The sequence below is a fragment of the Cenococcum geophilum genome (genome assembly GCF_001692895.1).
Source record: "Cenococcum geophilum 1.58 unplaced genomic scaffold K441scaffold_4, whole genome shotgun sequence".
In the NCBI taxonomy this organism is placed as follows: Eukaryota; Fungi; Ascomycota; class Dothideomycetes; order Gloniales; family Gloniaceae; genus Cenococcum; species Cenococcum geophilum.
The window spans coordinates 1,208,847-1,279,431 of NW_027137562.1; the positions used below are offsets into that span (position 1 = coordinate 1,208,847).

Below are 70,585 nucleotides of genomic sequence, written 5' to 3' on the forward strand. Positions count from 1 at the left end.
ATAAGGCGTATATATACAAAAAGTGCAAGAAACGGTTGCCATATAAAGGGATACTATCTATACAGGATGGCGTAGAAAATAAGAAAAGAAAAGCTAGTAATTTTAAACGGTTTTAAATAAAGTTCTGTACGGGATAGAAAATAATAAAAGTATTATTTTTATAGCCACTCCTCCCGTATGGGAGGATATTAAAAGAGGTATTTAAAAGCTGGATATAAAAAGAGAATTTTAGTAGAAATCCTGTATAAAATATTATCTTTTATAAATATGTTTTTAAAATGGAACACAAATTCCAGTTTCTATAAGATTTTTTATTAAATTATTCCGTATGGGATATTATAGGAAATGGGATATAAAATCTAGGTAATTAAATTTTAATATAGGATTTTAATATAGTAGATTATTATATTAATTAGCTGTTTATACCATACGGATAAAATTAAAAACTGCGTAGGCGAATTGCTGGTGGATCTGGGAACAGGAGAACGGAAGCCGCAGGGCATTAGTTCCCGTACGGGAGAGGAAAACGTAGCTGGTAGCTCCCATAGGGGAGCTAAAGCCATACGGGAATATAAGCCGCAGGGGATTGGTTCCTATAGGGCGGTGGAACACGTAGGCATTGGCACCCGTAGGGGATTCGTTAGCGTAGGGGATTTGTTAGCGTAGGGGATTTGTTAGCGCAGGGGAGTGGATCCCGTAGGGGAGTGGATCCCGTAAGGGATTTGTTAGAGTAGGGGATCGCATCCCGTAGGGGATTATTAGGAGTAGGGGATTGGTTTCTATAGGGCGGCGAAACACGTGGGCATTAGCTCCCGTAGGGGATTTGTTTAAGTAAGGGACTTGTTTAAGTAGGGGATTGGTTAGAGGAAGGGATTAATTCTCCTACGGCCTCTATTTAGGCGGCATAAGGCGGCTTCTAATAGGCTAGGAAGTAGACTATATGTTTTGTGGAAATATAAAGCCCATACGGGATAGTAGGGTATAGGGATCTAATAATTTGGCGGAAGATTAGGTTATCCGCTTTTCCGGGTTTATTTAGCTTAGGCGACTCGCCCTACCCTGTTTTATATGCGTTTCGACTAAGGCTACTACCTGGCCTTAGCCGCCCAAATCTCTGCAACTTTAACTTATGCGGTGGAAGACTATAGGACAATGAAATGTTATTCTATCTACTCTGCTAACACCTCTAGATCCTTTTATGCTTGCTAGAAAATATCTTTTATCTATAAATAAAGCGCCCTATCTTCCTTCTCCTACCTCCCATCTGTTAGGAAAACTACCTTCCGCAGCCTATTAACCCACGGCTTTAGCAGTTAGTAGTAGGGTGTAAATACCTTAGCTATACGGTTAAGAAAATGGCCTTCTCTGCTTACTAGGCCCGATTTTAACTTAGCTAGCTTTATAGTATTCTTATAATTCCAACACTCAAACTTAGTTAGACCGATATCTTTACCCGACCCATTATAGTGTACGTATATCCAGAAAAGTACCCAGAAAAACGACTCCAGATCATGCCTAAAGGAATGTTTCTCGCTAAAAAGCACTCCTATAGCTATAAACGCTCTTATACCGGTCTTGCCCCGTGCTCCTAAAGGTCCTTCCCGCTTCTCTTTAATCGCAAGGTCAAGATCAATCAAGAATGACTTCTAGGAGGGATTATCGTCTTCCTCGTTCATTAAAAGGTTACCTATTAAAACGTCACATTAGAGGATGCCGGCCTGCGTGTGTAAAGACTCGTATCCTTTAATAACACCCTCTAGTACAGCAAGTATTACAGCCCAAGAGCTTACCTTATAAAGAGCCTTCCTATAATCGCAAGTAATAACGCATCAATGCACTCGATTCTGCATAGGGAGCTTATTTAGAGAGCTTGAACACGTGCGCTTGCTAGGCGGTAGCTCGGCATAGCTAAAAGATCTCTTTTTACTAGAACTTCTGCCTTTCCTTATACTGATTTATACTCTAGCTAGTCTCGGAGGCATTATCAAACCTTTTAGCTTATAGTTTGTCGCTCTTATAATATCTAGCCCCTTGCGGATATTGTAGATATCATTATCTCGTCCACCTATATAAACTGTCTCGTGGTGATAGTACCTAGCCACATTGACTATTTCTTTCCCCATCGCTTTACGTAGCAGTTTGCCTTCTTCCTCGCGCTTTAGGTACTGTTACGAGTCTTTAATGACAAAGGGTGTCTTAGAGGTGTCGCCCTCGCGGTGTGCTTTCTAGCAAGTAGTCGCTTAACTGGCGATATAGGGTGCCCGCTTTATAAGTTCGTTAAGGATAAGACGCTCGGTCTGATTGTTGCGCACAACCTTAATATATCGTTTGCCGTCCGATATTAAAATAGTAGGGTTGAATCCGAGCTACTCCTTATTTATCTAGAGAAATCCTAACATCGCTAAGGTAAATTATAGTCCGTCTTTATTAATATTGAATAGTGATAATGTAACGCCTCCTACCCGGTTATACTCCTATAACCGCATAATAGATCTATAGAGGGTAAAGCTTAGGATAAAGCGACGACTGTCTTAAGCGGCGAATACTTCCCTTATATATTTCCCTAAATTAAACCATGCTTTCGAGGCTATATTAGTATTTAGATTACTCTTTAGCTCTCCTAGTATAAGTATATACAACTAATGGCATTAGGAGCTTTCGCCGGCTATTAGATCATCCATAAAGCCGATATTTAGCTTTTAGTCGGCCGTAGATCCTTATAAGGGCTGCTAAGTATGCTCTACTAGTCTTTATTATACCTTTAGAACAAACCCATGCTCCTTTATAAAGTCTAGAAATGATATAATTAGCTTGTCGAACCACTTTAGGACTCTATATTCTTTTGCGCCTTTAGGCTAGTTACGCCAGCCGCCCTCGGCATATAGTGGATTGTCCCCTTCCTTATATTTCTTAAAAACGGCGGCGCTTGCCTCTTTAAGACCTTCTACTCCCCTAAAGAATACTTTATATAAGCTAGGAATCCCCACGTAAAGAGGGCCTAGCTCCTCCTTTAGAACATTATCTATGTATTTCCTATGTTCGGATGAGTTGGCGAAGCTGCTTATATTGCGTTGATATAGGGTTTAAACGTAGAATGGTAGCAGTTAGGGGGGAGGCGTGGACTCTATAATAGTAGCGTACACCTTTTCCTAGATAACCTTATTAGGTTTAACCCGAAGGATCGTATTTAGAAGAGGCAGGAACCGCTTAATATTAAAGTCGTTAGAACCGACCGCTAAATTAAGTCTTAATAGATTAATAAGAAGGCCTTTGTTGCTACCGTTAGATGGCAATAAATAAGAAGTGGAAAGGCTCTGCAGAGCTAGTATTAAATTAAGTAAAATATCCTTCAGTTTTACAAGCGTTAGATAGAGCTTATACCAGGTAAATTGATAATTACTTTTATTGCTTATCCGATGTAACGTGTCTAAAGAGTTAGAGACACCTAGATCCTTACAAGCGGAGTTAAATAAATCGCGAAAACCATTTAGTCCCTCCCCAATAGGTTTCGTTTTGATTATCTCTAATCTGGAGTGATTCGCTATCGCGGGCAAACGCGTCAAGAGCTACGTTGGGAAAGCCGACGTAGTAGGGGGGTAGGTAGGCGAGGAGAGGAGATCAAAGAGTCTAGTATATAACGGACGGTATGATAACAGATAAGTGCAGGGAGGTCGAGAACACGTCGGTGGTGTCTCGCAATGAGAAAATAATTAGGGAGAAAAGTGAGGAAGGAAGTAAGGTGCGAGCGCAGGGAGGACTAAAGATTGGGCGTGGGAAAGTCAAGCCGACCCGACGTAGCTCAGACTGAGGCTTCGCAGGGCTTAGTCAAATACTAAGCCACAATGGCCTAAATGCGGGTAGGCAGCTTTTCTGGTCTATAACTAATCATACTTATCGGTTTTAGTTTATTCCGCGACGCGTGAGGCTCCAATGCAGCGGAGCTTGCCTAAGAACGGGTTAACTATGGAGTTGGTTATATAAGCGCCTACGAACAATTACGTGGCTTGTCCTGAAACGAGCTAAACCTAACACGCTAAACGTGGATATAGTTAACCTCTTACAGCGGTTACCCGTAACGTTTTGGTTTTATAAACTTAACTAACACCACCTAGCTAGCTAGGTGGCCGCTAGCACGGTGTATAGGCGGGCAAAGAACCCAGAAATTTTTAACTAGCAAATTGCTAACAAAACCAAAATTTGTTCAAAAAATTTAAAACTTTAATAATAAACTATAGACTATATAAATAGTATAATTAAATTCGCTAAAACTCTTTATTATTACTATCTCTCTATATCTGCTCACTTTTTAAGGTATAGAAATCTACTATATTCTTATAAAATCTAAAACCGCAAAAATCTTAATTATCTCTCTACTAGAAAATAATGATTTTATTCCCAGAAAGAATTTAATATTTAAAAAGATAGCAAGTATAGAGAGACGGGACTCTTTATTATTTCTACTAATTTAGATTTTAATAATATATACTATATAGTTTATTATCTTAGTTTTAAGGGGTTTTTTATTTTGTTAGCAATCGCTAGTTAAAATCGGCTGGGTTCCTTGCCCGCCTATACACTATACTAGCGGCCACCTAGCTAGCTAGGTGGTGTTGGTTAAGTTTACGAAACTAAAACGTCACGGGTAATCGACCTGTTTTCCGAAAACAGGTTCCAGTTCTCAAAACTGGATCCGGTTTTTAGAATTGCGCCCTTTTTACAGTAGTTAATTGGCCCATGTCCCAAAACCGGAATTAGGATCTGGTCTCCAGAATCGGATCTGGTTTTTGGGATAGCAATTTAAGCCGGAACCCAGAATCGGGATATAGTCTTTAAAATCAAAATACGGTCTTTAGAATCGGATCCAGTTCTTAGAACGAGATCTTGTTTTCAGTTGAAACTTAGGCCAATATTAAGGGGTAGATCCTATATTTATTCTCAATATTCCTACCCCATCAATATGAAATTTAGAGTTAATTCGCACCCTAGTTACCCCACCAAACGCCGGCAGGCCGTTAATTATCTAGTATGAAGGCCGACGGTTTTGCAAACCGTCTAATTTTTTAAGCGAGTATTTTGTGCATTTAGGCCCGCGATAACAAATAAATGGTAATTGCGCCTTAAATTTAACTATCGCAAAATTCTATGGAATAACCAATGTACTTCTTCTCTATCGCATAATACTTTAATTAAGAGTTTTGGGTGTTGGGTTGAAATTGCATACAAATTCTAAAAGGTAGAGATTTTGGCGTTCCTTACCGGTCGGAATTAATTTCCTACTAAAACTCAGCTTCTTCGCAGCGCATCTTTATATTAAAAACTTAAGCTGCAAAAATTAATAATTATAAAGATTTACTTTCTAAATAAAATTGTCTATTTAGATTTTAATAATAAATTATTATTATAAAGATAAATATACTCTTGTATAATTATAGCACCTATTATACTAAACGCGTGCTTACGCGTTCGGTACACCAGGTACGCGTTTACGCGTTTAGTGTACTAACCACTCGCTTACGCGTTTGGTGCACTTATGAAGCACTGACTAATTAGGGGGGAGGTGTATTAGTATATAGACCACGTAGTCTGCTTTATATAATCGACAGTCACCATCTAAACAAGCATACGATACTATATGTATTTCGTGCCCGTGGATACGACTTACTCGTGCTATTAAGTTAGTACGAACAACTCTAAAGTTTAGATACTTAAATTTTAAGCGAATTTATATGGAAAATTGATATTTTTAACTCTTACCTAACTTTATAGTTTTATAATAATTTTCTACGTTATTATTATAAAATTCTACTAATAGAAAGTTTTAGTTAAAGTAAAAATCAACCAGTAGCTTTAATTTTAGCTTAATAAAATATTGTAGTAGGTATCCCTTATATTATCAATGTGATATAAAATGTGGCCTGTGCGCGCGATCAAAGAACATTAAAGTGCGAGCCTATAGTATAGCTAGTATTTCGCTTAAATGCTAAGGGCTCTCTACGAGTAGATCTGTTAACGCGATTGATAACTATAGAGCTAGTTATAGAGTTAATTGGCCGACTGCCGCGACGCTCTATAATTGCAGGCTCTTAGATGCGAAGTAAAGGTGTTAATTTAGGTTCTACTAGGCGCGGGCGTGGGCGCGGGCGTAGGCAGCTTAAAACTTTGGTGATGCGGTAGAACGATTGACCGCCTGGGAATGCAGCTTATTGATTAGTACGCACGGGCCACAATTTATAGGACGTAAGTGACAATGCAAGGGATAAAATCTTAAAGTGTTTTAGATGAGTTTTGGTATAAAAGGCTTCCGACCATAGCAGATAGACGCTTTTCAAAACCGTTGGCCTTCGTACTACAGTGATGTGTCCAAAGCAAAGGTCACTGCCGAGGTCGAAGCGAGCTATAATGAGAATTTTCGAAAGTAAAAGGCTAATAGATTGAAGCGAGATTATGACGCAGATTGCTATATCCTAATACGGCGCAACGGTCGATTTTATATCCATACGTCTATAGATTAACCTTTATGGCCTCCAAACCCATAAGACCTAGTAGGCCCTCTTCTCTCTATTGCTATACAAACTACTAACTTCTTTAAAGGAAAAGTTCTATCCTATACTAGTTAAGAAGACACCAGCACATTTTAACTAGGTTAAAGAGGGTAGGCCGATAAAGGCTAATTCTATCCTCTACTAGTAAAAGAAGACGCTAGTAGAGAGCGACTAGACTTAAATATATAACAGGGAACGTGGTTCTACTCGCTTTAGACGCCAAGCTACTTAATTAGATCTACTGACTTATTTCTAATCAAGCATATAAATGCGGCAAATATTCGCTATAAAGGGCAGGGCTAGTTCTAGCTTAAATCCAATATACAAACTTCCTTTAATAAGTAAACGATACAATAACTAAAGAGCGTACCATTTAAGCCAATAAATTTCCTCCTCAATTCTGCAGACTTCTTAATTCTTAGACTAAGCGTGCCCTTTTTCTCTTGGATGCCGTGATCTTGTTTCCAGCCTTTGCAACCCGTTTACCTCCGTAATCTGAAGTTTTATTACTACCTCTCTTAAGAGTGTGGATTTTGTTTTGAAACCGCCTAATAGTATCTTCTATTTCTTCCTAGTTACTTCTTAGGCTGTCGATCCGATCGTTAACCTTCCCTAGATAACCCATAATGTAGCAATCGCTTTTTTTAAGGCTGCTAACTTTCCCTTTAAGTTGGCTAAGCCTGTAGCTAAGTTAATTAACTAAGCTACCTAGTCTCTCCATCGCCCCTAATAGAGTAAGCTAGGGGTTAATAAGCTTTATTAGAAGGAGTTACCAAGCGGACTATATTAAGACGACTTCTTTATCTCATTAGTGCGGGATAAATATTTCCTCGTAGTTCCTTCTGCATCGGCCTCGTTATTCTCTAAATTACTCTTGCGTTCTAGTGCTAACTAGATATCCTGCTTATGTTAGTAAGCTAACGAATGGACAAAACTACGGGGAAGTAACTATTGTATACCTACCCTACTGTATTAACGGCCTTATCGGAGCCCTTAGGATTGGAAGTAAGCGGTATATCCTAGCTCTGTTAGCGATATCCCGCAAAGGATTTAATATTTAGAGCGCACCTTAATCTGATATAATATGGTATCCACTATTATAGCGTCTAAGTCGTCCGAGTCGCTTATTATTAAAGAGATGAGGCAGGTAATAGTTTAAGTGTCTTTGCAAGAAAGTAAGGAGGGATTTCCTTAAAGGATACTGTGCTTAATATAGGTCTAGTTAAAGGATATAGAGGCCTTTTATATCCTGCTCCTCTCTACCACTTAGCTAATGGGAGAGCTAACGGTGGGCTCCGCTTTAACTATGCCTTAAAAGTCAAGCCAATTTACTAACTTAGGGATACTAGCATAGTATTATAAATGCACTATAATACAGCCACGACAGGAGCATAATCCTTCCCCGTTTATACCCCACTTTACTATACCTCCATAGGAGGGTTATATTAAATAATAAGGGCTAGCATTAACCCCTTTCTTCCAATTATTTTAAGACGGCGATATTAAGGCAGCCGGTTAAGCGTTGCTTTGCATAGCAATACCTATCTAGTTTTATGGCTTCACTTAAGCCCTATTATACACCTTAACGCAACTTCCTATCGCCTTAATAGCTAACAAGCCTAGCCTAAGGTTAAGACAAGGTAAACAGGCAACTTAGCTTTTAAACAGCCCTAACAGTGCAGTGTTTAGAGGCGTTTATATAAAGTTGTAAACTAGAACCGGAAGCCAACAATGACCTCTTAATAACGTCTTACCTAGCAGGAATAGCATCATATAATCTACTCCTAATGCCTACCCTTTACGGAGCAGAACACTACTTAAGCAGTAGACTTATCTCAGCTAGTTAATCTTATATATTCACTCCCCATCTGTAGTAAAGAAGCTGTTAGTGCGTTATAGGGTAGTTTAATTAGCATTCTAGCTAAGCCCTTTATAAGCGCTCCGCCTTATACAGGCGGTATAACTCCTGTTAATCTGCCTTACGTTAAGAGAGGACTTATATTTAAGACACTAAGCAGCTAGTACTTAGAGGCACACAGACTTACACTCTTATTTATACGTTCTACTACGTCCTCATTTCTATAAGTAGTTAGTTTACTTTTCACTCATTATTCGTCTATTAGAACACTTCATCTTCTCCTTTTTTCACTAGCCATTCTATCTAGTTATTAACGCTAATCCTCCTCTCTTCCATAACAACTATTCTGGAATTTGCTTTAGATCCTCGCTCATGAAATTAATTAAAAAAAAAAAGCTGAACGCACTATTGTGAATTTGAGGCGTTAGTGTTGGCCTAAGTACTATCAGACTTCTCAGTCTTTGCTATGCGTGGGTACCCTCCAGACTATAAAATCACCCTTCTCCATCGTGCTCTTTTTAGGAAAAATTAAAAACCGTGCTTATAATGGCATATTTAGATCTAGCAACACTCTTAAACGCCTATTAAGCAGCCTGGATAAGGTCCAATAATAAACAACCTAACGAAGAGGCCGATATAGGCCTATAAAGATCCTTATATCTTAAGCCAACAACTAAGAAAAGGTAGAAAGCAGCTTTAAAGCGTAATATACCTACTAAGGATTAGGTTCGTGCTGTCTTATTCGGCTTATAGATAAACATACTTCTTCTTACCGTTCCCGTCAGCTTTGTGGTTAATTATCTTTACGTTAACAGTATTACCATATTTATCGTTAACTCTATTGCCATTATTCCGCTTACTATAATGCTTAATTACGCTACTAAAGAGATTACGCTCCGCGCCGGTAATATATTAGGTAGTCTTTTAAACGCAACTTTTAGGTACGTTTCTCCGCTTCTTATTTGTCCTAATATTATCTAATATTTGGCGCAGAAACGCTGTTAAATTAATTATCTCCATCTTAGCCCTAACTAAAGGCTAGATTACTATTGTTAAAACTTCCTTAATTAGTAGTATGCTTTTAAACTTACTCCTTATCCTTAGTATATACTTCTTCTTCGGAGGCATTAACCGGATAGAACAATATTTTAATGTAACAGTAGTAAATACTGCAACTAGTCTTCTAGCTCTGTCCATTAGCAGTCTAATTATTCTAACCGCCTTCCACTCTACGCTATTAAGTAAGTTCAATAACAGCTTCAGACTTATAATAGATACTAACCTACATAGCCACGAGCCTTAATAGCTCTATACTTAATCGGGAGCTTTCCCGCGGAATAGCTGTCATCCTCCTAATTATATACGTTTGCTACCTTATATTTTAATTAAAGTTATATGCCGAAATATATAATGCTCCAAGCCAAAGGGCTCCTAAGCGTAAATCCTCCTAAGTTAAGCAGGGCATGTCTATCCGTAATATCGCACAGATCAGCGCTAAAGCGGCGGCTATATCTAAAGGTGGAGTAAACCAAGAACAGCTTGTGCAGGATTTAAACGCAAAAAAGGAAGACGATGAGATTAAGGAGCCTAAATTAACGAGCTAGGGTGCAATTATAACCCTTAGATTCTCTACCATATTGGTCACCTTCTATTCCGAGTTTATAGTTAATAGCATCAGTAATATTACGGCAAGCGGCACTATCTCTACCACTTTTGTCGGTCTTATTCTACTCCTAATTATTAGAAACGCTGCTAAGTACGTAATAGCGGTTATAGTAGCTTACAAGGATAAAATAAGTCTAGTAATTAATGTTGCTATTAAATCTAGCATACAAATCGCTCTTCTAGTTCTCCCCTTTATTGTTATACTTAGTTGGATTATATACTAGGATTACATAACGCTTGATTTCGATACCTTTCTAATTACTATTTTATTTGTTGCCGTATTCCTAGTAAACTATCTTATCCAAAATAGCAAATCTAGTAAGTTTTCCTTTCTATATAGGTAATCCACTCCAACTAACACTAAAATAGACTGGTTTAAAGGCGTTCTTATTATAGCAATCTATGCTATTATTGCAGTTGCTAGCTAGTTTTATCCAAAACAAGTTTTAGATTCTCTCTGTCCTACTTAGTTTAAACCTCTAATTACTATCTTACTCCTCTATTAAGGTTAGGTAACTAGGGAGCTAAATGGAATTTTTATAAACTATACGCATAGCTTTCTAGCAAACCCTAAGTTAATCTTCTTATATCTATTAAGCCATCCAGGTTACCTAGAATGTTACTTTCTTTTGTTTTCTCTTAAATTTTTTATTTTCATATTTATGTCCCTTTTCTTTTCTTTTATATATGTATATATACAGATTATGTCTTACCATACTATTCTCTTTCGATGTAGTAGAACCGCGGCTTATTAGGTAGTAAATGGCGGAGGCAAAGGCGAGGGGGTAGCCTTTAGCTTAACAGGTTAAAGACTAAGGGAGCGACGAAGCGTATTATTAGAGTTGTAGTATAAGCTAAATATAGAAGGACACGGAAACGTGAAATGTAGTCGGTTAGGAGGTATAGGTTAGAGAAGGGATCCTTAGGAGTATTCGCTTATTAAGATTGGCTTATTATTCGCTTAGGTGTAAACGTCCTACTCCTTCGCAAAGTGGATCGTAGCTTTGACCGCGCTAATGTCTAGGAAACGCCACCTTAACAAGGGTGTAGTCGGTACGGCTCAGCCACCCTCCCTACTAGCGGGGGCGAGTTTAAAGTATTTTATACTTTAATCACCTGCTGTAAATACTGCTAATTATGCTACCGCTAAACCCGTCCTATACTAAGTAGCCCCGCAGCCGAGGGTATAGTAAAACCATTCAGACTCACCTTAGGCAGCAGTCTTTGGCAGTAAGCTTTATCCAGAATAGTCAGACGCCATGCTTAGACGGCTATATAAGGATATAGTGTGCCATAATAGCTTGCCATAATATTCCGTAAAGTATCTTATACAAATTAGTTTATCTCCTTAGTCGCCCTAGCTCTGAGTAAGCACCTACACTATAAGTAGATAAAGGCTATATATAGACCATGCTTTATAATTTGACATTAAATCCATATATATATTAGCTGCTCTACTAAGATTTTCTAGTATAAAGTCTTTCACACGACTCGCACGTTAAACCTCTGTCTTACTACGTAGTCACTCTGAATCAACCTAACTCCAACCCTTTTATACTTGCCATCCATACTAGTCGGCCTGACAACTAATATATAGTACCCCTTAGCATCTAATCTATCCCCATTCTCGATCTCATACATATCCTTACTAGACTTCTTCCTAGCGACAACACATCGTTCTTTATAAAGATCCTCGCCCTCCTTAACATCATACTGTATCCATCCTCTTTTCATTCTACCGAAATCTAAGACGGTATAATGTTTCCCATCCGGTTCTATTGTACAATCCCAAAACCCCCCTATATTGGTAATTAGTGCAGGTTCGCGCTCCTTATTAAACCGGAGGTTATTAATCCAATTAACAGTACCAAAAGGGATGTCCATAAACTAAATGCCTCTACTATATGCCATCTATGACCACGATGGCACATTCTAGGTAGGGTACTTAATCCGCTCTATCTTATTATTAGATGCCTACTATAAGAGATTCCTGTAAAGATACCGCTTAAAGATACCGTATCTACTTTAATACCTTAAAGTGCGCGCAATACGGGCCTCTAACCCAGATGTTATAATAGCTCTATCAGTCTTCTCTATAAGGTCGCGCTTTAAGTAGTCCTTAAAAAGAAAGTGAATAAATTCCATTATACGTTGGTAGCCTGACTTAAGGAGCCGGTTTAGGAAGTTTGGATTAAGTATAAAGAACTTCCTTTGAAATAAGCTGAGGAGCAAAATATCTAAGTTAGGAAGATATTGGTCTATCAGATATTGCTTAAGCTCTTACCTTTTTAGTCTAGTAAGGTTTTCGCAATAAACCCCTTCACTATATTTCTAGTATGTCTAATTGTTACTGAAATGGATAGTTCGTCATAATAAGACCCTTTCTTACATTACCTATGCTCGCGTATTAAGCCGAGCCTTCTCTATATCGTTGTTAAAATTATCCATACCAGTGCAGATATAGAATGGCCTGCCTAAGGCATCTTGAATAAGGATATACTTAGTGCTTACGTTCCGCTTAAGGAATCCCACTTTTAAATGGACAGCCAAAGTTGCAGTAATTGTGCAGTAAGCTAAAGAGAAGACTATTTCCATACGCCTATATTCGCGTTTTTAATCTTCTTTATTATCCTTATATTAGATTATACAGAGTGAGTTAATCCAAAGGTATAGTACGCGAAGTTCTTAAGTCACTTTAACAGCGTCCTAAAAAGTCTTTGGTAGGTCGGAGATACTAAATCCTCCTAGCCGTTGGATAATGTTATCCTAGGTTATGTAAAATTGTTTCTTATCTTTAATTGGAAGTTTGCCCTAGTAATGGGATAAAGCAATATATTTTCCTCTGTCTATTTACGTAGTGCAATTAAGACGTAAGACATTAAGATTATAATCTAGATTATCCGGATCACTGACGTAAAGAAGTCTTGTCGGTAATTCTGTGTTAGATTTAATATAATACTTATTATAATCGTGGGACTCGTTATACTAACGAAGCCATGCGCGAAGTAGTGCAAATTATATAGGACTTTTAGCTTTAGGTAAGACTGGGAAGCTAATCTAGATGCCGTTATTAGGATTAGCCAAATATTCTATACGCAGAGATATGCGGTAAGTAATGGCCCTGCCTAGCGCATATAAGGAGTTAAAGATACTAACCTAAATTAGAACACAACCAGAGAATGTATAGCCCCCCCTCTTCTATTTTTAATGCTGACTGTTTTCTAACTATTTGAACATATAGTTTATTATCATTACAGTAGCGTTTAAGTGTATGGAGGAGTAGAGCGCAGAGCTGATAACTTTTTTCAGCAGTACGGACTTTAGAAAGATTAACGTTGCAGCCAGTAGCTATAATAGTATTATAATAGGCACAACACTAGACCGGGGCAAGCTGGCTTAGTAGCGTGCTGGATGGTAAGCTTTTAACAAAATCCTAAGCAAATGTATTGTTAAAGGTATAGAACCAGTCGTTGGGCTATATCCGTATTAGTACTAGTTTAAGCGGTCGCGTATAAAGGGCATTCGCAGATCTATATATATCCTGCACTAATAAATAGGGCAAGGTCAGCAGTAACCGTACATCTCGGTATTTATAGGTCTACTTACGAGCTACACCAACAAATAGGCTAAGGTTAGCAGCAGCTGTATATCTCGGTATTTACAGGTCTACTTACTCGCTATACTAGTAAACAGGATAAGGTTAGCAGCTATACATCTTAGTATTCGCAAGTCTACTTACTTCCTATACCAACAAATAGGCCAAGGTTAGCAGCAGTTATACATCTTGGTATTTGCTAGTCTACTTACTTCCTATACTAATAAATAGGCCAAGGTTAGCAGCAGCCGTATATCTCAGTATTTGCAGGTCTACTTATATACTATACCAACAAATAGGATAAAGTTAGCAATAGCTGTACATCTCGGTATTCGTAGGTCTACTTATAAGCTATACCAACAAACAAAATAAGGTTAACAGCAGCCGTATATCTTAGTATTCGCAGGTCTACTTACTCCCTACACCAACAAATAGGCTAAGGTTAGCGGTAGCTATATATCTCAGTATTACAGGTCTACTTACTCACTACACTAACAAACAGGCTAAGGTTAGCAGCAGCTATATATCTCAATATTTGTAGGTCTACTTACAAACTATACCAATAAATAGGCCAAAGTTAGCAGCAGCCGTATATCTCGGTATTTATAGGGCTACTAACTCCCTATACTAATAAACAGAACAAGGTTAGCAGCAGCCGTACATCTTAGTATTTATAGGTCTACTTACTTCCTACACCAATAAACAGGCTAAGGTTAGCAGTAGCTATATATCTCAGTATTCGCAGGTCTACTTACAACCTACACTAATAAAGAGGCCAAGGTTAGCAGTAGCCGTATATCTTAGTATTCGCAGGTCTACTTACGAACTACACCAACAAATAGGCCAAGGTTAGCAGCAGCCGTATATCTTAGCATTCACAGGTCTACTTACTCCCTATACCAATAAACAGGCTAAGGTTAGTAGCAGCCGTACATCTCGGTATTTGTAAGTCTACTTACTCGCTACACCAATAAACAGGTCAAGGTTAGCAGCAGCTATACATCTCGGTATTCGCAAGTCTACTTACTCGCTACACCAATAAACAGGCTAAGGTTAGCAGTAGCCGTACATCTTAGTATTCGCAGGTCTACTTACTCCCTACGCTAACAAACAGGCCAAGGTTAGCAGCAGCTGTATATCTCGGTATTTATAGGTCTACTTACAAGCTACACCAATAAATAGGTCAAGGTTAGTAGCAGCTATATATCTTGGTATTTATAAGTCTACTTATAAGCTACACAAATAAACAGATTAAGGTTAGCAGCAGCCGTATATCTCAGTATTTATAGGTCTACTTACGACCTACACCAATAAATAGGCCAAGGTTAGCAGCAGCTGTACATCTCAGTATTCGCAGGTCTACTTATAACCTACACTAACAAATAGGCCAAGGTTAGCAGCAGCTATATATCTCGGTATTCGCAGGTCTACTTATTCCCTATACTAACAAATAGGCCAAGGTTAGTAGCAGCTATATGCGTATATCTTAGTATTTATAGGTCTACTTACGACCTACGCCAACAAACAGGCCAGGGTTAGCAGCAGCTGTATATCTTAATATTCGCGGGTCTACTTACGAGCTACACTAATAAAGAGGCCAAGGTTAGCAGCAGCCGTATATCTTAGTATTCGCAGGTCTACTTATAACCTACACCAATAAACAGGCCAAGGTTAGCAGCAGCTATATATCTTAGTATTCGTAGGTCTACTTACAAGCTACACCAACAAATAGGCCAAGGTTAGCAGCAGCCGTATATCTCAGTATTCGCAGGTCTACTTACAAGCTACACTAATAAATAGGCCAAGGTTAGCAGCAGCCGTATAACTTAGTATTTATAGGTCTACTTATAACCTACACAAACAAATAGGCTAAGGTTAGCAGTAGCTATACATCTTAGTATTTATAGGTCTACTTACTCCCTACACCAACAAATAGGCCAAAGTTAGCAGTAGCTGTGCATTTTAGTATTCGCAGGTCTACTTATAAGCTACACCAACAAATAGGCCAAGGTTAGCAGCAGCTATACATCTTAGTATTTACAGGTCTACTTATAAACTACACCAACAAATAGGCTAAGGTTAGCAGCAGCTATACATCTTAGTATTTATAGGTCTGCTTACTCCCTACACCAATAAATAGGCCAAGGTTAGCAGCAGCTATATATCTCAGTATTCACAGGTCTACTTACAAACTACACCAATAAACAGGCTAAGGTTAGCAGCAGCTATATATCTCGGTATTTATAGGTCTACTTACAAACTACACCAACAAACAGGCTAATATTAACAGTAGCTATATATCTTAGTATTCACAGGTCTACTTACTTACTACACCAATAAATAAGTTAAGGTTAGCAGTAGCCGTATATTTTAGTATTTACAGGTCTACTTACTCCCTACACCAATAAATAGGCTAAGGTTAGTAATAGCTATACATCTTAGTATCTGCAGGTCTACTTACCTCCTACACCAATAAACAGGCCAAGGTTAGCAGCAGCTATACATCTCGGTATTCGCAGGTCTATTTACAAACTACACCAACAAATAGGCTAAGATTAGCAGCAGCTATACATCTCAGTATTCGCAGGTCTACTTACGAACTACACCAATAAATAGGCCAAGGTTAGCAGCAGCCGTACATCTTAGTCTTTACGGGTCTACTTACGAACTACACTAACAAACGGGCCAAGGTTAGCAGCAGCCGTATATCTTAATATTCGCAGGTCTACTTATAAGCTACACCAATAAACAGGCCAAGGTTAGCAGCAGCCGTACATATTAGTATTCGCAAGTCTACTTACAACCTACACTAACAAACAGGCCAAGTTCAGCAGCAGCTATAAATCTCGGTATTCGCAGGTCTACTTACGACCTACACCAATAAATAGGCCAAGGTCAGCAGCAGCCGTACATCTTAGTATTTATAGGTCTACTTACGAGCTAAACCAACAAATAGGCTAAGGTTAGCAGCAGCTATACATCTAAGTATTTGTAAGTCTACTTACTCCCTACACCAATAAAGAGGCCAAGGTTAGCAGCAGCCGTATATCTCAGTATTCGCAGGTCTACTTACAACCTACACTAACAAACAGGCCAAGGTTAGCAGCAGCCGTACATCTCAGTATTCGCAGGTCTACTTACAACCTACACCAATAAATAGGCCAAAGTTAGCAGCAGCCGTACATCTCGGTATTTATAGGTCTACTAACTCCCTACACCAATAAACAGAACAAGGTTAGCAGCAGCTATATATATTGGTATTTACAGGTCTGCTTACGACCTATACTAATAAATAGGCCAAGGTTAGCAGCAGCTGTACATCTTAGTATTTACTAGTCTACTTACGACCTATACCAACAAATAGGCTAAGGTTAACAGCAGCTATACATCTCGGTATTTATAGGTCTACTTATAAACTACGCCAACAAACAGGTCAAGATTAGCAGCAGCCGTATATCTCGGTATTTATAGGTCTACTAACTCCCTACACCAATAAACAGAATAAGGTTAGCAGCAGCTATACATCTTAATATTTATAGGTCTACTTACTTCCTACACCAACAAATAGGCTAAGGTTAGCAGCAGCTGTACATCTCGGTATTAGTAGGTCTACTTACTCGCTGCACCAATAAATAGGCTAAGGTTAGCAGCAGCTATATATCTTAGTATTTACAGGTCTACTTACTCCCTATATTAATAAATAGGCTAAGGTTAGCAAGCCGTATATCTCGGCATTTACAGGTCTACTTACTTCCTACACCAACAAATAGGCCAAGGTTAGCACCAGCTATATATCTCGGTATTTATAGGTCTACTTACTCGCTATACCAATAAATAGGCCAAGGTTAGCGGCAGCCGTATATCTCAGTATTTACAGGTCTACTTACAAACTATACTAATAAACAGGCCAAGGTTAACAGCAGCCGTATATCTTAGTATTCGCAAGTCTACTTACGAGCTATACCAATAGATAGGACAAGGTTAGCAGCAGCTGTATATCTCAGTATTCGCAAGTCTACTTACATTCTACACTAACAAATAGGCTAAGGTTATTAGCGGCTATATATCTCGGTATTTGCAGGTCTACTTACGACCTACACCAACAAACAGGCCAAGGTTAGCAGCAGCTGTATATCTCGGTATTTATAGGTCTACTTACATCCTATATTAATAAACAGGCTAAGGTTAGCAGCAGCTGTATATCTTGGTATTCGCAAGTCTACTTATATCCTATACCAACAAACAGGCCAGGGTTAGCAGCAGCTATACATCTTGGTATTCGCAGGTCTACTTACATCCTATACCAACAAATAGAACAGGGTTAGCAGCAGCCGTACATCTCGGTATTCGCAAGTCTACTTATATGCTACACCAATAAATAGGCCAAGGTTAGCAGCAGCCGTACATCTTAGTATTTACAGGTCTACTTACTTCCTACAACTAAGTGTGTTAGTAGAATATTTAGAATATACTCCAGGAACGTTTACCCTCTATACCTATACCGTTAGTTAAAATAATATTATCTAGTTACTATCGAACCTTACCATAAACGATCCATCCTCCTACGTATCTTGACCTATTAGGATAAGTTTAACCGCAGCTAATAGAGATAACGATATATTGCACAAGGTTGCGTAAGTTAACTCCCACGCTAATAGCTCTTGATTTTGGTTGCGCTTTTATACTAAAACTGTGCTTGCGAAGGCGGGGCAGTTTAATTAAACTGCTGCCTATAATGATGAAGTTTATTCCACCCGAAGGCACTAAGCCTAAAGGGCACTAGTACTATATTACATAATTACACTTCCTTTAGTCTCGCCATATTCTTATATAAGCCCGTATATATACCTTATTTAGTATTCCCTAGCATTACCTATACCTTATTCTAGTAGCAGGTAGTCTTAAGGGGGGCTGTTCCTCTAAGTGTTTAGTGTCCTATCTTCGGCGATTGAAGCGAGATCTGCTAGAGGTATAAGGGTGCGTAATATAGCTAAAGTATATATGCATTATAGAGCTATAAGAGTTACTATACACAGCAAGTTTACTCGAACTACTTGCCTAGTTCCTTGCCATGGTTGACACAGCAGCTAATTCCTAAAGCCAGCTCCTACCCGTGTGCACCTGATTTGCTCCATAAGCCTATCCTTACAGTCTGTCCTACCTAGATAAACCGACACACGCATCCGTCCTTTCAGGCTATACAGACAGTGTCGTCAACAAGGTGTTGATCCTTCCTCCAAGACAGGTTCACCAGGAGTTAGAGCCTAGTAAAGGGGTGAGGTTCCTGGAGTCGTCCGTCGCTGCCATTGTATACCACGCCCCACAGCCGTTGCCAGCTGCTTCGCGTTACCTGTGACGCTCTCGCGACAATAGGCCGACCGTGTCTTGCAGGCGTAGGCCCATAATAACTCGATGCCGCGCAGCTATGTCCCTCAGCCGCCTACTAACCAAACTTGTTATCCTCCTATCTTAACCAACACCTGCATCTAAGTCCGTTCCAGCCTATCCTACGGGTCCGTTCCAGCCTGCCTACATAGGTTCGTCCCAGCTCTTTCTTAGTCCGTTCTAAAGGATGGCCGTCCAAAGGATTAACGTCGCCGCCTAGAGAGGGTTAACGCCGCTGCGTAGGAAGGGAGGATTAACGTCGCCTTAGAACAGGAGGATTAACGTCGCTAGATGTGGTTAACAGTGTTAAGATTCTTCCTATGCCCTTACTGCTAGATAGTCTTAGAGCGGAACAAGTACGGAGGTGGCCTGTCGTCCCCTTAGACCTATCGCTTCCACTAGCAAGTATAAGCGCTGGCTTATGACCCTAGGTCGGTCGCCTAGGTATAGAGACGTCGGGTAGTTTTTAAGACCATTCCTCTGTTCCTAATGAGTTGTCTATTGTTGTTATCCAGGTATTAACACCCAAGAGCGCCAAGACCCGCGAAAACTCTGCTATTCTGACGGCGTCAAGGACTGAGCATTCGAAAGCGCCCTCTAGCCACGACGTAACGCCGCTGCATTAGTAACAGACGAGATCCTCACTCTCAGCTTGACCATGCGGACAAGATAAGACGGAAAGGAACCCCCATAGGACAGTATAAGTCGGATCTCGCTTTTAGTGTTCCTTTTAAACTGCTGCCTACATATATCGGTCCTGCAGTTATTCCAGACTTAGATTAGCTGACCGTTTTTACCGCATAAACACACATTCGAGCGCTAAGACGGGTAGCATAATTAGCGGTATTTACGGCAGGTGATTAAAGCGTAAAATACTTCAAGCTCGCCCCCGCTAGTAGGGAGGGTGGCTGACCCGCACCGGCCAGACCCTTGTCGAGGTAGCGTTTCCCAAACATTAGCGGTTAAAACTCCAGCGCAATCATTACGTGGGGTGTTATCCATTTAACCAAAGCCTCTTTCCTTAGCTAAAGAAAGGTGGCCGCTATAGAGTCGGCCGCTATAATTATAGGAGGTAGGTTCGTCTAGGATTTTAAATGTGCGACCTAGAGCGATCGTTATTAATAATGGTTATTAATAGAGCTGTTGCCCTGCAAGGCTAGATCTGCCTTTTTGTTGCTTAAAATATTCGGGCGGTTAATGAGCCGAGACCTATGCTTAAGTCTCCACAGGTGACTTTATTCTGCCACCCACTTACGCGCGCAAGCGCAGTGTCCGCCTTTAAACTATAATCCCCTTACTTATAATAAACCGACTCAAGGCATGCTGATCAATACTATTAGTACCGAGATAGAAAATGTATGCCTTCTTTACTTCCCCTTCGCGTTTAATTTTTATAACTAATATAGCTATTATAGGAACTTACGATCCTTTAATATGATGTCTGCTTTAAGCTTAACTGGCTCTTAAACATAAATCTAAAGTATTCCCAGCTAATCTGTAATTAGGCGCTTATGCTTTCCACAGCTATTGATTCTGTAGCTATATACTATATTGCTATTAGAGACTTGTTTAAAGAAGATTTACAGAATTATAATAGTGATTTTATCGATCCCAGTAAGCTCCTTTTAGCTTCTAGCTTGTCCCCTTTACCTATAGGTGAGCTAGCTAAACAGACCAAGGCAAGCACTGCTAATTAGTTTTCCTCTTATGACGGTGATTTAACGCCATCTTAAGGCGTCAACACGACCCCCTAAAAGTCTCCCGCGCCTTCTCTTTAACACCCTTTATCCTGTATAGAAAACTAGTTCCCCTCCGCAGCTATAAACTTATCAATTTAAAGTGCGGGGACATTGCAGCAAAGTCCTAGTAGTTAACCCTATAATTATACGGATAACTAGAAAGGAGAGAAAGAACAGTCGCTGTCTTAGGTAGACGAGCAATACCGTGAAGAGCCTTAACAATTAATTAACCATAATCTCTAATATATAAGGCGGGACGACCAAATACAGGCGCGTAAAGAGGGGTAGGATGAGGCAGAGTTAGATAATATTTACGGACGGGATAATGTAATAGAAGAACGTATAAAAGACGTCTCTCTCGTTAGATACGATCCTAAACCGCAAAGTAAAATATACCAGAGAGAAGGAGCACAATTACCTACGAATAAAAAGTAACTATAACGAGCTAAGCCTACCAAAACACTAAACGTAGCGATTATTAGGTCTAAAAGGACGATATTAGAGCGGCTTCGGAGCAAACGAAAAGTTAACGATCAGCACTCCTATAAGGTCAAGAGGCTATAGAAATAAACTCTAAAGGAGATTTCACCCATATATGACTGCAAATTTCCGTTAATAGAGATATATCAAACCTTTACTAACCGTAGCTTGTCGGACAATTCTGATAGGCTCTAGCTCCTTACTTGCCTATTCTTCGCGGTTGCAAGCTAGGATGCTTTTGTACAGCTACGGAATTCCTATCTTACTATTCGGGAGAGCACAAGCACAGCTATTCTTTCTTCTAGTAATATAGTATCCGCAAATATGGAGTCTCTGGATCAATTGGATGTCTCACTTGCTACAGCTTTTATTGTGAAGCGATTCTATCTAATTGGATTGGTGGAAGCTCGTATATAGCTAGAATAGAATGACTGGCTTTAACCGGTCCGGCAGACCAGATGTCGGCGGAATGAAGAGCGAATATTGGAACTAGGTCATTGCGGCCGGGCTGCTTCCCGCGCTTTAGACGACATGCTATCCCAGGCGTATCCTAAACTTATAAGGCATACAGTTAAGTATAATAAACGACTAACCACCCTAAAAAATAGACTTAGTTAGGGACACAACTAGCACATACTAGCAGCTTAATTTGGCACTAGTATCCTTACTTTAGTCCTAACTAATAGTAATTTTAGTATCTATAACCGCGAGTAAGCTTCCTTCCTACTAGGAGAATCTACACTAGGCTAACTTCCTATAGTATTAAAAGACTTCCAGTAGATGATTTCAAATTGCTTATTAATATTTTAGATAAAGAACATAGTGGTTTTCTCTGTAAATGCAGTTAATAGATGACTTACTTTTTTAATCTCCTCTCGGGACCAATTCCAGAGAGAAAATATATGCTTAAGGATACGGATAGATCCCTTATAAAGGAGGAGCCATTTGACTTACTAGGTTTGATAGAATACCTAGAACTAAATAGGTAAATATTAGCGTAGATTTTTGCAGTATATAAGAATGTATATCAATTATATACAGATCATTATAACCAAAAAGTTTAATATAGCTCTCACCATGTCTATTTATAAACTTTACGCAAAGACAAATTTAATAGGCATTATATTTAGGTTTAGGGCTTCTAGGAGGCTCTTAATCCTAAAAGAACTAATCTTAATTGCCTATTCCTACCTTTATTTTCTAGTACAATTACTATAGAGGAACCATAAATAGTGCAGATGGTAGTAAAAGAATAAAAGATTAGAGACACGGCAAAGTGTAAGGCTTCGTACGCCTAAGGCAACACTCTAGGCGATATAAAAGTCAGATAGCATAATAAAAGAGCTGTATTTTATTTTAATAACAATAAGAACACTAGGGAAATGTAATAAAATATTAAGGAGGAATTGTTAAGAGTAGGGACTCGTCGAGAGTAGGGACTCGTCGAGCCATATCCGTTTAATTAGTATTATGTTCCTAAGTCATTTCTTCAATACCAGTAAAGGAATAGAGTGCCGGGGAAGTGCGGGCCAATTAAAAGCCGAGAAGCTAAGGACAAAAATAAATCCTGGCGCTCCATTCCCCTAGGGCTTCATTCCCCTAGGGCTTCGTTCCCCTAGGGCTTCTCCCCTTAGCTCGCTTAGATCTGCCCTTATACGCGGGGTAAACCAAAAGCTTAAACTATACTTTTAGTTTAATACAGTGAGTTGCACGACTAGCTTCACCCCCTTTAGCGAGCGCTCTGGAATTTTAAATTCGGTACGCGTATCCAATCTCGCCTGGTTGCTACCAGCTGTATATAGTAATTATACCGAAGCCGTATACTTAGCTGCGGCCGTGAGGTTTCCACCCGTACGATATTGCTAAATTTCATCGACCTCTTTGTAAACGTCCTGGATTATAGCTTTGACCGCACTAATGTCTAGGAAACGCCACCTTAACAAGGGTGTGGCCAGAGCAGGTCAGCACCCTCCCTGCTAGCGCCGGCATAACGTTAAAGTAAATTCACACAGCATCAGAACCCTTAATAGAGGGCAAGACTATTTTCAAGTCACTTATAAAAGGGATTAGCAGATATGTTTTTTAAGCCCTAATTCGAGAAGCTTCTTTAAAGGAAAAGGGTAGTAATTGGAAAACTATTCTAGCAAGTGCAGGCATAAAGTAGGTATTAAGAAAGTACCAATAGTAGATATATAAAAATAAAAATAACTTTAACACTGTAAAGAAGAAGCTGTTTCCGTATAAAGAGCCCTATAGACCTAGCATGCCGGACAAGTTCCTATATAATGGATCCTACAGGCTTAAAGAACTGGAGAAATTCCCATAAGAGAAGCCCAACGAATTTGGCGACAAGTAGAAGTCCTATTATACTTCCTTCTAACCCTTTTCCACCACACTAGTAGAGGTATATAATCCCACTTAGCAGATTGCAATAGATAGAATAAGCGCTAAAGAGTATGCACTGGATATTATTCTTTAACTCTTTAATATATAAATCTATAAGCCTACTAACCTTAAACACGACTGGTACTTGCTTAGGATATAAGTGTTTAAGCTTAGAAAGAAACTTATAGAGTTTAGGGTTATTATTATATATTAGTTGTCCTTCATCGGTAATACGGTGAATAAAATCTTCTACCCGTGTTAAAAGACTTAAGAGATCATCGTAAATTGTATAGAGCTTGGAAGAGGTTAAGCTGAGAGAGATAAAAGCGTAGGTTTTAGAACGTAGATAGACCACCAGGCGTTCTACAGGCGTTTTACAATTTCTTATTAAATTTCTACTTTATTCTTCTATATAGCATTGCACTTACAGAGTCTTGCCTGCTGAATTACGCCAAATCCTAAGTTCTCTATCGTCACTTGATGATCCATTATCGTCACTCCGGCTCAGTTTATTAATGTTAGTAGTATTAATTCACCCTTCCACTGGGTTACTCTAGCGCAATCTGTTAATAGGGTGGCCAGAAGTCCGTAGCTCATTACTATCGTTTAAAACTACCATCTCTTCATCACTATCTTCATCACTATCCTCTTTCTATCCTTAATTACAAGGTATGAAATATATAACGCCAGGGTAGTATACATAAATCGTCTCCCAAGCTCTTCCTACAGACCTATAAGAATTATTAGTAATCCAATTTAGGTTTATCTAAGGCATATATATAATAGGACTTATTTAACAAGCACAGAAAAGAACTATATTTTAGTAAGGCTTAGTATTTAAGGAAAAGCTAGCTTAATCTAAGGACATTTAAAGGTAAGGCGAATGCTACCTTTATAACATTTCCTCTACTGCTTAGCTAAGCTAAGACCAAGTTTAGAAAGGGAGATTAATATTGCCCGAACGAGGCGAAGTATATTAGCGGCCCCTTTACCCTAAAGCTGGCGCATAATATCCGTTGGCTATAATTACTCCTTACTTAGTGTACTGTCTGTGCCTAAAAGCGCAGGCTATTAAACTAAATCTAACAGTGGCTGTTTAAATTAAAGGAGGCATTGCTAGGGGTAATTATTGGCTAAGCTGTTACTAAATATAAATACCTGACTAAAATATATTACATTAGTGCGGAAGAACTAACGTACTAGTCTCTAGCTTTATAAGCAGTGCTTAGCTATTATTACTTATTAGATTATAAGTAGTCTCAATGCTCTAGCTCTTATTAGCATTAATATAAAGAAGCTCACATAAATACCGCATACTTTAACGGCTGGAGAAGTTTACATAAATTTGTCAACCGGGATTGTGTGAGTTACTTTAAGATTAATATTTCTGCCTAAATCCATATAACGTGGGTGAAAGTAATGCCGCCTTCTAAGCGCTATACTACGGTTTCTAAGGCATGTAGTGTAAGTAAGGAGTTAGAAGATAAAGCTGCGGCGCATTTAGCCACCTCTAACGTAACTAAGAAGAAGTTTAGAAATATAGTTCCCACTCCATCTGGAACCAAATAAGGGCTTCTACATACTAGTGTTTAGGGGTAGCCCTAATAGTTAATGATCCGGCCAAGCTAAGTTTTACGCTCAGAATTAAACAGGGGATTCATTTGATATTATAAGAAGAGGCTTAAATACTGGATGCCAGTAGAGGCATCAGCCCCCCGAATACCTAGAAGCCATAGGCGGTAAAGAGATTATCCTATAACTATTGATGTGACTTAGTGTTGCGGCGAAGCAGCTTACGTAATTTAATATTTTTAGATTAGAGCTATACTTCTGGCGTTAGTCCTACAAGGGCATAAAGGGCGCTATCGCGCAGTTTTTTTTGCTCTACAGCACTTACAATTCCTAATTCTTTTATACTAGCCCTAAGCTCTTGCCAGNCATGCTTTCTCTAGTTAAGGACCACTCGCAGCCGTCCAATTCTAGATAGGTGGGAATACCATCTTTGCCTACCTAAATATCCGGAACGGAAATTTTGTATCCCTACGACACCTAAGAGCATAAGGATGTGTATATCTTGGGAACAGACTATATAGAAAGCCATAGTAAGGCCAGTCCTATATTTTAAGTTTAGCTTATCAATCTTCTTACCTAATAACAAGCTCGTCTGACCCCGCGAATATAGTCGCTAGTGTCGAGCACGTTTCTCTAATGCCTCCTAGTAAGATAGCCGGATAATTATAGATCTTTTAATTACACTAACAGCTAAGCAGGTGACGATGAAGCCTACTTTACGGATGTTTCTAATAATAGCTTAGATTATAAAAGCGAAGACAAACAGCCTACTAGATTCCTAAGAAGACTAAACCAAATTTTGGAAGGCGTAATTGAAAACGGTGCACTTAAATACTAGGTAGAGTAGAAGCTTAGGCTGACGAGCATTAGAGCTATAGAGAGAAATAAGAATTTAAGGTATTGCTCGGTTCACATTATAGATAGAGTGGCAGTTTTATGCTAGAAGCCTATTAAAGAGCCTATAACCAACCTAATGTCCTATAAACTTCGATCTTATTATAAAAAGAACCTTAGTAAGTTTATTAAGCATATTATAAGGTTCCGAGAGCTTAGAGAGGCGCTTAAAAAGAAAGACAGAAAAACACTTGTGGCTTTAGTAGATAAAAGTGGAATATAAAAGGGACTTAGATTAACCCCACAAAACGCCATCAATAAAAGTAGCAAAAAAGAGATTAACGGCGAATCTTTAAAAGCGAAAGAGAAGCAGAGATTACCCCCGAACATATAGCGTGTGGTAGGCTTAGGCCTAAATAATTTAGGAACAGAACTTTCTCCTATAGTACTTTAACAATTTCTAAACAATCGCTAAGTATTTCTAATTCCTGTCAAGCAATTTGATTATTTCCTATATATAACACGTTTCAGTCTTATCTATCCCACTATTTCTTAGGAATGTCCTAATATAAATAGGAATGGCCGGAGGTTCTAAGAGCTCTTAAGCGAGGCTTATAAAGTAGAATAACGCATGTTATATATACCATATAACTATAGGGAAGAGTTTATCAAAAGGCGGAACATTAAATGGTTGGATAAAGGTTAAGCTTAGGTCTACGTCCTTACTACCGGTGAATTTTGCCTGCCAAGGCCACCTGGACTAGACGAGGTCTCCGAACTAGGTTAGATATACTTATTCTTAAATATAAAAATCAAAAGCACTTAACAAAGGTTATGGGCTTTTATAGCAGAAGCAGTTGTTCTAGTACGTTTAATAGCACTGCCCGAGATAATAACTTTCCTGCCAATGCTTTCTAAAATATTTGAGTTAGGACTAGGACTAGATGGTTAGTACAAGCTCTATTAATTTCCTTATATTAGTGCTATTTGCGTTATCTTATCTACTATAATGGATAAGTAAACGCACCCGCTTACTTATAACGGATCTCAACTATAGTCCCTTAAGCTAGCCAGTCTGTAGAGACCGCGCCACGCGTTTATAGATCGCGAAACAAATTTTCTACTCTAAGTTCCCTTATAGAGATCCCATCTAGTACTAGCTGGCATTTACCCCGCTATTAGAAACTCTTGGCATCCACCCTATATACCATCCTGTGGCGAAAGTACGTTTAAACACTAACTTCTCCCTTTATTCGCGTTTAAAAATTAAACGCCTTTTAAACAAGAGGGTGGCCTAAGCGGGTCAGCCCCCTCCCTACTAGCGCCGGTAAGATAATGACTTAGCTGGTCCAATCGCAAATAGCTATATAGAAATTTTGTCATAGCCAGGCAGCAGCGTGTAACTTGTTAACCAATTATTAGCTAGCTAAGGCGACCTTAATAAAAGGGTGGTCTAAGCAGATCGGCGCCCTCCCTGCTAGTACTGGTAAGATAATAACTGAACTGGTCTAATTGCAAATAGCTATATAGAATATTTGGGTTATCGCTAGGCAGTAGCGTGCAACTTGTTAACCGACTATTGGCTGGCTAAGGTGACTTTAATAAGGGTGTGGCCAGAGCGGGTCGGCCGTCCTCCCTACTAGTGGTGGCGAACTTGAAGTATTTGCGCTTTAATTATCAGCTTTTAATACCGCTAGATATACCTTAAACGGACAAATGCCGACCGGAATAATTGTAGGACCGACGCGTTTAGGCAATAATTGACTTAGCTACCCCGGGTTTGCAAATACCACTTAAGATTTATCCTCAACTATAGCACAAACACTTACTTTTATAACCTTTCGCAATATATCCTTTCCTATTATAGCTGCGCTTCTACTTATATTAATAAGTCAAGATATAGGTAAGAAGTGGTTGTTTATAGTAGGCCTTCACACTTAACTAGATAATAAGACCCTAGGTAACTGTGTAGGAATAAAAGGTAAGTATTCTAACAAGGGACTCTCAATATCCTCTTAACATGTTTGGTTTTAGGAAGTAAGTAGACCTGCGAATATTAATATACGAGGCCGCTACTAATGCCATCGTGTTTGGTGGTGTAGGCTGTAAGTAGACTTGCGAATATCAATATACAAGGCCGCTGCTAATGCTATTATGTTTAGTAGTGTAGGAGGTAAGTAGACCTGCAAATATTGATATACAAGGCCGCTGCTAATACTGTCATATTTGGTAGTATAGGAGGTAAGTAGACCTGTAAATATTAACATGCGAGGCTGCTATTAATGCTATTATATTTAGTGGTGTAGAAGGTAAGTAGACCTATAAATATTAATATGCGAGGCTACTACTAATGCCATTATATTTAGTGGTGTAGAAGGTAAATAAACTTGCGAATATTAATATGCGAGGCCGCTGCTAATGCTGTTATATTTAGTAGTATAGTGGGTAAGTAAACCTATAAATATTAACATACGAGGCTGCTGCTAATGCTATTATGTTTAGTAATGTAGGGGGTAAGTAAGCCTATAAATATTGACATATAAGGCTGCTGCTAATACTATTATATTTGGTAGTGTAGGAGGTAAGTAGACCTGTAAATATTAACTTATAAGGCTGCTGCTAATGCCGTCATGTTTAGTAGTATAGAGGGTAAGTAGACCTACGAATATCAGCATATAAGGCTACTGCTAATACTATTATATTTAGTGGTATAGCTTATAAGTAGACCTGTAAAGATCAATATGTAAGGCTGCTGCTAATGCCATTGTATTTAGTGGTGTAGTTTATAAGCAGATCTGCGAATATTGACATACAAAGCCGCTGCTAATGCCGTCATATTTAGTGGTGTAGTCTGTAAGTAGACCTGTAAATATTGATATACGAGGCCACTGTTAATGCCGTTATGTTTAGTGGGGTAGTGGGTAAGTAGATCTGCGAATATTGACATGTAAGGATACTACTAATGCTATTATATTTAGTGGTGTAGTGGGTAAATAGACCTACGAATATTAATATATGAGGCCGCTGTTAATGCCGTCATGTTTGGTAGTATAAGAGGTAAGTAGGCCTGCGAATATTAACATGCGAGGCCGCTGCTAATGCCGTCGTGTTTAGTAGTGTAGTGGGTAAGTAGACCTGCGAATATTAATATGCGAGGCCGCTGTTAATGCCATCGTGTTTAGTGGTGTAGGCTATAAGTAGGCCTGCGAAGATCAATATGCGAGGCTGCTGCTAATACTATTATGTTTGGTGGTGTAGTTTATAAGTAAACCTATAAACATTAATATACAGGGCCGCTGCTAATGCTGTCGTGTTTAGTAGTGTAGCTTATAAGTAGGCCTGCGAACATTAACATGCGAGGCCGCTGCTAATGCCGTCGTATTTAGTGGTGTAGGAAGTAAGTAGACCTGCGGACATTGATATGCGAAGCCGCTGCTAATACCGTTGTATTTGGTGGTGTAGGCTATAAGTAGGCCTGCGAATATCGACATGTAAGGCCGCTGCTAATACCATTGTATTTAGTGGTGTAGGAGGTAAGTAGACCTGCGGACATTAATATGCGAAGCCGCTGCTAATGCCGTTGTATTTAGTGGTGTAGGCTATAAGTAGGCCTGCGAATATCGATATGTGAGGCCGCTGCTAATGCCGTTGTATTTAGTAGTGTAGGAGGTAAGTAGACCTGCGGACATTAATATGCGAAGCCGCTGCTAATACCGTTGTATTTAGTAGTGTAGGCTATAAGTAGACTGTAAATATTGACATATAAGGCCACTGCTAATGCTATTATATTTAGTAGTGTAGGAGGTAAGTAGACCTGCAAATATTAAATATATAAGGCTAACTGCTAATGCTATTATATTTAGTGGTATAATTTATAAGTAGACCTATAAAGATTAACATGCGAGGCTGCTGCTAATGCCGTTATATTTAGTGGTGTAGGCTATAAGTAGACCTGCGAATATTAATATATAAGGCCGCTGCTAAATACTATTATATTTGGTAGTGTAGGAGGTAAGTAGACCTACAAATATCGACATATAAGGCCGCTGCTAATGCCATTATATTTTATAGTGTAGTCTATAAGTAGACCTGCGAATATTAATATATAAGGCCACTGCTAATGCCATCATATTTAGTGGTGTAGTAGGTAAATAGACCTTTAAATATTAACATGCGAGGCTACTACTAATGCTATTATATTTAGTGGTGTAGCTTATAAGTAGACCTACAAATATTAATATACAAGGCTACTGCTAATGCTGTTATATTTAGTAGTGTAGTTTATAAGTAGACCTACGAACACTAATATGCGAGGTCACTGCTAATGCCGTCATGTTTAGTGGTGTAGCTTATAAGTAGACCTATAAATATCAACATACGAGGCCGCTGCTAATGCCATCGTGTTTAGTAATGTAGGTTATAAGTAGGCCTGCGAATATCGACATGCGAGGCTGCTGCTAATGCCGTCGTATTTGGTGGTGTAGTTTATAAGTAGGCCTACGAATATCAATATGCGAGGCTGCTGCTAATGCTATTATATTTGGTGGTGTAGGTTATAAGTAGGCCTGCGAATATCGACATGCGAGGCCGCTGCTAATACCGTCATGTTTGGTAGTGTAGTTTGTAAATAGGCCTGCGAATATCAATATGCGAGGCTGCTGCTAATGCCGTTGTGTTTAGTAGTGTAGGTTGTAAGTAGACCTGCAAACATCAATATGTAAGGCTGCTGCTAATACTGTCATGTTTGGTGGTGTAGCTTATAAGTAGACCTGCGAATATCGACATACAAAGCTGCTACTAATGCCGTCGTATTTAGTGGTGTAGGGGGTAAGTAGGCCTGCGAATATCGACATGCGAGGCTGCTGTTAATGCCGTTGTGTTTAGTAGTATAGCTTATAAGTAGGCCTGCGAATATTGACATGCGAGGCTGCTGCTAATGCCGTCGTGTTTAGTAGTGTAGTTTGTAAGTAGGCCTGCGAATATTGATATACGAGGCTGCTGCTAATGCTGTCGTATTTGGTGGTGTAGGTTATAAGTAGGCCTGCGAATATTGACATGCGAGGCCGCTGCTAATGCCGTCGTGTTTAGTAGTGTAGGGGGTAAGTAAACCTGCGAATATCGACATACAAGGCCACTGCTAATGCCGTCGTATTTGGTGGTGTAGTGGGTAAGTAGACCTGCAAATCGCCTTCACACACGACCGCTCGGACTAAGACCCATACGTATATAGATCGATTCTTGGACTTACGCATTTGACGTTACCGTTACTCCGCATTTGTTTCGAAGCCTATCATTAAGCACGCCATCTAGTCAGCTTGTCCCGGTTACCTATTATGCCCGCTGCAACTCTATTGTAGCTGCTAAAGGTAATGTTGATCTTTCTAAATTCCGTAATACCGAAAATTGTTATCAGTTCTGCGCTCTCCTCCGTAGTACACTGAAACCGGACTCCAAAGAAGATCAAGCAAACATTTAAATCATTCGAAAGCAATATAGACGACAATCAGCGCTGAAGCTTGGAAGGAAGGGGCCTCATATTCTTTAGATATGTCCTAATATAAGTCAGTCTCTTCAGCCATGCTCCGAGCAGGGCCATCACTAAATACTAATCCTTACCAGAATCTTCTGGACATTTTCGTCTACTCGGCAGATGGTTTCACTGGCGTTACAAGTCCCACACTGCCAACGAGAACGCTTATATATCTGGGACGGTATTGCCAACAACACCTAGATATTTTACGCTACCTTGCGCATGGCTTCGTCGGTGTAACGAGTCCCATAGTTATAATAATCGTTCGGTTAAAGTGGGGGCATTCTTGCCGACTAGACTTCTCTACGTTGGTAATATAAATGATCCGGATTCCTTGCGCCTCGATCCTGCCGCGAGAATAGATGGAACAAAGTACATCGCCCTATCCCATCGATGGGGCGCACTTTCAGATAATGAGAAAAAAGAATTCTGTATAATAAAGGATAACATCGACCAACGGCTAAGTGGCTTTAATATCTCCGACTTACCACAGACTTTTCAAGACGCTATTAAGGTAACAAGGGAGCTTTATGTGTCGTACCTTTGGATCGACTCACTTTACATAATCCAAGCTGGGGACGATGAAAAAAACTGGGAAAGCGAATCCAGATATATAGAAAGTGTCTTCTCTTCAGCATACTACACAATCGCTGCCACTTTAGCAAGAGATATAAAGGACGGATTCCTTAACCGGAAAGTAAATACAGAGTATCTATACGTCCGAGACACCTCTGGCCGGGGATTCTATATTTGCGCCGGTACTAATAACTTCGAAGCAGATATGGACATGGCTGAACTTAACACGCGCGCATAGGTAATTCAAGAAAGGGTCTTATCGCGACGAACTATCCATTTTAGTGCTAATCAGATATACTAGGAATGCGGTCAAGGGGTTTACTGCGAGAACCTTACTAAAATAAAAAAGTAAGAGCTTAGCAATATCTGATGAACTGAAATGCTGCTAATGGAGGCCCTTTGCTTCTTAGCTCGCGTCGGAAAAACTTCTTTATACTTGATTCAAATTTTCCAGAACGGCTTGTCGACTTAGGCCACAGAAGAACTGTGGAATTCATTCACTTTCTTTCCCAGGACTACTCGAAGCGCCATCTATCAAAGAATACCGATAGGGCTGTTGCAATATCTGGGCTATAGGACCGTATTGCAGGCGCTTTAAAGTGTCAAAGCAGATATGGCATCTTTCAACAGTACATTCACAGGAACCTCTTATAGCACGCGTCTGGTAACAAGATGGAGCGGATTGAGTATCCCAAGCGGGAAGTGCCATCGTGGTCATGGATGGCATATACTGGAGGTGTTCGGTTTATAGAAATACCGTTTGGCGCTGTTAATTAGACTGACAACCTCCAGCTTGTTAATGGGCGCAAGCTGGCACTAATTGCCGACGTGGGAAAGTTTCAGAATTGCACAACAGAACCAGATGAGAGACGTTATACCATCTTGGATTTTGGCAGAGTAAAGAGAGGATGGATACAGTATAATGTCGAGGAGATCGAGGATCTCAGTAAGGTACGATGTGTTGTCATTAGGAGGTACAAAGAGATTGGTTATAGATGGTATGTTAAGAAGCAGTACTGCATGTTAGTTATTAGGCCGACCAGTGTGGATGGCGAGTACGACCAGGTTGGTTCTGGGACGATTCACAGAGACTACGTGGTGAGGGAAGCACTCAATATGCGAATTGTGTGAGGGTTTTGCACAACGAATCCGACGAATGAACGAATGCATATATGATTTCATTGTCAATTTATAAAGCACTGTCTATATACAGCGTACGTACTCGATCAGAGTTATTGGACTAAAGAGATAATATCACGGTAAACATGCGGAGCCCTACGGGCTGACCTCGGACCACGTGACTCTCGTCATGTAATTCTCTACTTATATACTGCATTCGACTCCTAAGTACTCCTCAAGGATTCGTCCCAATACTATCCTGTACTTATATCCCACGAATGTTCACCTACAGATGAACTGATCTGTACGATACTTAAACAGCACGTCTTAGTAACAGAGCTACAATGGCACACTAAGTCGTTATGTAGGTAGTTAAGCGAACGGTTCAGATATTCTTCTAAAGCTTACAGCCAAAATTGTCCTCGAAATTGAAGTTTATATAATTTTGCCACGCGCTTAATTTCGAGGACTACAATATGCAGCCCCAGACGCCCGCACTTCAACAAATCACGAGATTGTTCAACAGCAGTATAATTAGCAGCATTTACGAAGAATGATTAAAGCAGGAAATACGTTTAACTCGCCCCCGCTAGTAGGGAGGACGGCCGACCCGCTCTGGCCATACCCTTGTCGAGGTGGCGTTTCCTAGACATTAGCGCGGTTAAAGCTACGATCTACTTTATATGTGGAGGTGGCAAGCTTATTAAGTTTGCTTTAAGCGAGTCTCTAACTTTAATCTAATATATAAAAGGTTTTTCATTTCTACGCAAGTAATAAAGAGATATTCTTAATATGGAACTAACTAGATAGTAATAAAACATCACCTAGCTGCAACGCATAAAAGAACGAGCTAAGGAAATCCTAATTAACGCCTTAATTCCTAATGAATGCTAAAAGAACATAATTGCGAAAATTTTTCCTCTTAAGAAATTTCTTATGCCTTGTGCTTCTTGGGAGCTCTATTTATAGTGTAATTCTTCTTTCTCTTATGTGACCTTTCCCCTAATAGCTCTTCTAACAGGTCCTCTAATACCTCTCCTAATTAATCTCCTTACTTATACAGTTTGCCCCTCTTAGCTATCTCCATTATAACATCTTTAAGCGGTTTATATATCTTAGTATGACGGCGGAGGTAATAGGGATTCTTAATATAGTATAATAAAAGTTTCTTTTGCGGTATAGCCACCGCTAAAACCTAGGTAGGATATTAGCATATTACTATAATAGGGCCGTATAAAGATATAATTCCTCTATAACTGGGGTTTTGGAGACGTGTTATATCCTTTATTATATAATAAGTAAGTAACCAGGATACAAGATACTTTACTTATCCGCTTAAGATCTTAGTATTAAAAATTATTAACACTTTAGATGGATATATAGGGACTAAACCATTCTCTGCTTAATTATTAGTATTACTAAATAATATAGGTATCTTGAAAATATACCTCTAGGTACCAGCGAAATATGTTTAGAACCTACGACTGTATTTATCTGCTGGGATGAGCCTTTAATATGGTTCTCTTTTGGTTAAGGCGAGTCTATCTTAGCCTCGCTATAGTCCTCTATTAGCTTAGGTAAATCTGTCTTAGTTTCGCCATAGCCTTCTAAACCCCTAAGGTGATTAAGGTATATTTTTTGTATACTCGCCCAAACCGTATCCTTTTGTATATCGTCCTTTATATTATCATCCTTTTCGTAAGAACTAGCCTTATTAGGTATTTAGGTAGGTATATAAGGTATCTGCTCCTGCATAGGGTCGGAAAGCTATAATTATTTCTCCTCCCCGCTACTAAATGCTATGTCTTTATCGTTAATATAATTCTAGGATGATTTAAGGTTTCTAGTAGGTTAATAATTAGGTATATTACCCTCAGGGTAGTAGCATATAGTAATATTTCCATAAGCACTGGTTAAGGACCTATAGGTTATATCAACAACGTATTTAAGCTTAGTTAAGGTAATATATATAATGTCTAGTATTCCTATAAAGATCGTAAGGGGTATATAATTAAGAGGTTAGGTTTAAAGGTAAGTCGATTTAATAGTATACGAGAACTAGGAGCACGACATTTATATTCTATTTCTCTCCTAGGGCGGAGTTAGGATAGAAGGCAGAAGGGAAAGGCGGAGTATACTAGCCGCCCTTTTCCACCCTATATAGTATCTGTAGTACAATATTTAATGGCTATAATTACTCTTAGCTTATATATCGTTAGCGCCCAAGACTATAGGCGCCTAGAGCAATCCACAAGTAAGGCATTATTAAGAGTAGCTATTAGCTAAGCTGTTACTGGATTTAAATAGCTAATAATCCCTAACGAACGCCGCATGCCTTAGTAGGGTTCAGAAGCATTTGCATAAAGTTATAAACTAGAACTAGAAGTTAATAATAACCCCTAATAACGCCTCTCTCAGTAGGAATAGCATTATATAATCTACTTCCAACGCCTATCCTTCTTAGGGCAAGACAGTGCCTAAACAGTAGACTTATCCTAGCCAGTCAATCTTATATATTAACCCCCCATCTATAGCAAAGGAGCTATTAGTGCCTATAGGGTGGTTTAATTAGCATTCTGGCTAAGCCCTTTATAAGCGCTCCGCCTTATATAGGCGGTAATTAACTCCTATTAATCTGCCTTGCGTTAGGGGAGATCTTTTACTTAGGGCGCTAAGCAGCTAGTACTTAGAGGTCTATAAACATATTCTATACCCTAATAGCATCAACCATAACTCCTTAAGTAGTATCCCGCAACCTTTAAGTACCTATAAGTACACTATCCCTAAATTGCTAGCTACTAAGTGGGTATTTATAGATAGAGAAACCGACTTTAGAGATAACAACAGCAACACAGAGGCGTAGACTAGTTGCGAAAGTAACTTTAGTAATAAGGATCAAGAATGGGACGCAGAGATATTATATAGCGGAGAAAATGGTTTTAGCACTAAAGATTAAGAAATAGGGGCAGATAGCAATAAAGAGATATCAAGTAACGAGGCTATATAGGCAACGATTAAATACGGTGGCCTTAACTTTATAGTCTTAAATCTATAAGTACAGGATATAAATATAAAGAAGAGTTCTAATAAAGGCTAGTAAAAGGGTTAAAATTTTGGCCTTTTTTTATTTAGCCTATCGCGAAACAAAATAATATTTCACTATTCCCACCAGAGTCTCTGCCCGCTTGACTTATAGCGAGCTACAAAGCATTTGCGACGATCTAGGCCTTTCCTCGGATGAATTTATTCACTACCTTAAAAGTGATAAGTAAGTAAGTAAGTAAGTAAAATTTTAAAGACTAACTAGCGGCTTGTCCAACCATAAGTCTCGGCCTTAACGGCCTGCCCCCTTAGGGGGGACTACAATCTGTTCACGAAATAAGACAAAGGTCCGGCCCTTCCGCCCGTCCTCGCCGTCTCTACTTCTTCTTCGGTTGCTCCCGCCTCACGGCTTGAAGCACTTCCTTTCACCCAACCGTTGTGGTACCCTGACCGCGACAACCAATCCATTAGATCTTTCACGCCTTCCCCTACCAGCCATGCTCCTGGGTTTTTCCTTGCACTCTTTAGCGTGTACTCCACCAACCTGCTTTCGTCGAACGTTTCGCATTCTAGATAATGACCTCTTTCTCGAGGTTTACCGCACTTACACCGCACCTCTCCCTTCCCCTTGAGAAGCCTGTGCTCGTTCAATCTGCCTGTCCCTATCCGCTCCGCGAGCGCGTGTCTCACCAGGTCTCTTTCTCCTTTTAGCCTGGGGATTCTCCCCCCTCCTACTTTCTCCATTTCTCTGTAGTCTAGGTGGGAGATCCCGTCCTCCCACGTGCAACCTGTTCTCCTCTTTTTCCTTTCCGTGCAACGGCTCTCCAGCCACGCGTTGGACCCTTCTTCGATTTCTTCTGTTTCTTCGGCTGTGGGTAGTTCCTCCCTTTCCATACTGGTGTACTCGGGGCATCTATCTAACAGGAAGAATTTGTGTACTCTGGGGTTTAGGCCTCTTAGTTTCGCGACGGCTTCGCAGCTTGTTCTTAGGGTTCCTTGTCTGCTCAACTCCCTGCCCACCGACTCGTCGTCCATATGGAACAGGACGAGCCCGTTTTTAATCTCTCCTTTGGCTTCGTAAGCTCTCACAAGTGCCCTCAAGCCTGCGTCTGTGCTGGTGTTGTGGGGTCCCGCCCGTACCTCTCCCTTAGCTATCACCCTCAACAGCTGATCCCTGACTTAGTATCGGGCTGCTCCCTCTCCGACGGATACAAACACCCACCTCGTCCCCGTGGGCTGTCTGAGGTAGCTCTTTTCCAGGTCGGGCTCCTCTATCCTCCTTACGTAGACAGGGTGTGACTTCGCCTTCCTGGTCCAGGGTTCTTCTACGTCCTCGGTCACGTAGTTCCTCAACTTGTACATCCTGGAGGCTCTTGCCTTCCTCCACACGGTAGGGTGATCCGTGGCGACTCTATTCAGCCTCAGGGAGGCCTTGTCCCTCAGGTTTTCTAGGATGTCTTCCATCTTCGGGACTCCCGTCTCCCAGTCTAGCACCTTAAGCGGGACGCTCTTGTCTACTCCCAGGGCGAACCGTTTACACGCCTTTAACGGTTTCTCCAGCTCTTTGACCAGACTCGCCTGTCTCCAGGCCTTCATTTCGCCTTCGTCGTTTTCTCTGCCCTTCCACCACACTTCGGACCCGTACGTCAGCGTGGGTACCAGTATTGTTTTGATCATCTTGACCGAGGCCTCTGTTCTCATCCCCATCTTTGACGACAGGTTCCTGATCAGTCTGGCTACTCCCCAGCCTGCTGCCGTTCTTCTCGCTACGTGGGACTCGAAGCTTAACTTGTTGTCCACGACGATTCCCAGGTACTTGATCTCTCGGCTCGTTTTGACCGGGCTCCCTGCCACGACGAGCTCCCCTTACCTCGGGGGTTCCGTTCTCACCCCGTGGAAAGTCAACGCCTCCGTCTTGGCCGGTTCGACCTCCAGGCCTACCCGCCTGATCTCCTCTGCCAGAGTGTTGGCTTCTGTCTCTGCGTTCGCCAGGGACTCTTCCGCTGTGTTCCCCCACGCTATCATGGCGACGTCGTCCGCGTACGAGTATCTTGACCTGTGCCCTATCATTACGGGGCTCAGCAGAAGGCTGAACAGGACCGGCGACATGGGCGAGCCCTGCGCTAGTCCGTCGTCCAGGTGTATGCTGTTCCCTTTCACCCGTCCCCTCCTAGGGTGGACCGTTCTGTTGCTCATGAAGTCAACCGCCAGCTTGACCACGTTCTCGGGTACCCCCTTGTCTCGGAGGACCTTGTACACGTAGTCCTTTTTCGCCGCGTTGAAGGCTCCTCTGACGTCCATGCATACCAGCGTTTTCCATGCCTTGTGGCTGTTTTTGCCTTCCTGTTTCATTTCCAAGTCGGCCATCATCCTGAGAGCCACGTCCGTCGTGGACCTCCCTGGGATGCCTCCCGCTTGGTTTTCTCCAAACCACCCTTTCGTGAGTCCGGTTTCTCCGAGCCACTTGGCCAGAGCCCTTTCAAGCCCCTTGCCGGTTGTCGGGAGCAGTGCCACCGGTCTCCACCCTTTCGCCGTGCTCGAATCCCTTCCCAGCTTCGGTATGAGGACGAGTTCCGCGTCCCTCATGGAGGCCTTGCCCTCTCTTAGGTCTTTGTTGACTAGGCGATGAACCTTGTTTATGTCCGGTTCCAACTGTCTGAGCACGTCTACCGTAATCTTGTCTCGACCCGGCGCTCCACTCTTTGCTTTTAGGAACCCGTCCGTGACTTCTTTGAGCGAGAGGTCTGTCCACTTGGCCGGGGCCTTTGGTCTCCTTGACCTGGTCCTGAAGTCCTCTTCCGCGTTCGGGGCTCCTGTCTCTTCTAGTTTCACTAGCGCCTTCGCGATAAGTGTGACCTGGGTCTCCTCTGATTCCCCTTCGTGTCCTACCAGCTGCCTGGGGGCCCCAGCTTGTGTGTGGTTCCTCCACTTTGCGAGTTTGTAGATGTTTTGATCGGACCTTGCGTCCTAAACGGCCTTGTTCCAGAAGGCCGCTCTCGCTCTCTTTACCTTGCCCCTTAAGGCTCTCCTTTCTTTGGCCCTGCCGACCGGATCGGTTAGGGGGTCTCTTTCTTGGACTCTTCTAACCATCTCGGTGAGGTCCTTGTTCCACCACGGGGTCTCTTTGACCGCGGTCCTCTTTTCCACCGAGTTCGCCTTGACAACTTTCGCCAGTCCGTCTGTCCATTCTGCCAGCGATTCTCCCTCTTAGTCCCACTGTTCTTTGCATTTCTATACGTTGACCTTCGTCCTCGTCCTGAACGACTTTCTCCTGACCAGAGCCGTCCGCGCCCATATTACCCCGTGATCCGAGCCGGACTGCATCTCGTCTAGTCCCCCTAACGCCCCGGCTACGTTGCTGAAGACGAAGTCCAAGGTCGCGGTCCCTCTTGTCGGCGTCTCGGCGTCGCTCAGTAGGTTGAGCCCCGCCGCCCACTTATCCAGAGTAATTGATCTCTGGGCTCTTCCTCTGTTCCAGCGGAAGGACCTGTTGAAGTCCCCCATCACCAACACGTCCCTCCCTCCAGTCGGTATGTTCCTCACCGCCTCGGCGGTCGGGCCCTCATTCTTTTCCTCTAGGTGGACGTACACGTTAAACACCTTGACACCCTCCACTTCGACTCCCGTCACGTCTCTCGTCCTCCTCTCCAGGGCCTTCGCCCTGAGGCCGGTTTTCACAAAAGTCAGAGATCTTGGTCTCTCCTTCCCCCAGTCTTCTGACGGACTGTACATCTCGTACCCGTCTGGTGATATTGTGACCTTGTTTTGGGCCTCTAGTACCGCTGGTTCTTGTAACAGGATGACGTCTGTCTTCCTGTCCACTGCCTGTGCCAAGAAGGCCGCTTGGGCCTGTCTCGACCTGGCCGTGTTGTTGCTTAGAATGTTTAGTTCCATTCTGCGGGGCCTTTTCCTTTGTTAGACCTCAACCCGGCGGGGTTGGTCTTCTCGGCTTCTTTTGCGGTTGCCTCTTTGACTTTTGCTTTGAGATCGGCCTTAACCTGTTTCCTCATCGCCTGAATGATCCATTCGCTCGGGTAGTGCCACTGGACTCCTGTTCTTCTCGGTCTGAGTGGGCATCTCGGGTCTGGGCTCTTGTGTCCGCCCAGGCAAGTGGCGCACCTTGTTTCTCTATCGCATGCCCCGTGCTCTGCCTTTCCGCAGTTTTCGCACTTGCTTTCTTTTCTGCAGAGGCCAACGTGAAACGACTTGCAGTTCCTGCAGAATCTTGGCCCAGTCTTGTCCGTGATTTTTACTGCACCAACTCTGTCCCCGAACAGCGTGGTGTTTCTTTTGACCTCCGTGGCTTCGCCGGTGAAGACGATCACGTTACACTTCTCCTCACAGCCGGCCAACTTGATCACGCACACCTTCTTGATGTCCGTGGGTCCTTGGTTCTTCTCCACCTCGTATCTCACGTCGCTTTCGGCAAGCGCAGCCCAGCTGCCCTTCACCATTCTTAGCCTCGTTACCCCTCTGAAAAGGAACTTGTTCCATCTCTCTCCTGTCTGCACGACCATCGCCCCTGTGGCTGCTTTGATGATCTCCTGTTTGTCGACTAATGACTTGGCGGCTTGTTCTGACTTGACTAGGATTGCCACCGCGTTCCTGGTCATGTTGGCCCGCACGACTCCTTTGTTCTCTTCTTCTGTTAGGCAACCCCTAACCGCGTGTTCGACTACCACTTCGTCTGGTCTTGTTCCCTCGAAACGTAGGAAGACACGCGTGTCCTTCCCACTTCCTGCTTTCGCCAACGTTCCGTTGGCAGCTTTTTTCTCCTCTGACTGGTTCTGAGGTCTGAAGCTCTTCTTCAGTATGTGCGTCCAAAGGGGGGTAGCTGGCGTATGGGCACTGTCGTTTTTCCCTTCCTTCTTTTTACTCGTTGAGGCTGCGTCGTTGGGGGCATCGCCTCCGTGTGCGTCTTCAACTGGCCGTGGCCTGCGTGCTTGTGTCTTCTTCTCATTAGAGGGTACCGACGACTTGCCGCCACTTTCTGTATCCTTTTTGCCCCTCTTTTCTGGGGGAGTCTGACCTGCCCCGGAGGAGGAGGTCTGGTTGATCGCGTCCGTGACTATCGTGAACACTTTCTTCATGGTCTCGCCCAAGTTCATTTGGGTCAACCTCTCCATGTTCTGGAAGTCGTTGGCTAAACGTTCAGCGAACGTTTTGAGGACTGCTTCTTTTCTCAGCCGTGATTTTTCTTTGTTTTCCTGGATGGCCAGGAGGGATCTCAGCAAGGCTGAGGGTTTTGGTTCCTTCGGAGGCAGCTTGGTGGTTTCTCTCCCCGTGCCTGTCTCGACTGTCCCTTCCACAGCCTTTCCTGTAGCTGTTTCTTGACCCGCCGTGACTGTGTGTCCTACTTCCTCCTGCCTAGTTTGGAGGGGTTCGTCCTCTTCCCTGAGGGGTTCCGTGTCCGCCTCCTCCTCGACCGTGGTCATCACCTCGTCCGGGCAGGGGGTCGCCTGCGGGTGTTGGGAGCTCTCGCGAGACAGGAACAGCTTCCTGACCGGCGTGTCGTCTACCTGCACCGATCTCCGTGGAGTCGGCCTGTACGGGGTGTTCTCAATTGTTGCCTCCGGGGTTCTCGGTCTTCCCGTTTCGGCCTCTGCTGCGTTCTCTCTCATTTCTTCGTCCTAGCTGCGGTGGAAGCGGCAACTTCCCTTGCAGCTGGCGCTGTCGCAATAATCTATTGTGACGCAGTTCTTGCACGACTCCTTGCAGTAGTTGCATCTCTCTTTGAGTCTTTTCTCGAATGTCTGGTTCCCGTGACATTCTTTTCCTCCTCCGCATCCCCACTGACATTTGCACGGCCAACCCGTCATGTCCATCTCCATCTTTCTCTCGACTTTGTCTTTCGAGCTGGGTGATGCGAGCTAGGAGATCTTGCGAGCTAGGAGATCGTGCGACTAAGGTGATCGTGTGACTGAGGTGGTTCTGAAAGTAAGGCGGTTTATCTAAGTTCCGGAAAATGATTAGATAAGTGATTGGACGGTGCGAGCAGTCTTACCTCAGCAAGCTCAGACGCGATTCCGTTGGTACGGAGTCAATCGGCCCGCAAGCGAATGACTAACCACGTTTCGTGCACCACCGGAATCACGTCTAAGGGAGTATCGCAAGATGTGATGAGTTTATCATCGATATCCGCGTCGCGGAGGTTGCGGATATTAAAATAACTCAACCACAACGGCTTAAAATACTACCAAAAGTTGATCGATTAGAGAGACGACCCAATATTTCACAAATATCGGGTCTAAATTAGCCTACGACTGCCCGAAGTTAAGATCATTTTCGCCGAAAAAAAAACCCCGTTATTTGTGACGGTGCTAGAGCGCGTCACCTGCTACTTTCTGGGCATTCTGCCAAATTCTGCCATATTCTGCCGACACTGCTTGTAGAGCCGACCAATTAGGATTTTCCATGCCCGGCATGGAAAATCACTATTGGCTCGCTTACTACTAGCGCCTTGGCGACCCCTTTATATCTTGCCAGTCTCTAACAGACTTCTTCTTCTCCTTAGCTTAGTATTCTTGTATGGTAGCAATCTACAAGCTTCGGTTCAGAAGCATTTGTACGAGCCCGTCACATTATTAGGGATATCGGGGTTATAGGCTTAACTATAACGTCGCAACGGGTGCATATATAAGGCCCAAAAGTTAATCGATTATAGAGCTAGTTCTTGCGATTATTTTAAGCCTATATATAGCCCTAGGTCTTACGTAGGTAGCTTTAATAATTTCGTTAAGGGTTGTATATTGTTGAAATATGAGCGGTTGTATAGTATAATGTAAGTTAATTGTATTGTGCATAGAGGATGCGGGGCATCCTCTATACTAGTATGGTTACATAATCATCACGTAACTGCGGTAATGATCCTTAATTTCCAACATATATAGCTCCCGTACAAGTTTAGACAACGCGAGACTTAACGCAAGACTTAGCGCAAGACTTAGCTATAACATCGCAATGGGCGCATATATAAGGCCTAAAAGTTGATCGATCATAGAGCTAGTTCCTGCGATTATTTTAAGCCTATCCCTTAACCTGCTGGTAGACAACGCTCAGGCCAGTTTTCTTCACGTCGCGTGTAGATTCCATCACGGAGAGCTGAGAGAGAGCCTTCTATTAGCTAGATCCTTATCGATAACGTTAAGCCCATTTTAGCGGGTTAAGGGATATGCAGCCTTAGACCTTACGTGGGTGGCTCTAATAATTTCGTTGAAAAAGGTAACTGCTCTATATATAAAATAAGTCGTATCGCTTAATAAATCTTGCGAAAGTCATAGAATTAACTTTTTGACTAAAAAGGTTAGCGATATCCGCAAGCGGATATACGTATATCCGCTAATTAATTCTATAGTCTAAGGTAACGAGCATTTAGCTTTAAAGTATAGTCGCTAGCGAAACCGGCTTCCCCCTCAAGTAACAGGTTTCTCTTTTCGCTTATAAGGATATTGTTGGCGCTAATATCCCCGTGGATAACGCGCTTGCTATAGCAAGACATTAATGCAAGTATCCGTCAAGGCGGTTAGCCATATGCGAGGCATCGGATTAAGGACGTAGAGAGCTCACCTGCTCACTTCTCTAAGTGCCTATTAGAAAAGGTAACCTGTTTATACGTCCTATTATACAAGTCTTCTATTCTATAAGGGTGTGCAGCTTCGCAGGGCCTTTTGTCCTTATATAGATGGTTGCCTTAGACTTAACGGAGAATCTCCACTTTACTGGGTTTGCCGTTGCGTCTAAAGCAATAGTCTTCACTAACCTATAATTGTCTGCTCCGCCGATGTCTATAAAGTAATAACGGGAAAGCCCCTAAATTCCCCCTAATCTCCAGTCGCTTCTAGACAAAATCGCTTTAGTTGCTTATATCTCCACTACTGCTTTGCACTTAATTTCGCCACCTAGCTATGTATAACTATACCGAAACTAGCTACATTCCCACCAAATGCGAGGCACCAGTGAAGCACAAAATCACGAAAAGGCATGTCGATTTGTTGAACTGTGAGAAATTCAGGCAGACGGGCTTAATGTACGTTGGAGATAATCTAAAGCCGGCTTAAGGTTTAAATAGGGAAATCATTTAACTAGCGACTTATCACAAGGATACATCCTATAAAAGATGCCTCTCTTAAGGTAAAGAATCCCAAAATTTAAGCTAGAAGTTACGTATCTAATAGAGAATACGCGAGCAGGATCTGCGGGTTTGTGCGGATAGACTTCGTTTTAGGCTAATAAACACGTGTCTAGGAGAGCTTAATTACAGTATTTACGCTAACGGAGGGATGCGGCGTGGATAGAAATTAAGGCAAGAGGGCATCAAAATAAATGTAGTCACTAAGTGGTAGCTATTTTAAGAGTGCGGTCTTGTGAGAGGGCTTGGCAACTAGCCGAGACTCGGCCCATCTCTCGGCACTCTGCCTCCATTCTCTATAATACTGTATTTCGTCCGCCCTCAACAATTCTTATTGCTACACCCCGCTAACACGATCTCCTACCGTCTTTTTAGAATGTATGACAGCATTAAGTGGCCGGAAGGGTTCCGGATACACGATCTCATTTCGTATGGCATATCTAGTTTAGTGGTCCTTAATTGATCAACTAATACTATTATCAAATCCCCACATAATAAGGAGGACCAGGCGTTTATTGACCTTAAGATATCAATATATAAGCGACTATCGGCACACGCCAGCCACTTAGGATTTCTGTAATATTATAGCCCTTACCAGTCCTCCCTAAGCCTACGAGGCATTCGGCTCCAATTTGCTTAAAAATTTACTATAGAGAACTTCATTTTAAGCCATTTATCTAACGTTACCTAAGAGCTACGCCTTTAGTGGTTGAAGCAGATTTCTAACGCGCTTTCGCATCTATATGCACTTTGGATCATCTATAGAGATTTAACCTATTTAAATATCTTCCTGACGGACAGCCTCGATGTTAAGATAGGTAATTTCGCTAGGTCTTCTATGGATAAATCTCCTCTCAACTTTATAATAAAAGCCAGCTATAGATATCCGGGCCCGTTACTATCTATTAAGGCGGATATCTTCGCTCTTAGCTTAGACCTCTATCAGATAGCGATAGGGAGTTCTCCCTACTATGATATTAAAATAGGAGATGCGGGTAATAAGGATAAGATATTACAGAAAATAGAGGAAGAGATTACCGCTTAGTACGTTCGTGGAGAATTTCCTAAGACTTAATCCCTTGGTGAGATTGGGAAGATTATTGCGCGATATTAGCACGGTATATACGATTATACGGACGAAATAGCAACGCAGAATAGGCAGTAAGTAAAATTACTTACTATATCTATACTTCTGACTTAATAGTAACTAGGATGGCGTCCTATCCAAAACCCTAGACCTGCCAATAGATTAACCCTTAGATAATTGCCTACGGCGGTAGATATACGGGGACTATAATAGTGGGCAAGTCTAGGAATTGCTGCACTTATGTTAATTAAAATAAGGGGAGCAATAGGACGATTAAGGCGGGGGGAAGTACTATAGTCGCTTAGACGTGATTTCAGTTGCTAAGGCTTATATAAAAGGCACGTTAGAGTTAAGAGAAGAATTATATGTGCAAATTAAGTGGAGCTAGAGGCTAATTTTAGATAGATCCCTTCCCACCCTATAAGCAGATATATTGCATATAATAGTATAAAGAATATAAATAATAGCTATATCTCTAAAGAAAGGATAAAATTTAGTTTCTATTAGACTCTTAGGCATTACTTTAGGCTTTGGCGCTAATTGGTATAGGTTACAAATAGGGCGGATTTAAAGAGGCTCTATAAGGTCTTAAAACGTCTCTATTAAGTTTTACTACCGCTCTTATACCTAAATATAGCCGCTATATATTGCGGGTCTAACCGCTTACTGCGATTTAAGGCAAGTTCATTTTCCTTCTTAAATCTTGCTTATATAGGCTACTTATTATACAAACTCCAATTAATATAATAACCAGTATTCAGTTAAAGGAAAAGCCCTTTACTAGCCTTAACAGCTTACTAGTAAGCTTTTAAAGAATAGATTAGAAAATAGCCCTGTATATACTAAGAGCATAGTTTTTATAAACTTTGCATTTAATCTGTTTACCCTACTTAACGTTAAAAATACTTCCGCCAGAAGTATTTTACAGTATTGGTTTAGATTAATTTTAGTGCTATATAATATATTAACTGCCTAGCATCTTAGGGCTAAACCGTCCCAACTAAGCTTGGTCTCCACGCCGAAGGACTTATATAGTAGGACTATCTTAACACAAACGGTAAGGCAGGCGCCGGTACATACCTCTTTATTTTTCTCTCCTGTTCCTCTACCTCTACCTTACCTATTAGTAGGTAAGGATTAATTCTTAAAAGAATATCAAAGTCTATAGAAGACGCTAGAGTTTAGGTACCAGATATCGTCACATCTATCGCCGCATCTATTATCACATCTATTATCACTTCCGTTAAGCTGCCGCCAGCGCCAGCGCCGGCATTACCCTCGTCCCTCTTTCGCTTCTTCCCGCTAAACGTCTTCCGAGTTCCGTCGTCTAAGGGCGAGCTGGGCGAATAGTATAGACCGGACGGACCGGATGGAAAATCGGGCGCCTAGACCTTACTATACACCGATATTATGTGACTAGGCCATACGGAGAGTCCGTTAATCTAAGTGTCCTCCTTTCCCTAGCGGCGGCATTTAGGATATAGGAAGGGCTGCTTAAATATACCTTCTTTCTGGATATAGATTAGTTTAAAATGCCTTATAAGACCTTACCTAGGAAGAAAGGAGCTAAAATAGATAAGATATCTAGATAGGTCCTCGGCTAGGGTTAAAAAGGAGGGGAAATAAGGCGTATAAATCTTGTTATAAACCGTTTCAACGTGGTTGCTCTATACAGACTTACCCCTACTAATCTAAGAATCCTCTATCCCTAGGCGGCGGCATTTAGGGCACTAAAAGGGCTGCTTAAATATTCCGTTCTTAATATAAATCTTTTTATAGTGCTTTATAAGTTCGCTACGGCGGTAATAAACACTATAGCTAAAAAGGCACCTGGGCTATTCCTTATAACTCGTTCCCTTTATTTTAGTTAAGGATAGAAGCATACCCTACTCGCCCTCTACGTTACCCACTTTATCCTTTTTATCCTCTTTATCCTCTTCGCGTGTTACCTAACCTATATCATCTACTTTATGCTCTAAAGTTTCTATATCTAAAGACGGGTTTACTTCTAGCTGGCGAGTTAAGTATCTAATAAGTAGGTTTATAAACCGTTCCGAACACTATTTAAAGGGCTAGTGTTTATTAACGTCCTAAATACAACTCTATAGAAACTAAGCGACCGTAGCTACCGCGTCATAAGAGCGCCTCCTTAGAGCGACTTTGCCTAGAGCGCCTTTACCTAGAGCGCCCTCGCTAGAAGCGGATCTGGCGGTTTATGCGGTAGGCGTACCTATAGTTAGTAAACCTAGGGCTCTTAATCCATTAATACAACTAAAGTATTCCGCCCTCTTCTTCTACGCCTTTAGAGATAACAAAATCTTAATAATATAGCGGAGCTGCCCGTCAAGCGCCGTCGCTACCTTGCGATCTCCTACTCGCTTTACCGCTTCTAGGCTTTTGCGAAGATCGTATACGTCCTTACGCTGTTTAAACTCCCGCAAGTCCTCCTTACTTAGGCCGATAGGAGCATTTACGTCCCTCTACAGGGACATATTATAGAGGCGCTAAAAGAGGGCATTATTCCGTCCGGCTATAGATCTAAAGGCCAACCCTATAAAATCCTCGCGGACGTATTTGGTCTAATAGCTACCTTAAAATACTTAGGTTATATTAAATAAAATATAATTACGCAGTGTATTAGAGAAAACGCCTAGCGGTTTAAAGAAGTTAGTAGCTATCCCTACTATTCGCGAAGTTAAGAAGGAAAGCAGTAGGAAAACGCGCTGCTTAATATATGTATATGTATATATATATATTTACCTTAGATTCTCTTACTATTAAATTTAGCTCCTACGCTAACCCGTAGCGCGTAGATATATAAGTCCTCCTAGAAACCGGTTACGAGGCATATTTAGTACTATAGATAGTTAAAACTTAAGTAAGCGAGTGGAAAAATAGGCCGGTCTAGCATCTTTTTCTTCTACTTTAGCGGGAGGAAGTCTACTCCTTTAAAGGCGGGTTAACGGAGTAGTATATTAACGGACTTAAAGCTAGGCTTAAAGGCGTTATCTATAATTACGCGCGTAGTAATAAGGCTAGCGAGGTATATATTTAGATACGGGACAAGGGTAATAGAAAAGGATATCCTATTAGAATAGAGGAGGTAAGTAAGGGAAAGTAACTAGGGTAAGGCGAGGAGTTTCTAAAGACGTAGAGTAAAGATAGGGTTGGGCTTACACGTCGGCTCTAGAGCTACGGCTAGCCCGCTTTTTCTTATTCTTCTTAACTACAATTATAGCGATAAGCCTCGTCCTTATTTAGTCGTTTAGGTCCCGTATAACCGTTAAACTAACTTACTGGTATAAAAGGCGCATTATAAAGGCTAGTCTAAAGCCGCTAATACCCGCTATTAGGAGGACGGCATAAAACGCGAGCCGGGTATTAGGCTCGCAATTAATATCCCTAGCATACTCCCATAGCGTGTTAAGGATAACAATAATATCTTCGGCTGTCACCTTAACCTTTTTAAAGGTCTAATTAACCGTAAGACCAAGCTTATCTACGAGGCCATCGTAAATCCACTAAGGGGGGGGGTTAGAATGGATATTTTAACCTTTTTGCGCACCTATGCAGAGGATCTATAGAGGGGAATAAGAGGAAAGGGAAGGAGAAGGGGGATAGGGAGGAGGGGAGTAGGGTTCGTTAGTATAACTAACCTTAGATATCTTAAAGATCGGCCCTTACATACGCTGCTTAGTATAGTTAATAAACTTTAGTCTCTAGAGAGCCTTATTATTAGGATCTTACCGCCTTTTCTTTAGTAGGATTATAGAGTCGGCTTAAGCGATAAGCCCCCTCCAGAACTGCGTAATAGAAGAAGCCGTATTTACCATCCGCCTATATTTATACTCTTGCGGTTTAAGGACCAGATATCTTCGCTCTAAGTTCTTAATATACGCCTAAAGGAATACTTAGTAATAATCCTTAGCCGTTTTAAATATAAGGTATAGGTTAAGCTAAATACTATCCGGGTCTACTTATAGGACGTCCCTAATAAATCTGCATAGAGAGGCGCGTAGGTTAGTAAGGAGAAGGCGGCTAGAAACAAAAGGAGAGGCGGAGGAAGAAAGGGTAGTAGGAGACGTTAGACAGATAGGTAAGGGCGTGCTTACTTACAATCTCCAGACCACTATAGTACGATCGCAACGGTGGCCCGTTACGTCTGTAATTACTAGGTAGTTATCTAGCGGCTAGAAGGCGTATAATTTTAAGGCTAATAAGGCCCTCTACCTCCATAACTCTAGGTTATTAGGAAAGCAGCACTTAGCTTTAAAGGGCCCTATATCTACCTTCTCTAGCGGACGCGAATTAATAAGGGATATAGGGACGGATATAGGGACGGATATAGAGACCGTTATAAAACGGCCGTTGCTATATTATGCGGTGCCTATCGCTACTAGAGGGAAGCTGTCTTTAGGGCATGGAAGAACAAAAGCGGCGAGGGATAGATACGGACGGAGGGATTGGAAGGATAGTAGGCGGGCCGACTAGTTGGAAATCGCGATAGCGAACGAGCGAAAGGAGCGGTTAGGATTTAAGGTTAAGGATGGAGAAAGAGATAAGACTGCCAGAGACTGTGGGTGGAACGGCAGGCGAAGGATATATATATATCTCTATCTATCTTAGGGGGGGCCCAAAATGGGACCCCTAGCGGTTAAACTGGGCGTCGAGGGCAGTGCAGTACGGGAAAGATAGGCCTGCATTTTTGCAGCGGGCTGAGAACATAGAGGAGGCAGAAGGAAGAAGGCGGCACGGCACGGGCGCATAATTAGGAGCGCTTGCGCGGAGGTTGAGAGGGGGGGAGAGGAGGAAAGGGAGGGAGGAGCGAGCGAGAAAGAGAGGCGGCGAGGTTAAAAAACTGGATGGCGTTTTCGATGGAGGCGCGGAACTTTAAAAAGAACGAGAGGTAAGGTTAGGAAAAGAAAATAAATTACTAAGTAAGACGGTTAGTTTTCCGCAAGGGCCACGGAAAAACGTGGATTCCGAGTGGTGGCTTGGCGGGATATTTACGGCTCCAAAGACGGATTTGCTTGAAGCCCTATATAGAGCCCCAAAGCTCTACTAACACGCAGCACTAATATACTAGGAAGGTTTTACAATTGCCCGTACGAACGCCCGTACNAACGCCTATACAATCGTCTCTACAAACGTCTCTGCAATTGATCGCCCGTACAAACGTCTGCACGTCTGCACGGCTACACGTCTGCACGCCTGCACGTGGCTCTGCACGAATCTCTGCACGAAGCTCTACTGGCTCTGCACGAGGCTTTACTAAGGCTCTGCACGAGGTTCTGCCCCCTAGCAGTAGTGGAGGCACTCCGGGCCAAAGGAGGATATTTTCAAGGAAGGACCCAACTACAGCACCTACTAAGTGTTGCAATGGCTTTAAGTAGTAGATGTCTATATATCTGTATAGTTTTATCTATATTAGCAGACTATTTAATAAGATATAATATGTGCTTATGCTTTTAACAACGCGTTTTTTAACTTTAACGAAATTAATGTTAGGACCGAGCAATAGCCGTATTATAAAATTCGTACCATTTAGAAGCCCTAGTTCTTAAAAATATTGTATTAACTTTTGGTAATAATAACGCGTTATATAAATGAATGGATTAGATATCCGCAATATCCGTTTTGCGGATTTTGTTTATGCTTTTAACAAAACTCGCCAAAGCCTCTCAGACGTGATTTTGCAATTCGGAAGACGGCGTAGGTTATTCCGATGCTAGCTAAAAAATCGCGTCTGAGCTCGCTGAGGTAAATGTTGTTCAGGGGTGCGTTCGTATTATTACTATCCCCGCCCCCTAAATGAATTGAGCGAATATTGAAATCTCGGGAGCATTCCGGTACGGGGCCGAATCCGAGCTGGAGCATGATTCATGCGGGACATCAGGGGAGCGTTCCATGTCTAACAGGCGGCAAAACGCAGCTAATAGCGAGACGGGAGACAGGGGGTCGCACAGGACACTAGTTGAGCATTAGTCCGAATATTTGTTCTGCCCATCCACCACCCTTTCACCACCCTTCCACCACCCTTTCACCACTTTTTCACTACTCTTTCACCACACCTTACCGTCCCTTCACCACCCATTTACCACCCCTTTACTTTCTGGCGCAAATTTGTTCCAATGGCAAACGGCCCGCGGCGCATTCCAGATCGCAAGAAACTTGTCGCAATCGCTCATGACATCGAGAGCCGAGAGATACAACTCGAGAATCACAAGGTCCTCCTCTTGCCTCGTTTTCTCCATACTTTCCGTCAAACTACCGAGACATCCAAATGGCCGCAGAAAAGAAAACACACCATCTACAACACCGCCTTATCTAAAGGCTGCCACTTCTTCATTCTTTTCATATGGTGTACATCAGAGAGAAAATGCGCGGAGAAGTCAGTCGCCGAATTCCTCAAGACGGTTGAAGAAAATGACAAGAGCTATCAATTCAAGTTGGACCGCGAGACCATCATTGCCTTCCGGAATTGGGCATTGGAAGCCGAAGTGCCAAGTTTCAGCGAATTTACCGACACTCTTATAGATCCAGACATAACACTTGTCAAGCGAATGCTTTCCCGGAGAGGGCTTCAGGGGACTGATAGTTGGACAAACGTCATGAGTATCTTGTTCCCAGATTGTACGATCCCACTCCGTTGATCACTTTTGAGGATGGCTAAGCATCAAACAGATCCACCTTCCACCGAGCCACACGCGGCCTTCGACGAGCGACAGTTGGCACATGGGCAAGGGCAAGGTGTTACAGAGGTAGAGGAGGAGGGTAGGAATATTGTGAAGTTTTTGATTCCAAGACTAAGCATTCGAGCAGGCGCGACATACGGCGGGCAAGAAGCTGTGGGTGTTGTGGGAGAACAGGTTCCGAATAAAGCAACTGGTGAGTTGAATCCTTTATTGGCTTCGCCGCTCACAATCAGGCAGGTGGCTTTCCAAATTACCCCGACTTTCCCGAAGACCCAACCGCACTTCCGGAACATATCAGCTTCGATGCTCCTAAGTTCGATCCTTCTAAGTTCGATGCCCGGATAACTGGTGTGGTGAACTTTCCACATGGGGGATGGCCGGGGATGAGAACAGGGAATATGTAGAGCCATCCCACCCAGGCAGTAATGGTTATGCTTTAGGAACTCCAAATGCAAAGTTTGTTCTAATTTTACTGCTTCCCATGTCTGCCACCTTTTGTTTCAACTCTGGTATGTCCGGAAGGTACATCTTTGGCCATGTTTCGATTACTTCAGGGGTCGCAAACTCAAATGCGATCGCAAATCCTTCCTCTATTACGAACTGTAGTCGGGCATCGAGAATTGTTCTGCGAGATCTGTCAGAACAAAGGATTGCAATAGTGGTAGGAACTTACAAGCCGCCATCATCATGTTTCTTCCTTCTTTTGGCAGCCTGCTGCAACGAGGGCAGGTTCGGAACCTTCGTGCAAGTACCTTTTCCCTTCAGTAACAGGCAACGCATATCGATGCGAATCGATCCAATATGTCATTCGTGATCCCTTAGCTATTAGAAGGACTACTAAAGCGAGCCGGCCGGCTTCAGGTCCACCGAGCCTAAAGCTCGAGGGATGGCCCGGGTACGCTGAGTATCGCAGCCAGTGTGCCAGAACGCAAATTTTGTCGCCGAAAAAGGATTCTATAACGGGCATAACGCGCTGGAAGAGATTAGATAGATGCCCATAGAATGTTTGGTTCCGCGTACCGAATTGAGGATGTGCTGTTTGCCAAACTCCAGGCCGTCTTCCGTGCCAAACACGAAGTCCCTCTTCTCCATCTCCCGAACACCATCCCCGACCACCGAGTCTTTCAAGTTGAAGAAGCCGAGGCCTTGTTCGGAAAGACACTCATTCGCGAGCTCTTCCGAGAATGCGGTCGATGCCATATATGGTTGTGGGATGTCGTTGGATCAAAATCTAGCGGTGGTCGAAAAGGATGAGATTCGGCTGTATTCTAGCGGGGGATCCAGCTTTATCCACGTGATGCGGCTGCAGATTACGGGGAAGTCCCGAGGCTGTGTCCCCGATAGAGGCGTACGGCGGTGGGGAAGGTCGACACAGGGCTTCAAATGAGAGAACCGGTGCATGATGTGAAATAGAGAGCTTTCTTCGGTCGCAAAAGTAGCATTGTTCGTACTCGTGTTGCTACTGTTCAATGTCTTCCCCTTGATCTAAAGATAACAGCTTTTTGGCTCTAGAATTTGGGCACCATTGCAGATGGCCCAAGCTTCTAAATTTGCCGCTTGACTCCCAAGCCACATGTTGCTTGGATAATTAATTCGCGCACCTGGGATGAAAGCGAACAAGGCAAGGGGCTTTCTCTGTAATTCGAAAATACTAGACCAGCAGAATTTTGAATTTTAAGTCCGAGAAGTGTACGGCATGCACATATATATTCATTAAGTACGTTCGGCAACAAGCGAGGGTCGGCGCGAAGACCTACAGGCCCCAAATGCTGAAAGAAAGAGAGAGAAATGGGCATATTTAATGGTCTTGGAATAGTGCCTAACCCCGTAAACAATAGACATGCCTAATCCTACATAAAAGCGCCGAATAGCTTAAAGCTTTTCTCCACCTAAAAATAGTCAATCAAGCCCTCCTAGTAAATGATAAGACTAGGATTCCGAACCTGGATATGTTTGCCTAGCAGGTGCTACTAAATCCCTTCACTGTTCGAAACTTTTCACTCTGAACCCTTCCCGCAACTAGGGCATTCGCCCCCTCCGACCCCGCCCTTATCGCCGCAAGTTTCGCACGGAGCCATCGTTTAACATGTTGGCCACGGAGGTAGCTTTCTGCAGAGGTGCGACGTGTAGTGTTCGATATCAATATCAGCCGGTATCAGTCTAGTTTCAACCTGTATCATCACTCTCTAGGGACCCCTGTAGGAGGTCAATTCTCTTATGTATATTAGGGCTCTTAGAGCCACCTTGAATAAAACAGATCAATCGTTCAATTCTGTGTCTCTACCTACCAGCTAGCTTATATCATTCGTGATACCTGCCTAGCTGAAATAACAGAGTGACTGCAAAATTGGCTCCTTGTTAGAACAGGTTCCTCCTTCAGATCAGGAATGTCATCCGGGCAGCGCATGCCTTGGCGTCCCAGGAAGAGGCTGTGACATCATATCCTCACTTAGAAATCGTCATTAACTCGGGCAAGGAATTCGAAACTGACGCACAGGGAGTATTTGCGAATAGTATTCGAATACCCGTCAAAATCCCCGATTTTTCGAATATTTGATTCGGGGACCCCCTGTCACGGAAAAAAGGGTGTGCCGAAGGACGGTATATATTACACAATTAGCAATATGCAATTGTGGTTCCACTTTTGCGACACCCCCCGAATACTATTCGAATAGTGTTTGGCCAACACTGGGTCGTAATAATTCCAATTGGATATTCTAAGGCAGGCCAATGGGCACGAACCACCACTATCCCTTGCAACGTCAAAATGGGTCCTTAGGTTATCGATAAGAACTAACCAATTGGATTAGCTGAATTCGGTACCCGTGCTCAGAAATATGGTGGTCCCAATTGGAGAGGTTCGAATTTGGGCAACGGAGGGCTTAGGAGGAGCTATTTTCGCAGTCTTATTTGGAGGGACGTCGCATTGAGTCTTCTGAACAAGGTCTATATTAATTCCAGCACGATTNGAAGGCATGGTGGTGGTGTAATTGATGATTGAATTCTATATAGATACACGCGTTGATTTGAAAACGGTGTTCCCGCACGGACCACCTACTCTAAGGACCCTGACGTTGCAAGGGATAGGCGAGCCACCACAAACCCAAAAATTAAAAGACAATTCAATGTATAACTCAACAACCACTGGTCGCATTGTCCTGCAAATAGGCCCATTCGATTCGCCTGGTCCGGTTGCCCTTCTGTTCCCGAGCGCGTCCCAATCCGCCTGCGCGCCTGCGTTGCTTGTGTCGCTCCACCCCCAGCACCCGCAGCCCTCGCAGCCCTAACCTAAATCAACCGCCCAAAGGCACAATTTTAAAGTAAGCGTAGTAAAGAGGATGGGGATCATCCGGGTCCTCGGTATCTGACCACACCGTTACAGATTCAATTGTCCTTTTGCCGAATTGTTCTTTATGGGTTGCAAGCAGCCATGCTACTCCACGACCGTTTGGAGTCCCAAGCATTGCTAGTCCAGCTGCGTCGGTCATCTGGACATCCAAGCCAGGCCATTGGCGATACTTCCCCCCGAGTAATCGTTGTATCACCTCTACGGTGTTTGCGTTACTAATTTCAAACCGGAAGACATAATTTAGTTCTCTGATGTCTAACCCCCGATCTATTGCTTGAGATTGCCATTCGACAAATACCACATCAGACCAATACGTTACATCAGCGTATATAGGGTTTTGGATTCCCGCCTCATCTGACCGGATTACTGGCCCGAAATTACTCTCAGCAACAATGTACCCATGTCGTAGATTGTAATAGTTAATGTATGCTGCTTCCGATGGCTAGAATAGACAGTTATTAGCAAGTATTATTTTTAATAGAGCCTATAAAAACATACAGGAGCGGTTTGGCCTTTCGTGTTTTGACTTTCCCTATCGTGTTGCCAATTTATTTGTGCAGTGTCAGCTGGATCATATGTAAGACCCAGTCTGTTAAATGCTGGCTCAAGAATCGCAAGCTTCTCCAGGCCACCTCCGAGAGAGTACCGACCCCATCCGCTTTTTCCCAAATCATCATCCGTTGTATAAATACTTTGGGGGGTTCGGAATGGAAATTGGAGAAAACAAAGGTAGTATAGGCCTTTGTCTATGGCATCAGAATAAGTGTCTCTCTCCGAAAGATAATTTGAAGTTGGGATATATAATGGTTGCGTGTTAAGTGATTCGTTGAAAGATTCTAACACTAGCACCTCAGCTGGGAGGGAGAGTGCTAATTGGAATATTAAAAAGCAAAGGACTAAACTGGTAAACCGCTGGATACGCCCCTTACCTGAGTCAGCTTAGATATTACTTTAGTTAATAGAGAACTTACCATGCTTAAAAATTTGTAGAAGCTACTATAAGAACAATCGTTCATGGTAGGATATCACACTTCAAACTGGTCAAAGATAGCTAAGATGGTACGAAGGCCGCGGCTATAAGTCTGGGTAATATAGTGCGTTCGGCCCTGTAGGAGCTTGAGGGTCCCTGTAGTTATAGCGTACGCTCCCTACAAACCACCATAAGCGTGTAAGCCAGCACGGTGCCGAGGTCCGACCGGCTGGTAGTTTCAGCAGCTAAGGACCTATAATTTTAGTAGGCCACCTAGCTTTAATAGCCTCTTAATTAATCTCATATTTTATATAAACTAAAACAAAAATCCTAGTTTTAATAAAGTTTATAACTTAATTATAATTTTTATTATAATAATAAATTATAAAAGACTAAGTCTTTAATTTTTAAACTTTTAGTTTTAATAAGTGTTGGTACAACCGATTTCCCGAAGGTTATGTGATGTAATCACATAACCCTGAGGCAACCAGGTTGCCTCATGGGCAACGGGACATGCCGTACACTAGTACCAATTAGGCTTAGCGTATTTAGGGATCGCATATCAACACCTCGATACTGTGATCCCTACTTCTAGAATACAACCACTTCACTAACCTTACGCACTTAGCATACCACGCATATTATGTGATTGTACTACACGTTACTGGTGAACCGACAATAAGTAAATTTATTTAAAATCAAGAAACACCAATTCTTTAATATTAAGCTTCAAATTAAATAAAGTTATACTTTTTTCTTAATTTAACTTTATTAAAAATAATATAATTATTAATTATTAAACTTATAAATAAATAATTAAATATAAACTCAAACTCATTAAATAAAGTTATTTTAAAACTTGAATTAAAAGAAAGTTAAAAAAACAAAACAAAAAACCTTTTTTTATTAAATTAATATATAATATATAAATTACTATTATAGTCTAAAGCTATAAAACACTTAAACCTTTAATAATAATAAAGCCCACTAATTTACAAGGGCTTATAAGAGATCAAAATGAACGGCATAATTATCCCTCCGTTCGGCAGCCAAAACCTCAGCACTAGCAGGGACCCCTAGATACTCGGCTCTTATTTGCTCCTTTACGTTATCTAGCCTATGCGGCCTTGCATCGCTATAGCAATTTCGGTAGATTTGATTAATAGAACCCCCCTACTAGCGCTGAGGTTTTAGCTGCCGGACGGAAGGATAAGACCTTTATAAGCCTTATAGGCTCTAAAGTGGCTCAGGCTCGGCTTCGCTTAGGTCGTCTTTGTTACTGCTATCTAGCTGAGTTATTAAGAGAGCGTTTTTCTTAAGAGTTTGCTAAGCCTTAAGTACAAGCCTAGAAAATTAAGGGGTAGCACAGCTACCTTTGTCCCAGGACAAATAATTGTACCCTGAAGGGTCCACAGACAAGGGGTTTTTGTATGGTAAACGAGGTGGCAAATAAACTTTCAGTGACAATTATTTATCCAAGAATAAAGGTACAGAGCAATTCAACCTTGTCTACCCTTGCGATTCGTGTCCAGTTATATAAATCTTTACGTTATCAGCTCCTTCTTTGCCCTATACAAACCATACTTTTAGCTACCAATACCACAATGTATGCTACAGGCCGTGTTCTGTTATGCTTTGTTATTTTTATATGCTTTTGCTCTCCTCTCCAAGCCAAGCTAAAAGGGACTAGTTCAACTAGATCTCTCCAGGACAAGATATCTCAAGCTACTTCTCTATCTTCTTGGATGTCACCTGTTAATCTAAACTCGTCTTTGTTAATAACGCCTTCGCCTTCTATATCAATTTCCTCAAATTCAAACCTTTTGAACTTGATATCAACTTCCTCGAAACCTATTTCCTCAAAACCTATTCCCTCGAAATCTACACCAACTTTATTCTCAACTACATCGACTTCTTGGTCTATTAGATCGACTTCCTCGAAATCTACACCAACTTTATTTTCAACTATATCGACTTCTTGGTCTATTACATCAACTTCGATTGCGACTACTACAATATGCTGCCACCATACATTAACAGCAATTATAGGAGATTTGGCTGCTGGCGCAATAGCGGCTTTGTTTCTTGGCATAGAAGGGGGAGGTACTGTAATAGCTGAGTGTGCACTTGGAGGCGTAGAACCCAGATATGCAGGTGGATATCTAAAACGCAATTGTGAGCCTGTAGCGCTCGCAATCGCAGAAGGCGCTCTAGTCGCTCTAGTAGAAGGAGAGGATGGTGAGCCACAAGAGAGCTCTGTCTCTACTGAAACTCCATCGTCCACCCCATCGTCCAGTTCCAGCCAATGTGGTACAAAAACTGGGTATGATTACTGGGTAGAGTGTATCTCAACTGCTTTTGACGGAGGTGAGGATTGTGTTACCACAAGCACCTCGAAGACGATAGGATGCTCCCCTACAACAACAATAACAACCACAACACTTGCGGCATGCGGATATATTAATCCTCGTGACGTGGAAGAGCAGGGGGAAGACGGCGGCTGTCCCAATGATATCGATTGCAACGCACCATACTGTTTTGGTACAGTAGCACCTCCAACAGGCGGCACCGGTCCCGCCGCTCCAGTCAACGCTACTTGCCAGAAATTCTTGACAGGCTGTAATTGTACAGCAACAGCTCTTACACCTGGATTCTGCAGCTATTACATATCCTTTTGTGACTTGCCAAACTGCAACGGCCTACTCAAAGATGGCCAATGGAATTGCACAGGGCAATTTTTAGGCTGTCCTTGTACGCCCACGACAAAGTCTAGTTCTCCAACGACGACAACCTCGTCAAGTAGTACCTCTTTAAGTACTTCCTCGGGCAGCTCGACAACCACTTCTTCGAGCAGTTCTTCGACTACCTCCGCAATTGTCGTATCTACTGCTCCAAGCACCGCTACTAGCACCAGCACCACCTCATCGCCGGCGGCCCCCAGTACTACGACTCAGGCGGCAGCTACGTCTACATCTGTATCGCCGACCGAGCCTTGCCCAACTCTCCTATCTACTCCTTCGAACAACAATGCTGTAACTGTGAATTGTCCAGGTGGGAGTATTATTGTCACCCTGGCACCGGGTGTCAGCCCTAATCTCCAATATTATGCCCAGAACACCTGTTCCGTCACAGCTACTGTAACTTGGACGCTCGTTAGCCCCCAGACCCCAGAAGGTATTTCCGATTCTTTAGTGGTTGGACCAGGCGAAACTAAGTTTACTCCAATTTTTTCCCCGGCAGATTGTACATGGGACGCTTCTTTCGCAATCGTAACCTAGTTTAGAGAGAACTCGCGGGCGGTGTTCCTTTGGTGCTGGCATTTGCTATGATGTGGGATCGCTTTAACTTAATTAGGAGTAGGCGTCTCGCCAATCAGAGACAGAGGAAGTGAAGAATAGTTCTACAGTTATATTAAGTTTAATTGGGCGCAGCTTCGAATTGCTTTGTAATCAATTGCTGCCTCACATTCATAGGCGAGGGAACGTGGATTTCATGTTGGACAATATCGGAACGCAAAATATCTGGCCAGTATGTTCCTTCAAGAGCTCGAGCTGCAACAGTCCTGACAACCGTTAGCGAAACTCTCTGAAGACCTTACGTCATGGAACTTACCAGGTAGCAGCATTATTCCTTTCTCCCAATACCCCAGACAAGATGAATGTGATGACCATCGGAGCCCATATTCGAGCTAGATTGAATGATTAGTAACAACACGAAGTCTTCGCGAGGCTCGCCACCATGAACTTACACACGAATATTGCTGCAGCAATGAAGCCAGCAACATAACCAACGGTGATAGTGACCATCTTTGATAATTGATGTTAAGAAAGCCAGAAACCTTCTTTTCGAAAAGAGACGTTCGAGCGGTTCTAGTAGATTAAAAATGCTTGGGCAAAGATCGTCTATGGCCCATTTGTTAATTAAATCCTCAACTTTCTAAAGGGTCTGATTTGACCACGCCTATTGGGCGCGACTAATGTTGCGGGGTATCATTTATCCACTGCTCACAGGCCTACGAGCAAAGCTGAAACTTCAAACGCTTAAAATTAAACTTCTCCTGACGAGCCGCTGTAAAAGCGCTTAGAGTTAATCGCTATTGGCAACTAGAAGCGGGAGAGAGATAGTCTGAGGAAGGATTCCAGCCAAGACGAGGATCTCGCCCTTATCGCGAGACCATCCATAAGAATAGTAACACCAGCACTGTTCACAACCAATAACTGCAGGCTGCCAAGATTAAGCATATTATTTTAAGGAAAAGGGAGCACGCTTGTGTCCCCTGATGACCAATTATTCTCAGTTCTCAGCCATAAAGATACGGAGAGCTTTGGAATTGCACGTGCGGCTGAAAACCGGTCAAGGAGGAGAAAGCAAAACAAATTAACAGGGAAATCAAGACGGAAACATCCCGGCTTCCTTCGATAAAAAGGTGAACAACAAGTATATCTATCGTGGCGAGTTGAAATGCCGACTTCAGATATTTTCGTGGAAGTGCAGAACAAATATGGGCTTTTCTAAAGTACTTCTCTGGGCATCGGGACCTCGACCAGTACAGTAAGCTCCCTCCAACGGTGTCACAGTCGTCCAGCATCAACGCATCCTCTAGTACCTAGCCAATCCTCTATTTTAATAATGTTTTACAGGCTTCTAAGGGCCAGTATTGCGCGGGTGGAGGGAGAGGGGGGAAGGAAAGCACCTATCAAAGCCTCACGAAAATCTGCTTCCCACGGCTGTGAAGATAGGTCGATGTCATCATAATCATTTGTCGAAATATCTGGCAGATATGCATAGCATTTTGTCGCATTGCGATACCAGCGAAACATGGAGTTGATAGCTTCTGAAAGTTCGCTATCGCTCGATTTGTTAATGCAGCAAGTGTCCACCCAGAAGTGTTGGAGGCCATCGCGAGCAGCTTGTTCTCCACTGAGGCCCAGACCGTCGATCATCTGCAAATTCCTTCAGATACTCCGCCACCTGCGATCTTATTGTGTATATATCCAAGGTACCGCTCTTGAGATGGACCGTTGCGGGTAGTGCGTAGGACCATGCGTATGTGCATGATTGCTCAGAGATGCAAAGAGGAACTGTGGTCGATTCGACAGATACTTCGATCGTCGGATCAGCTTCGTATTTGTAGCACAACACAATTCAAAGAACAAGGTGGACCGTGAAGCCAGAGGACTTCGTTGGAAGAGAGTGGAGTTGGAGGGAGGCTTGGCGCACGTAGAATCTGCTTCGACTTATGTGGTCGCTCGTCTTGTGGCCCTGTCAATCGTATTCTTCGTGATTGTGACGACCTTCTCGACTTTGTGTAGAGTTCAGGAGGTAGATTTTGGGAGGTATTGCTCTTCTCAAGCGTTGGTTTGAGTCAGGATGTCCTGATCGACTCTTGATGAAGTTGTTTGATCTCCGCGTTGCGTTGTGATCGATGATCGAGTCTGTTAAATTGATGAACTTCTCTTCTCATCTTCATGGAACCAGAGGAGTTCACTGGGGATTAATTATATGGTCGGAGGAGGCTTGGCACAGCATACGTGTGGGCCATGATGCCGCTCTGTTCGGAGAGGAGGCAGGATGACTCTGGTTGTAATTGTGGTATTGATAGTGTTCATCGTATCCTTCGTCACTGCGGATCCTTTTCTCGACTTTGTCTGCTGTTCGGCAAGTAGATATTGGGAGGTCTCGCTCGTATCTGCTGTTGGTCCCAAGTTAGGCACGCTTTGATCGGTAAGATTCGACGCATCGCCGGCGAGTTGGGTCGTAGATCAGAGATGTTTTGAGGGGTTGAATACTCACCATCGACTTTTAACAGGTGTCATAGCGATTATTCGGTATCTAACGATACCTCTGAATCCAGGTTATCTAACGGCGATGTCAGCATCCAATTAGCTGATGGTTTGGCCGTATAATTTGAAGCGTTTGTTCTCGCGGAGCGGAGTTGGAGTTGAGAGGTTCGCTCTAGTCACGTGATCAAAATATCTTTCTATTTAACCGAAATGTGGATCCAATTTTGGAATGACCAATCAAACACACTGGTTCATTCTTGGCTGGCGCTTGTTTTTGACCAGATTCCGGCTCGATTCCGCGAACTTTTTAGCCGCAGTTTGCAATCCCATCCTTTACGCTGGCTTCAATTCTAGCGCTTGCTACGCCAGAGGCTGAGGCTGAGGATCAGGTTCAGAATCTGACCTTCACCTCTGACTCCACAATCTACCCCTCATCCATAATGTCTGATTCTGCTCCACAGTCCGATATCTTACCCCACTACCACAACCTCCTCGTCGACAGCATCTGATCAAATCGCCTTGTCCCAACAAGGACTTGGAATCACGTGTAAGCTTTGCGCCTCTATTGCAGTTTATCACCTGCGAAGCCGGCAGCGCAACCTTCGCAGCCACTGAATTGTGGCACATGAGGTTGCGGCACGGGCGAATTTCCATCACGGTGGACATGGGTCCAGAGCGAAGCGAGGGTTGTCAGCAGTAGAATAGGCGAGCACGCTAGGGCCAGCCGATTATATAGGGAACGCATTCCCGTCACAGAACACTTGGTTCTGTAAAATATTATTCTACACAGCAAGCACAAGCACACGCGCACAAGCAACAGCAGCAACGCACAACGTGCATCGAGAGGTAATCAACTTGCTGATTGACCATGGAGCTGAAGTAGGGTTGGTGGATAAGCTTGGCCGGACACCATTACACCGTTCTGCCCGCTTGGGATACGGAGCAGCAACCAAACTCTTGGTTGACAGAGGGTCAGTGATAACGACGGAGGACAACGATGGACGCACGGCGCGCGATTTGGCTGAAGGTTCAGACCGTGCAATCAAGGTTCTCAACGGTGAAGAGACAGATTTTTATTATGTATAAAGATCGTATGATTCTGCTCTAGTTTAGGAGGAGACTCTCGTCAAGTCTTGGAACTAGTCCCTTATCTACCACTCTCCTCTCTCTGCGTGCGTTCTGGTCCTCCATTAGAGCTGGAGCTGTGGTCCACAAACCCCTCCTCCGGTCCGTATTGCTGAATGCGTTGTTTTATCCCAATTACACGGTGTTGTTGCGCCCACATCCCCTCAACCAAATCAGCAACCAGTGTGCGTACTTGGTTCTCGGTGTCTTTAAAAGTCTCCTCCAGCAATCGGCGTGTTTGGAAATCTAGGAGCTCTGACACCTCAGCAATCAATTTTCTGTTCTGGGCTTCTATTTTCCCGATGATGGTCGTCGTTATGCCTTGGTGGTTCTCCTGGCCCGGGAGAGAATATCGAGGCTCTCTCCTATCGACACCCCCAGCCTTTCACTGCTGAGATCCTTGGACTGTATGAGCCTGCGCTTCTTTCGTCTCTGCGAACCGGGTGTCTCATCACAAGTCATATTTGACGAGTCCAATGCTAATCAGTTCAGTGTTTCCTATCCATGACAAGTGGACCTTACGAGCAACTTCTCCAGATGATCCGCTAAAGCCTCTCTTGGGCCTCCTCATCTCTAATCGTTTTCCGAGCGTGGGTCTGTCGGTCGCGGGCTCGGCGTGCTCAAGAGTCGCGCTCGAAGCTGCACTTGATGAAGTCGGCTCGGTGTTGGCCACACGAGTGCGGTTGCGGAGTTGGGACGGCATAGCGGAAAGGTTTGAGTGGGTCAAACTGGACCCGGGTGGAAATGTTGAACGAGGTGGCTGGCAATACCTGGGAGAGGGCTCATATTTATAATATTTGGGAAGGCACAGCCAGCCAGTCCCCTGTGAGCAGCCCGTACTTGGCTGAGAACCCTTCCCCTGAGCGGCGCTGTACGGAGCTTGATTGGGCAGGCGTGTCCCAACAGCGTTCATGAGATAGGTCTGTTCCCTAATTTCATTGTACGAAAGATTCCAGAAAACTACTAAGCCCCCGATGCAGGCAAAAAGGGAAGAAATGTTACTGGATTCACTACATATTGCGATGATATACCCCATTACTCAAAGATGATTGAAACCCAGAGGAACGAAAGATGACCCATATTTGCAATCTGGCAGACTTTCTTGAGTCTATACACACCCTTCCCATCGGAACACCGTTACAGCCAAAACAGGTTAATGAAAGGATCAAAGCCCGCTTGTACAATCTCTTCCATTCTCCCCACCTCACTAGAGAAAAACGCTGCTGACATGGTCTGGGCCATTGTAATCGCTCAGAAACTCCTTGCTCGCGGCCACAGCTTGTTTCAGGTGTGAGAAAAGTACGATACTCTCCTGCCTGATGGCTATTTTGCGAGCTGTGGCAACTGTATTCCTGATCTGGTTTCTCGGTCAGCGATGTTCCTTAAGGTCCGGAGCAAGTGGACTTACCTCTCGACCGTTGAGATGTGTGTTACTCAGACGTTTCAATTCATCATCGGAGATGCTTGGGTCTCCATAGGAGGTACACGCCCGACTGAGGAAATTCCTCCAGACCTCGCTCTTCGCATCGCTCTTGAGGTCGTCATATTTCACCTTCAGATGAATTCTAGAAAGACAGGGTTGGGTAAAATCTAATCTTATCTCAATACGATCGACGATCAACGATCGATATGATATCTCGTATCGATTAAAGTATCGTAATATTCTCTTGGCATTCCCCACAAAAATTTCTTTCATTAAATTTACTACTTTTCTACTGCAGTATTATATAAAACATGGCTTCAGAAGCGGATTTATCTCTTCTTAAAAATACTCCTAGCTTAATTAAGAGCTCTAGCATACAACAGGCACAGCTTCAATCTCTAGTCTATAAATTTACTCGCCTACTATATAAGAACGAGCTAATATACGATAAAAAGAACCGAAAGCTTATATACTGTAATTAGTGCAAAAGTTACTTAGTACTATTAACTATAAATATAAAAAGACACCTTAAGAAAGACCACGTAATTTCTGTTAACTTAAAACAGCCTTATATAAAGGAGTAAGCATTTAGGAAGCTTTAGGAGCTTTAGGTATAAATAGTATTAGAATTTAGAATAGACGAAGTTAATTCTATAGTTTTTACAAAAGTACTAAATAAGGAAGTTATCTAGCAAGCTCTTATTAACTTAGTTATTATATAAAACCTTCTATTCCGGATTGTAGAGTAGAAAGAGTTCTATGTCTTCTATTAGGCTCTTAACCTAAAGTCGTCCAATTTAATAGTAACAATATATAAAGAAATTTCTTAGATAATTACCCATTCCTTCTAGTTATAGAAAGACATTATATAAAGACGAGTTGGGCTCGATGAAATCGGCCTCTGCACCTCCACGCGGTGGAGCCCGGGAACCTGGCAGCTACTATTGATGTTCCATTTAGATCGTGTTAATAGACTACCAGAGCAAACGCAGAGACGTGTGTACGGCTGCGCAGCGCCTGCGCAGCGACGTGGTGGTAGTAGTGTGAAAATTTTTCACTAGGGGGTGAGCCCCAGCAAAAAGTTTAAATACAGCTACTACGTCTATCGTACACGTTCGGTTATTTAAATCGACAAGCAATTATCCCTCCGGCGTACCCCCTCCCTCCTACAAATACTATATACACCGCACAGTAACCATATACATACGTAAACAATCCGCGCCCTAAGCGTAGCAGAAGCCCCCTATTTTAATATTACCTAGTAACCTGGGTATCTAGTTATAGGGACTAGTCACCCCTATTAAATACTAAAGCGTCCTCCTATACCTCACGAATAGGTATAAGAGCCTGGGGTTGGGACCTAGGGCAAAAGCGATACTAAGTTATATACACCCCGTTATAGAAACCTTTTAATAAAGGAATGGATAAGAGACCTTAGCATGTAGGCCCGGGCGGAGCGCAAGCGTTATTATTATTAGGAGATATTTATAGGAGACTTAGAAAAGGAGCTAGGGATAGGTATATAACTTTATACAGGTAATACACAGACGTGGCAAAAATGGTTTAAATGGCAGATAAGGGCAAGATAGGCATTTTAGACACTCTTGCGTAAGGGGAGTCTCAAAGCAGCAACCTAATAGTGTTTTTCTTCTCCTGTTAATGTAGTACGGATGCTATCTAGAAGTATTACCTCTCACGTTTCCCTTAGAGGTTTTTTTTCACCCAAAAAATGGGTTTTCTTAGTGTAATATGAGCTTTTCCCATAGGAATTAGTCTGCGTGGACCTATTAGGGGGACCGGGTCGGACGGTAAATTGAATCTACTACTATAAAGACGAGTTTAATTAGCGTTAATAAGTATTTATCTTTCTATTAATATCTAGACGTCTCTAAATAACCACCTTCTTCTCGCAGTCTGCGCCTATTTTATTAATAGCCAGGAAAACTAAATAAAAGCTCTTCTTGCCCTTTATATGGTACCTAGTTATAGTGGAGCTAAATAATAAAATACTTTTCTTTTAGTCCTAGAGGAGTATAGGATTATATAAAAGCTTAGAGCTATTATTACAGATAATTCTATAATAAATAATACTCTTTATTATACAATCTAGAAGTATCTTGCTAATAATAAGGATATTACCTAGGATCCCATCTAACAATATATCCGCTGCTAGGGATATTGTAACGTAACCCGCCTCTACGTCGCTATAAGGCCAAAAAGACACAGAGTGCTTGCGAACTTGTCGCAAGCGCGGCGGGATCTAATATATATACTCTTACAGATATACTATTAATCTCGCCGTCTCGGCCTTCCTCTTTAAAGATACTCTTAAACTTAAGGCTATTAAGTTATATAAAAGGAATAATATAAGCAGAAAGGAGTAAAATTGTAAGGAAGAGATTAAGTAAAAATAGGCTTTCTGAGCAATGGGCCTACTTAGTAAGCTTTATAATATTATAGTATACTTTTATGCCTTAGTAAGTCGTATAAAGGAGTTTAAAACTTTAGTTAGAAAATGAGTTCCACTTAATAATTATATAAGATAGAATAGCTGGTATTAAATACTAAATGTTTCACTTAAGCATAAGTTAGGAATTAATAACTATATTAAAAGCAACTTTAATACATTTAAGGAGGATTATATCTCGCCGTAAGACTAGAAGCTTCTTTATACGATTTACACCTTTCTAAAGCTATTCTATTATGTAATATTAGAGATATAAGGGGATTATGTAATACTTAATCGAGTACTCTTTATAATGGATATACTTATTAAATATATAGAGAATTCTCTTATATAACTCTTCTTCTAGGTACTTTATTTAAGCTAAAGCTAACATTATATAATAGGCACTCTTTAAATTAAATAAAGCTCTCTTACTTTAAGTAAAGAATATATAGGCGAAGTTTAACGAGTACTACTAGAGAACAGATAACTCCCCTCTTTACGCCACTATACTTATTCTTTACCTAAATCGTTATATAAAGTATATTAAGACATTTTAGAAAAAGGAGTGGCAGAAAATAATACTTCTAAAGGTTTAACGGCTCTAGGAAACATACCGAGAATTAGAGAAGCCTATTACCTTTTTTTAAACAGTATTATATAATAAGCTATTATAAGATAATTATAAGGAACTTAATAAGTATAATTAAATTATAAATGAATTAAATAAAAAGGTTACTTAACTAGCAAGCTAGAATAAGTATAATAACTACTGCTTTAAAGTACCGTACGAAATTAAAGTTTCTCTACTTTAGTAGTGGTTTTAAGAATAATAAATAAAGCGCTAGCCGCGGCTTTTACTCTTTGCAAGAGAAGTACTTTTAATTCTAGCTATAAGTAACGAACTAGAGAGAGTATTTTTAGGAGGGCGTTGTACGGTATTATAGGAGAGAATGTAGCTTAGATTATAGAACCTTAAAAAGACGGAGTATATAAAGAGCTGGCACTAAAGTAGAATTTTAAAAGGAATATAGTAGTTATACGGAGAAAGCTATATAAGAGATATGTTATATAATACTAAGGGGTAGGGGTATAGGATATATAAATAAAATAATTATAGGTAAAAGGTAACTACTAAAGGCGCGTAGGTAGCATAGGTAAATATATACTAACTTTAAACTTAATAGATTATAAGTTTAAATCCCACTAATGTTGTCCTTTATTAAGAATCGGGAAATATAATTATTTAGTATACTTCCCGTCCTGCCATATAAGAGATTCTTCAGCAACATTGCTATACTATAAGTAAACTCTCCTCTCCGTACAATATACCTATATAACTAACTACTCTTAGGATAAGCAGGAGAGGGTAGAAGCTTTACCGGCGATTAATATAGAGGCTTAGGTAGGGGGGGTATTAGAGAAGCAGGTGCGGATAGGGAGGCCCTTATATATAAATGCAATTCTAATTTAGAGCTGTGGATCTCTAAATATAATTATAAGTAACCTATATTACTTATACAAGGTAGAGAGCTAATTAACGCTAGCCCTACAAGGCCTATACGGCAACTCCGCGTCGTCTAATAGGCCCTTGCCCCTTTACTAAGTATCAGAGTCTCCTAGGGTTCTATAGTAGGTACTATAGAAATTACAAGTGGCGGGATTATAGAGCTCGATGTTCGTCGTACAATAAAAATTCTTAGCCTATAGCGACGGTAGCAGAAGCACTAGAGGGTAAGGATCGGATCGTAGAATTAGAGGATAACGAGGAATAGATAAAAGTTACTAAATTTAATCTCCTCTCTTTTTTATTACTTTTATTTTATTTTATAGTATCTTATATATAGTATCTTATATAAGGAGAAGTATAAATAGAAAGGGTAAAAAGGAGATACCTAATTAGTAGGGAAGCTAAGGACGTTAGTAGATTACTCGCTTATTTAGTAGCGGATCAAAAAAGATTGATTAATATGATATGATATGATACGATCTCGCGTATCGTATCAATAACGATCGTTTGGATTTTACCCAACCCTGTGGAAAGAGCTGCTGGATCGAACTCAGTCACGCGGTTTGTTGTAAGGAGCATGATGCCTTGGCAATATTCCATCGTGCGGAGGAACACTGAGATGACGCCATTGCGGGCTATATCTTTGGGTGCACGCTCCTCGAGAAACACATCTGCCTCGTCGAGCAGCAGGATCGCATCCCAATGTCTCGCAACCTGGAAGATCTTGAAGAGCTGGCTCTCGAGCCGACTTGTGTCGGTGAGCAGGTCTCCGGCAGATACCTAGAAATGTTAGAAGAGGTGTGTTCCTTCGAAATATAAGACATGTCCTCATACCGAGTACATCGGCTTCCGGCGATGCTCCGCTATCGCCTCCGCGGTCAGGGTCTTTCCCACCCCAGGCTTGCCACTTGAATTACACGTCAGTACTTATCAAGAAGACGACAATCGGGGTGTCGTACTGCAAAAGAAAATGACGCCACGCCCCTTCCCATCAACGAAGTCATCAAATTCGTGACCTGGATCGTGACTGGTCTCGGTCTCTGTCACAGCCATTATGGTCTCTCTTTGTTCATCGGGTAGGGTTAGGCAGTCGAAAGGCGCCGAGGACCACTCGATCTCTTCGATATCGGTGACTGCGAATTCAACTGTACACAAGCGGATCAGCCTGACCGCCTTGCGCTACTAGGAGAGAAGAATCTTACCCCACATCTTGTCTTTGAGGCTGAACCCTAGCACTGTGGGACAGCAAATGAGGAGGAGTTCATCTGTTGTCTCGGCCTGCCCCACGACGCTGCCTTCGGGTGGGTCAGGGGATGTTGGACTTGCCAGGTCAAAAGATGTTGCAATCGAGCCGTCATCAGAGATGCTTCACTGGAGGCCTCATCAGAGGATTCGTGGTCAAGCGGATCCCAGGAGGCCGAAAAGTCGAATCTGTGGTCTAGATCAAGGACCGTTGGCCTGAAATAGTTTGGATTCATCTTTCGAAAGTAGGCCGCATCAACCATGATCCGACTGTCAATACGTACTTCCACCTGTTGTCCGTCACGCACGTAAAAGGCACTGCCATTGCAGTAACGATGGTGAGTGCCCCTCAGGGACATAAACTTCCGTCCGCATTCAAGGAGGTCGGCCCGAACCGTTGTGGCCTCCGCATGATACTGGAGCGGGAAAGCCTCAAGGGCGTTGATGTGCTTTATCCCACGGAACTTGGCAATCTTCAATTCGATCGGGAGCCAGCCAAGGTCTT

At 42.2% G+C, this 70,585-nt stretch overlaps 8 protein-coding genes across 8 annotated transcripts; 3 read left to right on the forward strand and 5 right to left on the reverse strand.

Moving 5' to 3' along the window:
• Positions 1–37,566: 37,566 nt before the first annotated feature.
• K441DRAFT_729587 (uncharacterized protein) lies at positions 37,567–38,908 on the forward strand. The gene has a single exon (XM_067654197.1). The coding sequence runs from the start codon at positions 37,776–37,778 to the stop codon at positions 38,583–38,585; it is 810 nt and encodes a 269-aa protein (XP_067508756.1). The 5' UTR covers positions 37,567–37,775; the 3' UTR covers positions 38,586–38,908.
• A 6,248-nt stretch (positions 38,909–45,156) lies between these two features.
• K441DRAFT_538652 (uncharacterized protein) lies at positions 45,157–45,495 on the forward strand (the record flags this gene model as incomplete). Its single annotated transcript, XM_067642531.1, has 1 exon — positions 45,157–45,495. A coding segment is annotated over one exon (339 nt), but the record flags the coding sequence as incomplete, so codon positions are not given.
• Positions 45,496–51,668: 6,173 nt separating this feature from the next.
• Positions 51,669–52,636, forward strand: K441DRAFT_673595 (uncharacterized protein; the record flags this gene model as incomplete). Its single annotated transcript, XM_067650665.1, has 3 exons — positions 51,669–52,170; positions 52,222–52,425; positions 52,470–52,636. The coding sequence occupies 3 exons, from the start codon at positions 51,669–51,671 to the stop codon at positions 52,634–52,636; spliced, it is 873 nt and encodes a 290-aa protein (XP_067508758.1).
• Positions 52,637–52,661: 25 nt separating this feature from the next.
• On the reverse strand, positions 52,662–53,432 carry K441DRAFT_684236 (uncharacterized protein; the record flags this gene model as incomplete). The annotated part of the gene is made up of 4 exons (XM_067651760.1): positions 52,662–52,857; positions 52,906–52,929; positions 52,985–53,205; positions 53,253–53,432. 4 exons carry the CDS (start codon positions 53,430–53,432, stop codon positions 52,662–52,664), a joined length of 621 nt encoding a protein of 206 aa, XP_067508759.1.
• Positions 53,433–55,321: 1,889 nt separating this feature from the next.
• Positions 55,322–56,652, reverse strand: K441DRAFT_692849 (uncharacterized protein). The gene is made up of 3 exons (XM_067652598.1): positions 56,553–56,652; positions 56,080–56,505; positions 55,322–56,023 (listed from the first exon to the last, which is right to left on the reverse strand). Exons 1-3 carry the CDS (start codon positions 56,595–56,597, stop codon positions 55,526–55,528), a joined length of 969 nt encoding a protein of 322 aa, XP_067508760.1. The 5' UTR covers positions 56,598–56,652; the 3' UTR covers positions 55,322–55,525.
• A 4,662-nt stretch (positions 56,653–61,314) lies between these two features.
• K441DRAFT_423878 (heterokaryon incompatibility) lies at positions 61,315–61,467 on the reverse strand (the record flags this gene model as incomplete). The annotated part of the gene is made up of 1 exon (XM_067641568.1): positions 61,315–61,467. A coding segment is annotated over one exon (153 nt), but the record flags the coding sequence as incomplete, so codon positions are not given.
• Positions 61,468–64,580: 3,113 nt separating this feature from the next.
• On the reverse strand, positions 64,581–65,303 carry K441DRAFT_210636 (uncharacterized protein). Its single transcript, XM_067640537.1, has 2 exons — positions 64,868–65,303; positions 64,581–64,816 (listed from the first exon to the last, which is right to left on the reverse strand). The coding sequence occupies exons 1-2, from the start codon at positions 65,153–65,155 to the stop codon at positions 64,667–64,669; spliced, it is 438 nt and encodes a 145-aa protein (XP_067508762.1). The 5' UTR covers positions 65,156–65,303; the 3' UTR covers positions 64,581–64,666.
• A 4,737-nt stretch (positions 65,304–70,040) lies between these two features.
• On the reverse strand, positions 70,041–70,467 carry K441DRAFT_652662 (uncharacterized protein). The gene has a single exon (XM_067647397.1). The coding sequence runs from the start codon at positions 70,437–70,439 to the stop codon at positions 70,068–70,070; it is 372 nt and encodes a 123-aa protein (XP_067508763.1). The 5' UTR covers positions 70,440–70,467; the 3' UTR covers positions 70,041–70,067.
• Between the last annotated feature and the right edge of the window lie 118 nt (positions 70,468–70,585).

Coding starts and splice junctions, on each gene's coding strand:
- K441DRAFT_729587 (XM_067654197.1), top strand. CDS start 37,776: ATGTCTTCCATCTTCGGGACTCCCGTCTCCCAGTCTAGCACCTTAAGC.
- K441DRAFT_692849 (XM_067652598.1), bottom strand. CDS start 56,597: ATGAACGATTGTTCTTATAGTAGCTTCTACAAATTTTTAAGCATG. Junction 56,506..56,552: donor TCTACAAATTTTTAAGCATG/GTAAGTTCTCTA, acceptor GACTCAGGTAAG/GGGCGTATCCAGCGGTTTAC. Junction 56,024..56,079: donor CGAAAGGCCAAACCGCTCCT/GTATGTTTTTAT, acceptor TGTCTATTCTAG/CCATCGGAAGCAGCATACAT.
- K441DRAFT_210636 (XM_067640537.1), bottom strand. CDS start 65,155: ATGAAAGAAATTTTTGTGGGGAATGCCAAGAGAATATTACGATACTTT. Junction 64,817..64,867: donor CACATCTCAACGGTCGAGAG/GTAAGTCCACTT, acceptor CCGAGAAACCAG/ATCAGGAATACAGTTGCCAC.
- K441DRAFT_652662 (XM_067647397.1), bottom strand. CDS start 70,439: ATGTCCCTGAGGGGCACTCACCATCGTTACTGCAATGGCAGTGCCTTT.